The following is a 72,089-nucleotide window of genomic DNA, read 5'->3' on the forward strand; positions in this document are numbered from 1 at the left end:
GTTTATTCGATTTGCAATTCACGGTTTATATTGGTTCTCCTTCTTATTTCGGATTAATATATTGATCAGTTTGTAATTAGAATGATTGGTTCGATTCGTTTTTAGTAATCATGAAGCTAATATTTTAAGGGTGAATTTAAGGGTCCAAATAAATACTTTGATTTTCTTTTAACATAATTTTTTTCATTTTGATCTCAAAATTAATTGAGTTATCGTAACGAGTTAAATAGACATTCATTCAGTTAGGAACAAGCTAAAAAGTCATTTTCTATAAAGTAATATCACGAATCAACCGGGTACTAACTCAATTGAAAAAATTACTAAAATATCATTCTTTTTATGAAGTGAATTGTATTATTATGAGCGGAGATGAAGCTAATGGCTGAAATAAAATAAAATAATTATATTAAAATATTTTAAAATCAATTTTAAAAAAAATTTAAATGACTAGAAAAATAGTTAATCCTCACCTTGGGTTCGCCCCGATTATGAGAGTGGTTTTAAATTTCTACATGTTACTTTAAACTTGCAATTTGACTATTTTTACATATTTTGGTATGGGCATTGTTGCCAATATAAGAGAATATGGGTTCGAATGTGCTGAAACCCATTATTCTCCTATTTATGGGTTGGGGAGGGAGTTAGGGTAATTTTAGATAGTGCCAAAAAAACAGAATGATATTGTTATATATATATATAAAATAATTCACATAATCTAATATAATTAATCACTTTTCTCATGTAATAATAAGATTTTCCAAGTCATAGAATTGAATGCTATGCTATGGGCCGTTTAAACATTCATGGGATAGTTTTGCTATTCTATTGGGCTTTAAACTTCACTTCTTTTCAAAATTGAATCAAGGATTTGACCCCAAGCCCATGTAAAATATTATTATCAATTAGGCCTCCTTGATTGAAGACCAAGTCTAAGTCCGTACTATCTTTGAACTGATGCATTTGCAGCAAAAAAAAAAAAAAGCCTAATGATTTATTTGACTCCCTAATTTTATAAAAAGATTATTTTGATTTTATATTTAATATTTCGTTTATTTTAGTTCTTAAACTTGCATTATTTATCAAATCATCATAAAATAAATGGAAAAATCAATGTTTTTTAACTATACTAATGCCAATAATTAATTAATTAATTGTTGACATGACATACACATGTATATCATGTTAACAAAGTTATTAAATATTAACTTTTTATTTTGAGGTAATCTGACAAAAATATAGGTTTAAAAAGTTAAAAAAGTCGAATAAATAAAACGAGGGTTAAAATGACTTTTTTTAATAAAATTGAATAACTAAGGGTGGGTTTGGATGGGCGATTGGGTGCGGTGCGTTTAGCCTACTTTTTGTCTCACGCTACAGTATTGCTACAGTATTTAATCTCACCGCCACCGCTGTTTTTACACTAACCACAAGTAAACGCACCGCCCATCCAAACTCACCCTAAATAAATCATAATGCGAAGGTGGAATTGGTTTAGAGTTGAAACAATTGGAGTTGTAATAATTTAAGGTTATTTTTATTTCAGCTAGTTTTAAATTCAAATTAATTCAAGTTGGAGGTTTAATTTTTCGAATCATTTCATGATTAATTTAAAATCATCTAAAATTTCAAATAAATTTAAATTATTAAACTTTAATTTTTATAATTAAACCCAAGTTTTAAATTCGAAGCAAGGCAGGTAAAGGCAGGAAGAAGTGAAGTGTGACCCCTAGTCCCACCCCCCACCCTAGGCCTAGAGACTACAGTTCTCATGTTTTTTTAGTGCAGCAACTGTTCTAAATTTATGGAAATTGGTGTAATCATTGAATCCAAATATTCAGGCTTCTTGTTTGAATAGGAAATGCTCATCCTCATGTGTTGCCCTTTAAACTTGTTTATATATTTATATATTATAAAAGTACTTAATTAAAAATTTATTTTTATATCGCTAAAATAAATGTGATTGAAGAAATAACTAAATAATAATACGTGAGAGTTACGTGTACTTTATACTAATATACTAAGACTCATTTTGATATTTTAATTATATCTGTTTTCTTATATAATATATAAAATTACCTATAATCTTTTTCTAACTCATAAATATGAGAATAATACACTTCAATTTATTTTAACCTATAATCATTTATATTTTTTTCCTGGTTGTAAAAATAAAAAAAGCCTAAATTAGGGACCAAAATTTTGATTAGAGTTATGCTGAATAATGGGAGTGGTGACAGTGATTTTCATTGACATTGTTGGGCTGGTAGCATACACAAATTCAATATAGGCAAGAATCTAGCATTGCCTTAGCTTTAGCTGATTTTGCCGGCACCACCGCCTCCCTCATAAATGCTGTGAAAAAAATTGAGACCTTCAAATCAAATCCCTCTCATTCTACCATTTAGATCAACCCCCCTCCCCATAAAAAGGTCCAATTCAAATTTTGATCCCTTAGACTATAATTAAATTTCTGATTTAATCATTATATTTTAATTTATCATTATTTAAACTTCTACCTTTATTATAAAATTTATTAATACAAATCATTAACCTTGTTAACTATTCCAATTAAAATGCTAATGTAATTTTTTCTTAAAACACCTCTTTCAATTCATATTTAAGTATAGGTTCTTTTTGGTATTGAAAGGGTGTTTTTTAGGCTTAATATAACATTTAGTACCTGTGTTTGACACTTCTTTCTAATGTGGTGTTTATGTTTTTGTCCAATGTGGTACTTATATTTTACTAAAATTGTATATTTTGGTACCCAAAAGTAACGATTTAGTGTTTACTTGAGTTTTAGGGTTGATTTTATTAAGTTCATTGCTAATATTATTATGTTTGAAAATTTCATGATTTTTTTAATATAATAAATTTAGTATTGATTATGAATTTGATTTTTCATTTAATTTGTTAAATGCAATCCAATGGATGTGATTAATTCGAGTTTTGGGGTTTATTCGGTAAAAGTTAATTGCTAATAGTATTAGCTTCAAGTTGACATGTTCGTGGGCTAGGGTTACTCATCCAAACTCGAAGCCTAGCCTAAAATTTAGGAAGGTTTGAATAAAAATATTAGACCTGGAAACTTGGTTTGGGAAAAAAGTCTCGTTTAAAATGTGGGTCAAGCCCAAGCTTAAACATTCAAGACCCGACCTGATCTCTTTTCTATATATATAATATATTATATATGTTGTATATATTATATAATGCATAATGCATAAAAACTAAATCTATAGTAATAATATAAATATTAAAAAATATTAAGATGATTATATGTAAAATTTTAATAAATGAAAAAAATAATATTATTAAATCTTAGATTACAAATAATATAAATATTTTTGAAAAAATAAAAAATTAAGTGGGCCTAAAATGGGCTTGAGTTAGTCATTTATGAATATGAGCGAGATTAGACAAAATTTTAAACACATATTTCGGGTTAGACCGAGCTTGAGTAAGCATAAAATATATTAATATAATACTAAAGCCTGACCCAGAAACACTTATACCTTTCGACTATCAAAATGTATATAACATTTGTCAAATACAAGTACCGTATTAGATAAAAAACAAAATACCATATTACAAAATTTCAAACTCATGGATGAAATTTTATATTAAGCTTTATTATTGTTGTTGTTAAAGTAGGTTTTCATTACAACACCCTAGGTGGCTCATTTTGTTTATATAGGCAAATTCCAAATGCCATGCAAAGGACATTAACGACATTATGAAATGAAAAAAAAAATTAAGCATAATGATAAATTAAATTTTTAATTTTTATATATATATTTTTCCTTTTGATAAATTTAATCATTAACTTTTTAAAAGAGTCGAATTTGACAATCAAATTTTTCAAAAAGAACTCAATTGTTGTTTCTTTTAACTATAATGCTAACTAAAACATTAAATTTTTAAACATGGAAGCCTGCATGGCAATCTACGCCTACTTCATGCTACTTTTTTTGAAATTTTATAAATTTGGAATTATTTTTATTTTACTGAATATTTTTATAATTTTTAAATTATTTGTTGAAGTGACATATAGAACACACTGTGTCATAATAAGATGAAATACACGTGGACTGTTATGTAGATTGCTACACGAACATTGTTAAAATTTATTGCTTTTTTTAGCATTTCCGTTAAAAAACAAATTGACTCTTTTTGAAAGGTTAATGGTCAAATTTAGCTAAAAAAGTAAAAACCAAATTGATAAAATATTTAAATATTGATGGCTACATTTAGATTATACCAAAAATCAAGATCAAAATATAGGGACTAAAACCTCAAATTTGACCAAAACCCTTTTATAAGTTGATGGGGGGTGGTTGTTTTTTTTTTTCAACCTAACTAATTAAAATAGTAGTAATTGTCACTGTTAGCCTGCCTAGCCACCACTTGCATAAAAAAATTCAAATCTAAACCCTAAAACCCTCAAAGACTAAATAGTTTTTATTTTTTTCAATTAAATATCAAAATTTCAAAAGCTGGAAATTTTGGATTGAATCAAACGTTTTCCCAGATGGTCATATTTTGTAGGTATTGACTTATTTCAATTAAAATATTCGAAGGGTTCAATACATTTATTGTTGCTTTTAAACTTTAACCTTTGAATGATTCCATTTTGGATTGTAATTTCATCTTTATCCGTTTTTCTACTCTCCTTGGATTTTTGGGAATCTCAATTAATTGCACACATAACTACGTTTAGAATTGATAAGATATGTTAGGATAGATTTAGATGGACGGTACGTTTAACTGTGGTTAATGTAAAATTAGCGGTGGTGGTGAGATTAGATAGTACTATAGTGTGAGACAATAATTAAGCTAAACGCACCATCCAAACTCACCATTAATCTCCTGTGTAAGAGTTGAGGAGGAGCTAAGGTAATTCTAAGTATTTTATCAAAAATAGTAAATATAATGAGAAACTAAAATGAGATTAATATTAAAAAAATTAATTTTATAAGCTTTTGTTTTTGATAAGGGAATTTTTAAAAAATAGAAAGAAATTAGTATATACATATTTTTAACTTTTTTATTTCAATTTACAGAGTACTTAGTTTAAAATGGAAAAAGAAAATGCAGTGTGTGTAAAGTGGCAAAAAGGGCAGGCCTTAATTATGTTATAAGGTGGAATTTCATATTAAAGTCCAATCAATCATAGCCAGACACCAATAAAAGCTAAGTTGCAGAGGGTAAAGTAGAGGGTAGTCTAGTCAAATTAGCTTGGTATTATTTATTGACCATGTATCATCTTTCCTCGAATTATTTAGATAAATTGTAATCAAAGAATATATTTTTTGAAACTCGTCCTCGTGATTTCATGGAGAGCAAATTATTATTCTCGACTTGCCAAAGCATTGATCTCACTAATTCATCACCTTTCAAGCTTGACAATATTGTTCAGTCGTCTCACGTGGACTCCAAAATTGTTCATCTATGGGGTAGAATGCTTGATTGTAAGGATTTAAATCGAGTTAATCTTATATTAATAACTCCTTTCAGCATCAAGATGAAGAGAGATCTCTTTACACAATATCAACTATATAGTTCACATTTTGTTTTTAACATCCTTCAAATTAAGATAAAGAGGTGTGTAACTCTTTGAGATAGTGCTATTGAAGTCTTGGGAGTCAATTGCCTCAAAACCGTATGCACAGGTGACTGACAAATTCACCTTAATGATAAATGATTTAATCCGTGGTAACAATTTTTATGTAAAATCTAGAAAAATGCATACACTTTATTGAATTTGAGCTAATGTAGTCCGTATTGTATCATGGCGTATTATTTTTGTCTTGGTTATGGTACGTACACATGACAACAATATATTGATGTACCGTTTCGGGTTTATCAACATTTAAAAATATTTTTACATGTAAATATCTATAGTATAATTCTTAATTTCTCGGTAAATTATCTATATATTTAAATCTTTTTCATATATATTTATAGTTTAATTTTAATAAATTATATATTATTTTGGTAAATAAATATGTATTATATACATGCAAATACATCTATATAAATATATTTATATTTAAATATAAGTTTTAAAATTATTAATTAGTTTCAACAATATAATTTAATAGTTATGAATTTTAAGTGGCGTTTAGTTGGTCGAATCTTACATTACTACCTATAATATTACATTTCATAATGAGATTATGGTGTTTGAATTTTCAACATTCCAATTATCCGTAATCTTACATTCTTGAACAATGTTAAGATGTCGTAATATATGGTGTAATCTAATTACGATCACTTTTTAAGGTTATCTAATATTCTAGGCAAAATCTAAAATTTAAGATAAAATTAGCTGTTATATTTATATTGTTTTGCAATTTATTGCATTGATTGTTAATGATCTGTTACCAATTTTAGTAATGGTTTCAATTGTTTTATTTAAAGATGATATAAATTTATGAAAAAACAAAAACTTCATCATGATAATATTAATTATATTTTAAAAGAATAAGTATTTATAGTTGAGTTGATATTCCAGTTAAGTTATTCAATTTAATTTATATGATAAAAACAAGGTGTACTTTAAATGAATTTAGTAAATTATTATAATTTTATGAAGAATATAAGACTAAAATTGTTGAACTTATAAAAACAAAAATTTTATAATAAGGACAAATAAATAAAATTTGATTTTAGGTAAATTTTCTTACGACTCTTTCATTCCAGCCAAATAAAATAATTTTATGTTTCACTCGTAATCTTATCACAAAATTAATCTAAAATCTAGTGAACTAAACACACCCTAAATTGTAATTATAGAAAAATTCAAAGTTTTCATAATTGGATCGATGGAAGAACCAATTAAGCTATCAGTTCGGTGGTAAAAATATTAAAAATTCTAGTTCAACCTCTTAATTCATGGGTCAATTGGTATAATAACTTTCTTCAGTTTAATACATTGACTAGCTCTTGGTTCAATCGATCGAATCGTCTAGTTCAATTTAAACAACATTAGAAAATCAAAATAATTAATATAAAAATTAAAATTAATTTAAAATTTTATACCGATCATATAAGTTAATACAAATGGATATTTAAGACCGAAATGATACGTAATTACCAATATTTAAATAATATATGCGGTGGTGGGAACAGTTGGATTCAAAACTTGAAAGGGAGAGAAAGTTGAAAGTGAGGCCCACACACTGTGTTCGAAGTTTGAACGGTCAAAAAGGAAGACCCTACTTTACTGTTGAAAACCGAGAAAAAGCAAAATAAATATTGTAAAAAAGAAAGTTAAAAAACAAATATAAATCTTTCTTTTGACTGTCATCAACCACAATACCACCAACCAACACCTCCTCTTTCCACCCCCCCACCAAAAAAAAAAAAAAAAAAATCAAAATCCTCTCTGAAAGAAAATCTTCAATAAACGACGATCTTTATCCGCAACTTCAAAGATCCGTTTAAGATCCGAATTCCCTGCCCGTATTTTCCCTCTCGTGATTCCACTTCAGTACGTACCGATTTCTTGACCCGCTCGGTAATGAATTTCTTCCACACCTTTTTTTCTTTTTTGGTTGTGAATCTAATGGTTTCCTTGATTTGATGTTAGATCGAAAATTTTTAAAATTTTTGTTAATTTTTTTGCTTGATCTTTACTTAATCTTAGATCCATCTTTCCTTCTAGGGTTAGATTTTCCCCCCCTGCGGGAAAGGAAACATTTATAATGAACTTAATGCGCTATAGTTAATGTACTAAGGAAGAATAGCGGTTTGCGTTTTATTTCATTTTATGCAAAATCTGTAGTTAAAATGTTTTTTTTTTGAAAAATTTTGCGTTAAAATTTTTTTTCTTCCAAGGATTAGAGATTTCAAAGCTGTGTTGTTGGTTTATGTGAGGATGAAACGTTGACATTTCTTTTTTTATGTGTTTACAGGTAATTTCTTGAGTTTTTTTGGGGCTGATTTTAAAAGGAGCTTGATATTCGACTGAGGATCTGTGAGATTATCGTTTTTTGCTTTTTAGTTTAGTCCGATGGCTTCTATAGGTATGGCGCCTACTTCTGGGTTAAGAGAACCTAGTGGGAATGCAGTTGGTGTTGATAGATTACCTGATGAAATGAATGATATGAAAATTAGGGATGACAAGGTATGTTGATTTGGTTTCATAGTTTCTTTGCTTTGATTCCATAAATTGGTGGTTTGATCTTCCGGATCGGTTTTCGGTTTTATGAAAGCTATTACTATTTGTAGGAAGTGGAAGCAACTATAGTTGATGGTAACGGAACCGAAACTGGGCATATTATTGTCACCACTATTGGGGGTAAAAATGGCCAGCCTAAACAGGTTAGTTTTATAATTTTCTCCTTGAAAACTATAGGGTCGGGTTTTTGGATGTTTGATGGTTTTCTAACTTAATTTTTCTTTCATTTTCAGACAATAAGCTATATGGCCGAACGTGTTGTTGGGCATGGATCATTTGGGGTAGTGTTTCAGGTACACATTAGTTTCATCAATTTCTTACTTGGTTTGAAGATATGTTCATATTTTCATATTTTAAGTTTGAGTTTTAGGTTTTGTACTAAATTATATATGTTGTATATCAGGCTAAATGTTTAGAGACGGGCGAAACTGTTGCTATTAAGAAGGTTCTTCAAGACAAGAGATACAAGAACCGTGAATTGCAAACCATGCGTCTTCTAGACCACCCCAACGTTGTCTCTCTGAAGCATTGTTTCTTTTCAACTACCGAAAAAGATGAGCTCTATCTTAACCTGGTGCTTGAGTATGTTCCGGAGACTGTCCACCGAGTTATCAAGCATTATAATAAGATGAACCAAAGGATGCCACTGATATATGTTAAACTCTATTTTTACCAGGTATCAGCTTGGTTAAAATATTCACTTTTGCTATCTTATTTCTACCTTTTATTTTATCTTATTTCTACCTTTTATTTCTCTATGGAAACAAGAAACCCGGGATAGAGTAATATGTAAACCGTTACATGAAATTGGTTTTGTTTTTGTCTTAATGCAGATTTGCAGAGCACTTGCTTACATTCATAACAGTATTGGTGTGTGCCACAGGGACATAAAGCCACAAAATTTATTGGTATTTCCAAACAACTTGATAAACGCCTTCCATTGGCAGTTACTACAGCTTTATCAGTTTTAAAATCTTAAATGATTGCTGGACAAGCATTGTCCGGAAATAGTTTGGTGGTTCACCTTAATTATAATTCCAAAAGGATCATTTGTAGTTTGGAAAGGGAAGATACAATCCAGCATTCTGAAGAATCTATGTATGCTACTACATTGTAACATGAAATTGGAAACTTAAGCTGAAGAGCTTTTGGATCTTATAATTTTAAACAGAAAGGATCTGTAAGGTTATTGAGGCATTTATATCACCAATAAATTCGGTTAACAATATTGCCACCATGACGTCCGTTGTTGTCATGACACTATAGGTCATGTTATTTACTTTGAGGAGTAACTTAGTTTTCCAATCTTATCTGCTTATCATTTTGTACATATAAACTAAAAATCATACTCTTATTAATACAATGATTCCTGTTTCAGGTCAACCCGCACACTCATCAGCTAAAACTGTGTGATTTTGGAAGTGCCAAAGTTTTGGTATGCATGATAGAATCTCAATTTTTTGTCTAGTCACTTATTCAGTCACTACCTTATTGTTCGTGAGCCTAATTTTGATTTTAACTTTCTCAGGTGAAAGGGGAACCAAACATATCTTACATCTGTTCTAGGTACTATCGAGCACCTGAATTAATATTTGGTGCAACTGAATACACCACAGCCATTGACATTTGGTCTGCCGGCTGTGTTTTGGCTGAGCTATTGCTTGGGCAGGTACATGTTTCCTTGCATATATTTTTTGCTTATTTATATGCGTTTTCCTTTTATATTACTTAACAACTACTATTTTTCTGACTCCAGCCTCTGTTTCCTGGTGAGAGTGGAGTAGACCAGCTTGTTGAAATTATTAAGGTACATTTTAGTTCAAAATTCTCATCAGTAATAGTTTTATCATGATGTTATTGGAAAAATTAATGGGTAAAACGTGATGGATGGTGGCTTTTATATAGCCTATTGTTCCATTATGCTTTTCTTCCCTTTTCTGATTTATGTGGTTTGGTGCATCAGGTTCTAGGTACCCCAACAAGAGAAGAAATCAAGTGCATGAATCCTAACTACACAGAGTTCAAATTCCCCCAAATTAAAGCTCACCCATGGCACAAGGTAACGGGATCACGTCATTTTGTTTACTTTTTGAGAATTATATGCAACATATGGTATTGATCAATGTATCATCTGTATGCAGATATTTCATAAGCGTATGCCTCTGGAAGCTGTGGATCTTGTTTCACGGCTATTGCAGTACTCTCCAAATCTGCGTAGCACAGCTGTAAGTATCGGCTGTACTTTCATTCGATTATGAAATTCCCACGGTGCTATCCTAGCTTACTATTTGCATATTAATGTGATGTCTTACGATGAGTGCTTTTATTTCCTGTACACAGATTGAGGCTTTGGTTCATCCATTCTTTGATGAGCTACGTGATCCTAACACCCGCCTACCTAATGGTCGATTTCTTCCCCCACTGTTCAACTTTAAGCCTCACGGTAAAACAAACCCTAACCAATACAACATCGATGTTTCTCTACTATTTTAACTAATTTCTTGTCCAACTGATGAGAATCGTTCCCCTTTTTTCAGAACTGAAGGGAGTTCCTACAGATATGTTACCGAAGCTGATCCCGGAACATGCAAAAAAGCAATGTTCCTTCCTTGGATTATAATGGAATAATATAATTCCTTTCTGCTTAAATCTTTGATGTCTGCTCCTTGCAGAAATTATGGGCTATTGTTGAAAAAAAGTAGTTAGTAAGCCTGTTTCAGTTATATGATAAAGAAGCCTTGTTAATGTTTATTTGTTCCCTTTATTAATATTTTTTTCTACCAATATTTATGTTCTTTTTCTTTCTCTTTTTTTTCTTCTCCCTTTTGTAGAAAAAACAAAACTTGAGAGTATCTGCCCTTAAAGACCTTAATGAGTAATGTTGACCCTTTTATGACCAGATTGTAACAATATATTTGTTGGTTTCAATGTAATTTCCTTTTAGTATAATTTAATTGATTTATGGTTTTTTAGGGGTTTGGTAGAGGTTGTAAATTAGAGTTTTTGGCATAAAGATGATAGCATGAGATGAATCAATTTTCGGCCTTCCTCGCACCTGTTTTTAGATGATGCTTGTGAATTCCGAGTTGAATCAAGAAACCCATTTTATTCGATCATAACTTAAGAAATTCATCTAACCTGAACTTGAAATTGAGTTTTTGGTACATGAAATGATGTAAACGAAAGAAGTGGTTTCATTTGATAAATTTAAAATCACAAGCTCAAATGATTTGAAAATGAGAAAATAAAATGATTTGGAAATGAGAATGTAAAATGAGTTGATATGATAAATTGATTAAATCTAAAAACTGGAACTTAGATGATTTAAAAAAAACTATGTCCCTAAATTTAAAAACCTGAATAACTTGGGCTTTAAAATAACATAAACCCAAAATAATTTCAAAATGAAAATAACCTTAAAACCTGAGAATGATATGATGTTGAAATAGAAAGGGTAGGTGTATGAAGTAGCCAAGTCTGAGGATGTAGAAAAAGCAAAGCTAAGCTGTAAAAGCAAGGTATGTAGGCATCATTTGGAAGTTGAAAGCTCAAGTCATGTCGAGTAATAATGTGTTGTCATGTTATGTCTCGGCCTAACTTCACCCTATTTTAATTTCTCCAAGGCTACACAACACAACTGCAACCTTTTCTAGGAATCTTTAAAATCCTTAGCAAATAAATAAAAGCATATTCTGTACATTTCTTATCAATAATAATAAAAAAACCAAACCAAACTGTTGTATTTCGTAATCATATATATAGACAAAATATGATTCAATAAAAAAGGGGCACATATGCATGGAGAAAAGCACTTTGGGGAGTTAGTGGGTGGTCGTTGTTGTTGGTTTTAAAATTAATAATACTGAAACCAAAATAAGATGGAAAGTAAATTATTTACGAAAACAAGTTAATTATTATAAATCGTAAAAAATAGTATCGTTAATTTATCACTAATATTATTTATAAAAATGATATTTAAATTCCAAAAGGAGTGTAGCAAAACAAGGGATCGGCACCCCTTTTTCACATTCCATTTTTATTTTATATTTCTTTAAAATAAATTATATATTTGTTAGTTTTATATTTTTATTTTTTAGTTTTTATAGTTTTATTTTATTTAATAAAAAGCTACGTTCTTTTAACTTCATAAATTTATATACTTTTTAATATTTTATAATTATAAATTTTGAATATTTAAAATAATGACCAAATTGATAAATTTTTGTAAAATTGACATAAAAACATTAGGGCAAATTACCTAAGTAGTCATTCAAATTTTTTAACGAGTTCTGTTTTGGTCATCGAAATTTTTAATATTTATAAAAAATGGTTGAATTTTTATTTATTAATAATTTATAATTATAAGTTTTGAATATTTAGAATAATGACCGAGTTTATAATGTGTAAATGCTAAGGACGAAATGTATTGGTTTTTAGAAATAGAATGTGTAAAATATTAGGAGCTAAATTTATTATTATTCCAATCAAAAGAAAACCACGACGACTTTCTATTTGGCGACCAAATATAATTTGACGGTGGAATGATTAGAATTGAGAATTCACTTAATAGGAGTGACAAAATAAAACAAAAAAGAATTTTGGTAACCAAAATAAAAACTATGACCATGGTTGTTTACCTAAAATTTTTATATCAATTTCTTATTAGCCTCATATCAATAAAAAAAAAAATTAAACCAAGCTGTTTTATTTCGTGATCATATATATAGACAAAATATGATTCAATAGGAGAGGGGCACATATGCATGGAGAAAGGTACTTTGGGGGAGTTAGTGGGTGGTTGTTGTTTTGGGCACCTTACCCCCCGAAATCATGGACCAGGGTTCACTGCATATGCCTAGTGGCTACGCCATAACCGACCAAGGTTCTAGCATCACTACTGAGCAAAGGAGGATTGGGGCACGACGGGTAGAATAATCGGTCCGGTTTAGTCAGTTTAGTTAAAAAAACTTTTGCGTATCCTATTTGAGTTGTTTTAGAGATAATTCTTTATGGATCCTTGGTGGAGACTATTGAGAATGTCAAAATATGACCACTCGGTATGCACATGGCAACAAACCTGACCAACCATATAAACAGATTTACCTTCCGTTTTGTTGGCTAGGTGAAACTATTAAACAAGGGTAGTTCCGTATGTGTAATTATGTAGTTATTTTATCAACTACACCGACTTTTAATAATAAAAGTAATCCGCATATGCTATTGCTTAAAACATTAGATTCCTCAGTAAACGTCTCACATTATGTAGGAATTTAAGCTGTGTTTTTCAGTTTTCCATCTCTGAACCAACAGGTTCTCGATAACCATGCATGCTCCACTCACAAAAGGGATTATTTATAATTTATGTTTCATAAATTAATTTCTTAGGGTTAAATTAAAAACATTGATTGGTGACCAATAAAAAGTGAATAAAATATGTTATGGGAAGAACATGGGGTACTGCATGGGGGGAGGGCTTATCTGCAAACTCCACCACCACCACCACCACCAATACCTGTATGTACATTGGTCGGTTTCCTCCTTCAAAACTCCATTAAAATAATTTAAAGTTGCTCATGTTTTTCTTTAATACTTTTTTTCCCACTATCTGTTTTATATAATACACTGCTCTCTCTCTCTCTATATATAGATTCATTCAGCCTTTCAGATCCACCATGCAAACAAGTTGCTCTAGAGTTCTTGAAGTAACTAAAAAAATTTGAGCTGTTTTTTTTTTTTTTTGGGGACTAAACTTTTTGGTTTAAAAATGGAGTATTCTTGTGTGTCTCTACTTACATTTTGCATGTCTTTGCTTTGCTTCTTGATTTCAACCCAAGGTAGATGGCATCATCATCATCACCATACCAAACACAAGCATCATTCTCACCATGATACAATGCCTGAAATTTCAGCACCCCCTGAGCCTTCCATTGCACTTGCACCCGAGCCCTCCGGTCCACCTGACGACGAAAACTCCGGTGGTTCTACCGAAGTGTTCGACGTAAGGAAATTCGGGGCGATAGGCGACGGTGTAACCGACGACACAAATGCATTCAAGATGGCATGGGACACTGCTTGTCAAGTTAATTCATCATCAACCATCTATGTTCCCAATGGTTTTTCATTCATGATTCAGTCCACGATTTTTACAGGTCCTTGTCAAGGTGGATTAGTTTTTCAGGTATTGAACATTGTACTTGTTTTGTTCTTATTGTCAGAGTCTCTTTTTTAAAAGGATTTTGATGATGGGGTACATGTTGTGAAGATTGATGGTACACTTATGCCACCTGATGGACCCGAGGAATGGCCAAAGAATAACAGCAAGCGACAGTGGTTGGTCTTTTACAGGGTTAATCAAATGTCTCTTCAAGGTGGTGGTGCCATTGATGGTAGAGGTCAAAAATGGTGGGATCTCCCTTGCAAGCCCCACAAGGTTTGTTTTTTATACAAAACCCTTAACCCTAAATTTTAGATTCAGTTTTTAACTTATTCGGCACTTAAGTTTATTAATCATCTTTTGAAATTCGACTGCGCAGGGAATAAATGCAACAACTTTGCCTGGACCATGTGATAGCCCCGTCGTAAGTTGTCACACTTTAAATTATTTTAGGTTCATTTTTCTCGGTCTTTTAATCCTATTGAGTCTCCATTAAATTTAAAGTATAGTCAAGTTAGACTGGTAAAAGTATTACGGAGGCATTTGTACTAAAAGTTAAATAGCATTTTCCATTTCTGGACAAATTTATCCCTTTAGTTAAATCAAAGAGCAAACTGATCCATCTATTTAAAATTTCATCCATTTCTACCGTTAAAAAATTAGTCTTTGTACGTCGACATGAGGTACATGTGACATGCCATATGTAACTATTTGGTTATTTCGTCAGTCATGCCATTTTTTAACAGTAAAAATGGATGAAAATAATAACTTGGACCAATTTGTTCTTTAATTTAATTCAAGGGGCTGACCTTCATAAATTTTCTTTTAAGCCTTCTAAAAATATGTAAAGTTTATGGTAAATTTCCATTTTAACTCTCTAAAAATAATAAAATTATAAGTTAATACAAATAAAAAATTTATAATTTAACTTTGGTGTCTGTACGCTGACGTGGTTATAAAATTTATGATGCAGGCTATAAGGTTTTTCATGAGCTCCAATTTGACAGTCCAAGGACTTAAAGTTAAGGATAGTCCCCAATTCCATTTCAGATTCGATGGTTGCCAAAATGTGCATGTTGAATCACTTCATATTACAGCTCCAGCCCTTAGTCCCAACACTGATGGCATCCACATTGCCAACACAAATGGTGTTCAAATATATAATTCAGTTATCTCTAATGGTATATTTGCTCAATGATCCCCATATATAAAATTCAATCCCTAAACTCTTGTTTCCCTAAATCTTAAAATGATCTTTGCTTTTCTCAGGTGATGATTGTGTATCGATTGGATCGGGATGTTACGATGTCGATATTCGGAACCTTACTTGTGGACCAGGTCATGGAATCAGTATCGGAAGTTTAGGTAACCACAACTCTAAAGCTTGTGTACACAATGTCACGGTTCGAGACTCGGTGATTAAGGTATCGGATAATGGTGTTAGGATCAAGACATGGCAAGGTGGGTCCGGGGCGGTTTCGGGTATAATGTTTGGCAACATTCATATGATAAGTGTTAGGAATCCGATTATAATCGATCAATTCTATTGCCTTACTAAAGATTGCTTGAACCAGACGTCCGCCGTTTATGTGTCGGACATACTCTATGAAGGGATCAAAGGGACGTACGATACCCGAAGCCCACCGATGCATTTTGGGTGCAGTGATTCGGTTCCTTGTACGAACATTACGTTGTCGGATATCGAGCTACTTCCAGCTCAAGGAGATATAGTATTGGACCCATTTTGTTGGAATGCTTATGGGGAGTTGGAAACACTAACGATACCACCTGTTTATTGCTTGCGAGAGGGTGTTCCTCGATCTATATTGGATAATAAGGATATGGATCATTGCTGATGATTTAGAAACCCTTCATTTTAATGTATATTAGCTTCATTACATACATATATTATATATATGTTAATATAATTATAAGAGATGTCATGGATTGTGTTTCTAATTAATAATTATATGATATTACTATATGGATTATCGGTCCATATTAATCTCCATTTCTAGTTTGCATTCTTGCAAACTTATACATACATACATACTTACTTACATGTTATGGTTTGAGGGTTTTCATGCATGTTCTGGAAGCTGTGTCATGCATGGAAATTTGACAATGAGAACTTCAAGGTTGGTGGTGCATTAAAAAGAAAGAGAAAAAAAAATCAGAATTGAATATGTAAATAAATTGGTTAGATCATTGGTTCTCAGTTTAATTTGTCCGATCAATTTCTCTAGATTAAATAAAAAATTCAAAAAAATTAGAAAAATAAAGAAAATTGGTTCAACGAGTTTTCTAGCTTGCTTCAACTATTAAATAAATTTTTTTGTATTTTTCAAGTTCATTTTATTATTTATGTTTAGGGTTCGTGGTTACTACTTCCAATAATGTCGTCTTTAAGATTTGAACATGCATGTTCTTCTTAGGACTACAATTTACCTTACTACTATATCCAACACTTATTGATTGCATTGTCATGTTAAATAAATGACTCTTAATATTCTTAATTATTACCATACAACATGTATCGTCATATTAATTATGCTTAACGATATTAATTTAAACCTAGTTATGTTAATTAATTAATTAAAAATTAAAGCTTAGGGTTTGATATATTAGAGTTAAGGGTTAGAGGTTAAATTTAAAGATAAAGAATTTAGAGATAATGATTTAAGTTTTAAGGTTTAAACTTTAGGGTTGAAATTAACCTTTAAGTTTTAAGATCAAGTTTAGAATTAAAATTTTTGAGTTAAAGTGTTTATTAATATATTATGTTAACATTCTTAAAAAATGAAGTGAAAAAGTTTTGGGTAAACTACATCTAAGGATTAAATTGTTAATTAGTTTACATTTTGGTCTCTCAACTTTAAAAAGTTATAAATTGATCACTGAACTATCTGAAAGGTTTCATTTAAGCCATTGAACTATTGAAAAGTTTTTTTTAATTTAAGTCATTGGGCAATTAAGTTTTTTTTTTAAAAGTCCGCTAGCGAGTTTCAAGTGATGATTTGATGATCGGACAATAAATTATTACCCATCGATGAGTAGAACGGTATCTTAGATCCAAGTTGATCTAACAGCTAGTGTCGGAGATTTGAGAAGAAAGCTGCTTAGATTTTAGTTCGCAAATTCTCAACATTCAAAGTTGTTTCACGAAAAAAATTGAACCATATATATAGAAGAGAAGGGAATGAAAGCTTTCAATTGGTGCAAGCGGTGCAAACAGAGAATGCCATACAACAACGGCTTTTACAGCCTAGTGACTTAAATGAAAATTTTTGAATAGTTTAATAATCATTTTGTAACCCTTTGAAATTGAGTGACTAAAATATAAATTTATTAATAGTTTAGTGGTATGGGGTGTAATTTATCCAAAAAATTAATATTATCCTAATCAATGCTAATCAAAGTTTAAAAAACTCTAATTTTGCCTATTATCCGAATTAGAAATACAAGAATATTCCACTATCCACTTGTTCATGCGTCTTAAAACCAGGACAAAAAAGCTTTGGTAAACAAAACAAAATCAAACTGCAAAAGTCAGTGTAGTAGACGAGATGAATCCAAATACAATATTATACTAAACCCTATAATTAGAGAATAATCAGTAGTGCAAGTGGATAAACTTCAACAACCCTAAATTTGTCACACACACACATATATATTCTTTTTGTTTTGGGTTAATATAGAAAGCTAAGCTAGCATGGGTATTAAAAAGTGGAGAGACAAGGGTGTCCATGGCTTACAGCACGCGCAGCAGCAGCTACTGTAATCATAAATAAGGAACCCAGTAGAGAGTATATATATAGACTGTTGACTCCCCTTTAAGTGCTCTGTAAAAGTGGGGGGGGGGGGTCGGTGCATGGCCTCTATCCTCAATGTCTCACCTTTCTTTTTTATTTTCTAAGAATATACACATTTGAAGTATACCTTTAGTTTTACACTCCCCTCATCATAGTTTGGGCGGCCAAGCTCAGCCAAGCTGAGGAGTAGCTATTCCGGGGACTTAATAACGGTCACATTAGGTCTCATTATCTCGTTTCATCTAAAATGATTCAAGGCACATCATAGTGTCACTCTATTTAAGCTCATGACACAAAGCTACTTGCCTCTAAACAATAAACAATAATAACCTGACACGTGAAGCCTTGGAATAAGGATCCGGGCCTAAGGATAGGGGACAAGCAACTTATACCTTTTCTTTTCTCAACTTACCCTCAACATCATCATCTTCTCCTCTCTTTCCACTCCAGCCACATTATTTGGTAACGCTATGCTTTGTCCAAAATAGGATGGACCGCTCATCTTCACTACCTATTCATCCTTGTATCAACATTGTTGAATTCATTATTATACTATAGTTAACATGCTATGCTCCATCACTTGTCCAGCTTGGCTTCAATTTAATTTTTATTAATTATTTTTAATATTTTTAAAGACATATTAATATTTAAGTATAATTCTTTTTAAAAAATTATTTTAAAATAACACATCATTACATTTTAACCTTTTTAATTATTTTATATATAGATAAAATGATAATTTTATATAGTAAGCGGGATGAGGTGGGGCAAGCAAGTACTATAACCACACCATAGCCACTATTCAAAAACAAAGATCCCATCCCACATCAACTTTTTTTTTTTAAAAAAATCACTCCATTCAACATGGATCGATTAGAAATCCATCAAACAATTCAAATTTTGTGATCGATTCGAATTTTAGACTTATTAAATACATAATTTAAGAGTGTTTTGCTTCTTATTAAAAATAGTGAAGTATTGGACCAAGTTCCAATCTTAAAATCATATTGTTGGGAGAACTTTACCTAAATATCATTTCAACCCGAACAATATCTTGCTCAAACCATAAATGGATGAAAACACCTGTTATTACAAAAAGAAAAGGTAAAAAGTGTCACAGCTAAGTACCATACCACTACCTTATAGGCCGGATCACATTGTTTGGTGTGAAAAGCATAGTCTAATAATGTAATCGTTGATTCTTCAAAACTTTATCACTTTAAGGTACTTTTCTATTAATTCGAATTCAGAACTTTCTATGTATAAGAATTCACTTCATAACTATGGATTTCAAACTCAGGACAAATTTTAGAGGGAGAAAATCTTAAAACAATAATAAAGTATAGGGGAGAATGGGTAGGCAAGTGGGTTTTTTTTCTTCCAATAATTACAATGGAGGGATTATGGCATGCAAGGAAGGCTGCTTAAAGCTAACCCCCCCAATAACAAACCTTAAGACAATGGAATCTGTCAAACTCCACTATAAGGCACTAACTATGTCTGCTGACATGTTTTTTTTCATGATATAATAGGTCAAAATTTTTTACTAGTCCTTGTACTTTTACAGCATTTGAGATTTAATCCATCTACTAAAAGAACTAAAAATTACATTTCCTACTTTTTTTAGTTCAAAAACCATAGTCTAATCTTTAAAACCATGGTAATTTTCTTAAAAGAGTACATTCTTAAGTCATGTCATATAAAAGTAGTTTAATCAACATATGAAGCTAGTAAATTTTACGGAAAATATAAGGGATATCAATGATTGGATTATGATTTTAGATAACAATAAGATTTTTTAACTTAATTTATACTTAAATTTTCAGCAGTTTTATTAACCATAGCCTAAATTAATAAAATATGGAACAATGGTTAATATCTTTTCCTAACATCTTAATAAGGAGTTTAAATTATGTTGTTGTAATTTTTTCTCTTATTTTTTTTTGGCATTATCATAGTATTGTTTATATCCATTTTATGATCCATGAAAATAATTTTTTTCAGGGTTCATGGTTGCCTCTCTCAACAATATCGTATTTAGGGCTTGAATGTGAGTTCTCTCTTTGAGAATGCAATGTGTCTAGCCTATTTTTCTGGGTATAACTAAATTAAGTATCTTTCATGCTCGTTTTATAGTCTATGAATAAATTTTTCGAGATTAATGACTACCCCTTCTAACAATATCCTCTCAGATTTAAACCCGAATTCTCTCTCTAAAAATGCAATATATCTTACCACTACATCTAATATAGTCTTTCTCTATTTGTGGCTTGACTTTGTATCAAAAAGAATATATACTAATTGGCAAATTTCAAGCATATTGTACTACTACCGTTAGCCTCTCCGGCGCATAAGCATGGAAAGCAGAGCCTAAGGATGAGGGTTCACGTTTCATATTAAGTATATGTTAATAGACTCATTATGTTTTTCAAAAGATTGGTATCTATATATATACATATTTATATTCGACGCATTAAAATATAAGATAATTTAAAAATAGTTATATTAAATACATGATTTTATACCAAAGTTACTTTGAATATGATATGTCATACGAGTAAACATAATCATAAAAGTTGATTTGGAATTTATTTGGTCGGGTTGGTAAGTCTACTTTTTGTATTTTGGGCCACCTAAACAAATTTCGTCAACCCAAAGCATAAAATTTATTTATTACTAAGGGTTTCGATAGACAGGGTGTTTACTTGTGGTTAGTGTAAAAATAACGATGACGGTGAAATTAAATACTATAGCGACACTGTAACGTGAGAGAAAAAATAAGTCAAACGAACCGCACCGTCCATCCAAACCCACACTAAAACTTATTCATGAATCGGGTGTTCAAACTGGTTTGATAGCTCTATAGACTTGACTTAGGTTTAGTAAAAAAAAAATTATTCTCAAGTGAGCCACAATTTTAATATAATTATAAAAGTATATAAATATCAATATGAAATTTTATATTTTTAAGAATCGAATGACTCAAGAATGAGTTCTGATTCGAGCCTGGAAAAACATAGAATTGGGTTGCAGTCCAGCCTAGCATATACATACATCTACTGAGCATTCTCTCACGTACCTTATAAACCAAATACTATCGCATCATATTTTTATACAGTACTTAATAGGGGTAAGCCAAAAAATCCATCGAAAATAAGCTTGAATTGAAGTATTTGGATGGTATATGGAATGTCAGTTCAAAAATCGCGATTACTTAAAATCGAATTGAATTTTATTTTTTATTTAATATATAATTAATTTTAATTTTTATGATACGAAAATAAATATTTTATATTTAAAATAGTGAAAATAATTTAAAAATTCTTGAAAAATTCTTGGTTTTTAGAAATATTTATGAAAAAAAGACCTTGAAATTTTGCCAAATCTTATTCAAAACCATAAAACAAAGATTATTTTAACAAAATAAGTGTAAAAAAATGGAAAAATCGAGAACCGAGAACCGAACCGATATCACCCCTAATACTTAAATTACCTATAACTATCCCTAAAATCCTATAATGAAAGATATTACTTGCTTAAGCACATTCAAACACATATCCTTCAGGTTATTACAACTAGGGATGGCAACAGAGCGAGGCGGGTTTTTGCTTGCCCCAGCCTAAAGCTTGATCAATCCTCCCTGATCTCAACTATTAAGAATAAAGAACCCATCCCAAACTAGAACCCAAAATTTAATAGGAGGCCTGGCTCCATCCCGTCTCGTCCCGACCTGATCCGAATTTAATTTAAATTTTTTTTATTTTGAAACAAATAAGATTAATTTTTTTAATTTTAGACTTAAAACGTAATATATTTATTTATTGAAAGCAAAAACTAAATATATGTATATATATTAGAGGACATTTTTGTAAATATCCTAGGTTAGGGCTAGGCAGTTTTACCTCAAACCTGACCCCGACTAGACTCGATTATTTTTTTAATTTCACTTGACTTGACCCACCTCGAACCCAATTTTCAAAAAAAAAAAAATCTGACCCTAACAAGTTGAGTTGGGTCGAAACCCATCGGATTCAAATATTTTTATCATCGCTAATTGCAACAACAATAGTGCCAGCTAAATTAAAACTCAATTCACATTAATTTTTAATTAAAAAAAATTTATTTTTAAGCATGTAAGCCTTGTTTTATTTATTAATAATAAATATAGATTTATACATTATCAATTTATTAAACATAATTTTATATAAACAAATATTGCGGAGAATAATTAGGGTTTTTATATCTATAATACGAAAAAATTAATTACGAAAATAAAGTGGAGAGAAATTATTTTATAAAAATGGGTCATTTTAAATAGCAAAAATGATGTGGTCTTACAACAACACCTATAAAAATATTATTTTAATTTCGAAAGGGTTGTGGCCAAATAAGAGGCCACACTCCTTTTCACATGCACATTTACTTTTCTTTTATATATATATATATATTATAGTTTTTAGTTTTATATTTATATTTTACAGTTTTATAATTTTATTTTATTTAATAAAGCAAGTCAAGTAAGCTTTGACCCGAAATTAATATTTTAAAAAAGAAATTCAATTAATAAAATGCATATATAAATAATTCCCAAACTTTTCAAAATTGAAAATCACGTGTCTCTCATCAGTATTTTCAAAAAGTCAATGTGAAACATATGACCAAACATGGCTAAAGTCCTACCTACCGAAGCTAATTTTGTAATATAAAAAAAATTGAAAATTTTGATTAGATTCAAATTGAGTATTGTGATGACTCGTTTGATAGTTCGAGTAGTTAGAACTCAAATTTACTTCAATAATTAATGAATTAAATTCGAGTTTTATTTTTCGAGTCAAATAACATACGAGTATCAATGCCTTATTTACAGACATACTGTAATAAGAAACAAATTAGAAAGACATAATAATTTATTTGACCCTCCAATTTAATTATAATAATAAATTAGTTTTTTCATCCATTTAATTTTTCGTCTTTTTTAGCCTTTAAATTTGTATTTTTATTAAATCACCCAAAACGAACGGAAAAATTAACGTCAATTAACTTTGTTGATGTGCCATCCACGTGACAATTCACGTGTATGCCGCCAACAAAGTAAAAAAGCGTTAACTTTTCTATTCATTTTTAGGTAATTAGACAAAAAACACAAATTTAAGGGTGAAAAAATGAAAAATTAAATGTAAAACTAAAATGATTTTTTATATAAATGATGGGAATTAATAGTAGGATTTTTTTTTGAATAATCTTATTATAGATTCTGATCATATTTTTTTTACACAATGCTTAAAACTACTTATAGCTTCTCCTCAACCCATAAATAGGAGGATAATGTACTTCAGCGTACTCGAACCTACATCCTCCTGTATTGACAACACTACTCATACTAATTGAGCTACGACTCAATTAACAATTAATTGATTTTAGGCATTCAAGAAGACAAAATTACTTGTTTATAAAAATAGAACCAACGAATTAAAAAATATAATTTTTAATGGGTTTAGATTATTTAAGATTAAGTATGATGTGCCATATTAATCTCAGATGTAATAAACTTAATCCCACTTGATTAGATCTAGGCCCACCCTTTATTAAATTTATTTACTTTATTTTAATTTATATAATTTTTTATAATTTTATTAATAAATCTAAAATGATAACATGTTTAGTGATGAGATTAGCATAGACATTGTTGTCAATACAGGAGGGCATGGGTTCGAATGCGTTGAAGCGCATTATTTTCCTATTTATGGATTGTGGAAAGGCTATGGGTAGTTCTAGGCTTTGTGTAAAAAAAACATAAAAATAAATATGATCAGAACCTATAATGAGATTGTTCAAAAAAATATTAATTTATTTATATTTAAAAATCTAATAAAAGAAAAAAAATGCGTAATGTTAGTAAAAGATATATAATTATCAAAGATTGAATAAAAAAGATTATGTATATTCTAAAAAATAATATTGGCATGCCTAAAGAGTTTAGATTAACCGATTACGAATATGAGTGAATTTGAGTAAAAATTAAGATGCATTTTTATTTGCTTGAACTTAAACAATTATGTATGATATTGATACAATGCATAATTATCCGACCTAATTCATGAATATACTAATTGGATATCATGAAAAGTTCTCATATTGAGGAACTAAAAACTATAATTAAAGGAATGAGGAACTTTCTATCTATCTATACTAAGGGTGAAGCTAGAAATTTTTTTAGGGGTGGAATTAAATTACATATTTTTACGATAGTAAAAATACAATTTCACCATTTTAATAGCCTATATCTTTATAATTTTTAAAAGATTATGTCGAAACCACTTTTTTAATAAAAGAAAAGTTTAGTTGTCGACTTAAAAACGAAAATTGGAGTCGCCTCCGATATTTTATTAAGGTGTGATCGGATCACCTTGAAAATAATTTTAGGTCTACGAATTTTTAGAAAATAAGTTCGGGAGTCGGTTACGCACGAGGAAGGGTTAGCACCCTCGTATCGCCCAAAATTGGTACCGAATCGATTGTTTAATGTCTTAGTGTCAAAAATTCGAAAAGAATTTGAAATACGATCCTTTTAACTTGAATAAATTGAATTGAATAATAAGACACTCTTATTTTAAAGAAATAAAATGTCACACCTAGTGAGTTAGGGCGCAACATTTTTAATCTTCAAAATTAAGTTTATCTTTTTAAAACCCATGCATTTTGAGAAGGATATTTGGTTATTTGGGTCGAACGAAAAATCAAAACCCAGTAAGTTAGGGTTCAATTTCTCGAAATTCCTAAACGCCAAATATTGTCTTTTTTATTTTTTGAAAAAAATCCTCATCTCGAGAAAACAACATGTCATATCCAATGCGTTAGGACACAACATATCGAATTTTCGAGAATGAGTTTTTTTATTTATGTTTTAATTAAAAAGGATACTCGGTTTCTTAGATTCAACGAGGAAGATTGAAATCCAGTAAGTTAGGACACAATCTTTTCGAGGATCCCAAATTCCGGGTGTTGTGTTATTTTTGAAAAACTTTTTGAATAAAAATGCTCTTGATACTTGAGTGATATTAAACGTAATCTTTTAAACAAATAAAAACAATGGAATAATAACGTACAACGCGAGGCGATAATTCGTAAACCACAATATATGTTAATGAACACAAATAATCCATAAATACCAATAAACAAATACCATACACATAAAGGCAATAATCTCACATCACATGTAAATATCAACATTAGTATTTAAAAGCTAATAATAATAATAAAACTAAGAAACAAGCAAATTAACACAAACACCAACCCAATGTACAAGATTTGAAATAACCAAAAACATTACAGAAAGGAAATTGTAAACCAATAAAGTGTAGGTATAAAATTTTAAAATAAATAATATGTAAGAAAATTTAAAATAGATAAAAATAGAGTTAAAAATATATATATATATTATGTGAAACAAAAATATCTAAATAAATCTTAAAGTAAATATTACAAATGAGGAAAATCCAAATAAGTAATATATAAATTTATATATATATGTTAATCTAAATAAATAATACGTACTACGATAATACATGTAAAAAGTTGAAATGGGTGAAATATAATAAAGTAGGTTTTAAAAAGAAATAAATTATATATATGAGAATAAGTAAAAATATAATAAAATGGAATTAATAATATATCATAAATGGTATATAAATAATATTAAATTTACATAAAAATATATAGAATAATACATAATAAATTTGAAGAATGATACATGAAAACTTAAAATAATTATATGATAAATTTAAAATAATAATATGTGATAAATTTAAACAACATTCATAAGGGATTTAAAATAATATTAAGCACAAATATAAAAATAAGGTTAGATTTAAAAATTAAATATATCAAAAAATAATGAAATATAAATACTTAAATAAATTTAAAAAAAGAGCAAATTAAATCAAGCTAATAAGGATTAAATTGGTTTTAAAACAAAATCAGAAAGAAAAAAGCGAAAATAAAATAAAATTGAAGGACAAAAATGCAGTGCGCGAATAACATGGGGGACTAATTGAGAAATATTCCCCATCCTCCCAAAACGCAGCTCTGCGATATGGACTAAAATGAAGCAAAAGATAAATGATAGGCCAAATTTAAAAGAAGTGAAAGAATTGATCCGGATGCGCTGTAAAAGCAGGAGGACCATTTGCGCAAATGTCCCACTGAAGTGAAAACACGCAGATCCTTCCCCTGGGTCGGGTCACCGCGCGGGTCACTGAGGCTAAAACGGCGCCGTTTTCGAAGCCATTGAAATTTGGCCATAATGACGTCGTTTCCTAATCTATATACATACTATTAAAAAACCCTAAATCACTTTATTTCCTTTTCGGTTCTTTGAAACTGATTGCATCCTAGTCCACCTCCCGCCGTTCTCAGCCGAAACAACAACCCCTTTCAATCTTCGATTTTAATAGAGCAGATGGAGGCCGACGGCAGACTGGTAGAGATAACCCCCTCCTCTTCTCTTTATTTCTTATTATTATTCCTATTTTTTAAAAGACGAATCGAAAATAGAAAGAAAGAAAGAAAGAACAAAATATCACCTCTTTTCAAATTTTTTCATTCCTTTTTTTGTATTGATTCTATGTGTCTATGTGTAACTGATTACAAAGGTTTTGCCTTTTGTTTTATAGGCCGAAAAAATAAAAAACGAAATACATTTTTCTTTGTTGTGCTGTTTTCGTCTTCTTTGCAGGTACGTAGGCCAGCTGGTGTACGGAAGTGGTAGATGTGGCACAACATATGCGAAGGCGAGCTCACGGTGGTTCTTGTTGTTGGAAGGAGAAATTGTTGCTACTAGTGTTTTCTGATTCTCTTTGGTGTTGGGCCGTATGATAGTTGGGCTAGGTGTAGTTGGGCTAGGCGTAGTTTGGGTTTGTATTTGGCCGTTGTAAATGGGTTTAATTTGTATTTTTAGGGTCTGGTGGATTTTTATAATTTTGAACTGTTTATAGGACTTTGCATTTTATTTGGTATTTATTTATGCACGGGCCGGACGATATTAGGCCATATAGCTGCCCCTCTTTGCTCATTGTCATGTAACAGAAACGGAGCAAAGACTTTGCCCGGTCGTGCTGGACTTTGGTAGCCTCATTCCAACCTATTGTATCTTCAGAGGTATAGGAATCGATGCTTCGATCTACTCCACTGTGACTTCAGGGAAATAGGATTGGTTTCTTCTGTCTACTCCACTGCAACTTCAGGGAGATAAGACTGGATGCGATCTGCTCTACTGCAACTTCAGAGCGATAAGATCCATCATTTTAATCCTCTCCCCTGTTACTTCAGGGAGATAGGATTGGTTTCTCTTGTCTACTCCATTGTTGCTCAGGGAGATAAGGCTGAGGTCTTCGATCTACTTCGTTGCCAATACAGGAAGACGTGATCTGCTATTTTTAACCTACTCCACTGCTGCTCAGGGAGATAGGACTGGTGGCTTAAATCTGCTTCCCTCATACATTGGGAAGATAATATTCATCGTCTTTGATATGTTCCACTACTGTTTAAGGAGACATGATCTACAATCTTCAACCTATTCCACTGCTGTCTAGGGAGATAGGACTGGCGGCTTAAATCTGCTTCCTTACTACCGTGAGAAGATAAGATTCATCGTTTTTGATCTGTTCTACTACTGTTCAGGGAGACATGATCTACAATCTTCAACCTATTCCACTGCTGTCCAGGGAGATAGGACTGACGACTTAAATCTACTTCCCTACTACCTTGGGAAGATAAGATTCACTGTCTTTGATCTGTTCCGCTATTATTTAGGGAGACATGATCTACAATCTTCAACTTATTCCACTGCTGTCAAGGGAGATAGGACTGGTATCTTCGATCTACTTCGCTACCAATACAGGAAGACAATATCTGCTATTTTCAACCTATTCCACTACTGCTCAAGGAGACAAGGCTGGTATCTTCGATCTACTTTGCTGCCAATACAGGAAGACAAGATCTGCTATTTTCAACCTACTCCACTGCTGCTCAGGGAGACAAGCCTGGGGTCTTTGATCTACTTCGCTGCCAATACAGGAAGACAAGATCTACTATTTTCAACCTAATCCACTGCTGCTCAAGGAGACAAGGCTAGGGTCTTCGATCTACTTCGCTGCCAATACAGAAAGATAAGATCTGCTATTTTTAACCTACTCCACTGGTGCTCAGGGAGACAAGGCTAGGGTCTTCGATCTACTTCACTGCCAATACAGGAAGACAAGATTTGCTATTTTTAACCTACTCCACTGCTGCTTAGGGAGACAAGGCTGGTATATTCGATCTACTTCGCTGCCAATACAGGAAGACAAGATCTACTATTTTCAACCTACTCCACTGCTGCTCAGGGAGACAAGGCTAGGGTCTTGATCTACTTACGCCAATCTGAGAAGACAAAATCGCTATTTTAACTTACTCCCTTCTTTGCTCAGGGAGACAAGGCTAGGGTCTTCGATCTACTTCGCTGGCAATACAGGAAGACAATATCTGTTTAGGATTATGTTATAAATTTTTGTGTTTGTAATTATTTTAAAATTAATTTATCAGTAATTTAAGATTAAGTTATAAATTGTTGTGTTTAGTTTAGTATTTGGTGAGTTTAACATATAAGTTAATAAAAAAAATTAAAAATCATTTTATTACAATTTTAATTATAACTCACTCTTTTAATCATATAGTTGATGTTAACTCATTTAATTTTTATATAATATGAGCATAGTTGCTGTTAACTCATTTAATTTTTTTTATATCAACTTGGGGTTTTTTACCCCAATATATTAAAGAAAAATTAAATACCAAAATAGTTTGTCAGATAGATTAATTACCGAAATTGTATGTTTTTTGTAATCGTGCCTATCTGACTGGCGCAAATCAATTTAAAAAAATTTAATCGTGCCTATCTGACAGACGCGAATCAATTTTTATATTAAAAAATATTTTTTTAATCGCGGCTATCTAACAGGTGCGAATCAATTATTTATATTAAAAATATTTTTTGTTTAAATAAAATATTAATTTTTTATTTTGATTAAAAATATTTAAATATATATATACAGGTAAAAATATGGTCAACGGGTAAAAAACGGGTCGCGCCTGTCAGATAGGATTAAGTTATAAATTATTGTGTTTAGTTTAGTATTTGGTGAGTTTAACATATAAGTTTATAAAAAAATTAAAAATCATTTCATTAAAAGTTTAATCATAACTGACTCTTTTAATTATATAGTTGCTGTTAACTCATTTAATTTTTATATAATGTAATTTTATTTGATTTTTTATTTATTTAATAGTTGTTGACACCATTTTTTTGATGAAAAACGGGGTCGACTTGAGTTTTGAAAAATGAAACGGGAGTCGCCACAAATCCTTTTTTATGAGGTGTGATTGGATCACCTTAAAAAGTGGTTGTTTTCAATAAACGATTTGATTTTATTAAAACAACGATTTTGGTCCACGAAATTCAGAAAAACGGGTTCGGGAGTCGGTTACGTACGAGGAAGGATTAGCACCCTCGTAACGCCCAAAAATTGGTACCTAGTTGATTAGTTAATATCTTAGTGTCGAAGATTGAAAACTTCAAAGAGATTTAGAGTATGATCCTTGAAAAACTCGAACGACGTGGATTAAAATTTAAGAGGATATTTGGCTATTTAGTCGAACGAGAAATCGAAACCCAGCACGTTAGGGCACGTTCTCTCGAATTTCCAAACGCAAAACATTACCTTGTTTTAAAATTTCGAAAGGATATTTGACTATTTGGCCAAACGAGTAATCGAAACCCAACACGTTAGGGCACGTTTTTTCGAATTTCCGAACGCGAAATATGGTCTTATTTTGAAAGTTTTAAAAGGGTATTTGGCTATTTTGGTCGAACGAGAAATCGAAACCCAGCACGTTATGGTACATTTTCTCGATTTTCTAAACGCAAAACATTACCTTATTTAGAAAAATTTCTTTTTGATGTATGGTGTTAATATGTGTGACGATTTTATATAAAAATATGGATATATGTATATTATAAAATATACATCAATATTACAAAAAATATATGTATGCATGTACATATTTTAAAATGATAGAACATAAAAATATATATTTAGAAATTATAAAATATATGTATAGAGTATAAGAATGTATATATGCATATATATTTTTTAAGTTATAAAGTATAGAAGACGTATGTATATACATATATGTATATAAAAATGCATATTGATGATAGAATATATATAAAATATACATATAAGTATGTACATATATTGATTGTAAAAATATATACGTGTATTAAGAATGTATGCATGTATATGTATTTTAAAGTTATAGAACATAAAAACATATGTATGTAAAATATATAAAACATAAAACATAGGTGCGTATGTACATTATATAAAAATATGTATATGTACGTGTATAATAAAGTTTAAAATAAAGATATAAATAAGCAAAAAAACTAAATAAATAAATAAATAAGATAAAAAAGGGTTTAATTGTAGCTTAAATTAAATTAGCAGGATAGATTAAAATAAAAAAAAATAAATAAAGGGACCAATTTCAAATGCGCAAAGTAAAGCGGGGATTAATCGGAAAAATACCCATTGACCTCCTATTCTGCGTTTCCAAGGACTAAAATGAAACAAGTAGTAAATCTTGTGGCCCAAATTAAAAATAAGAAATAATCCGATTGCACTATGTTGCAAAAGCGGAGGGGCTGAACATACAATTAGCCCCTTCTAGCAAAACACGCGGATCCTAGCGTTACTGGGTCGGGTCGCGGGTCAACCATCAAAACGGCGCCGTTTTGGCCACTGATGCTAAGGCCCAAAACGACGTCGTTTTATACCTAAGATAAAAACAAAACAAAAATCAGTTTAAACCCACTTAAAAAAAAATCAGAGAGCTTTCAAAGTCTCTCTCTAACAGCCTCAAATCCGGCCAAATGGGGCCACCGTCTGCGCCGCTGTGGAACCACCATAGGCCGTTGTCGGAGCGACGTGGGGATCGGATTTTCAACCCGATTTAAAGACCATTTTAAGGCCTAACCTTCTAGGCTTAAAAGCCGAAAGAAGAGAACCCCCCCACACCCCTTCGGGGTCCAATTTCAGTGGCCAAACAAGGCCACCGGCGATGGGATTTAAGGCGAACAGGTATGGCCCTCTTCCCTTCTTCTTTCTATTTATTTTAATATGTAGAAAAAGAGGATAAAAAAAAAAGAAAAATGAACCGAATGAAAATAAGAAAAAACGAATCTGAAATAACAAAAAAAATCACCTTTCAAAATTGATTTCTGTTTTTATTTCTCAGAATTCGATCTATAACTTTTATTTCTTTGTTTCAAACTCTGTTTTTTGATACAAAAATCCCCCCCCCAAATTACAACATAATTTCGGGCTTATAAAGCCGAAATATCAATGCTCTTTCTATCTTTTTTCACTGTTTCTGCTTTTTCGGTGCTACTCTTGTTCCTTTTTCATGCTGTTTGCAGGTCTGTGGAGTCTATTAGCAGAAGGCTTTGCCATTTTGGTGCAAAAATGGGTGAATACGTCGTCATCGGGCGTGATGCGTGCTGAGGAGGCACATGGGCGTGAGAGGAAGCGGCTTAGGGTTTCACTCTGCTGAAACCGATTAAAATTCAATTTGTTTGGGCCATTTTATTTGGGCTTGGGTTTTTTTGTTATTTTTTTTTGTTTGCCTGGGCCCGGGCTAAATTGGGCCTTTACAATAGTTTTTATTGATTTTTTGAAACAAATTAAATGAATTCATTTTTTCATTGTAGATTTGTAGCAAATGGGTTCTTTGATTAATAATAATAATCACATATCAAGTACTATTAATGAGATGGTAATAAAATTTTTATTTGATACTCATGTTATTTGCTGAATTAAATTATATTATATTAACTATTTTGCTAATTTAATAATGTCAGGGTCCGTACCGCGTATTGAGGGGCCGTGTTAATAGTGTAGGTTTCTGCTAGATGAACCCCTAATACCATAGTTAGTCGGGTTCAGATCAGCGGCATTGATCCGGACTTTTGATCCGGATTTCTCCCTAATGTCCATTTCGTTATGGATTCTGGATGATTGCGGACGATCTTTCGGGTTCCTACGCAACCTTTTGTCTGGGACAAGCTCGAAGGTTGTCGTCGGTACCTCCAAAGTAGATAGGTCAGGAAGCACGGGGAAGTCGTTTTCCCATACACGCAACGTGCGTTCGATGGTGTACACTTCATCGATAAATTGTTCTACATTGAGCTCAACTTTAGCACAAGCTACCACGACATGTGCATATGGATAATGAAGTGTTTGAAACCTCCTGCAGTCGCACTGTCTGTTTCAGAGATCAACTCCGTAGGACCTAGGTGGTATACCGGGTCGAAAACCGATGGTCTCTGTAACTCAAAAATCGATGGTTTGCAACCATTGCATCCCTAACATCTTCGACAAAGACGTGTTTGGTTGACTTGTTGCTGACCCATTCTTGGCATAAAGGTAGCCAACCTATAGAAGTAGTCGAGAAGACATATGAAATTAGAAGATGCTGTGTTTTTAATAACACAGCGTTGATCCCCTCCACCAAGTTTGTGGTCATTTGACCATAACGAAAGCCCTCGTCAAAACTTTGAGCCCATTACTACGGCTTCATGGTACCCAACCACTGTTGGAAAGATGTGTTGGTTTGACCCTCCATGTCACTCTCAAGTCGAGCCATTCTTTGGCGAAAAATGTGTAGCTTTAGCTCGTGCGCTGCATATGTATTAAGAAAATATAAGTTACAGTATTGTTCTAAAACATTAAAACTTATATTGAAAAGATAAGGTAATTCTTTACCCATTCTCACAACTTGTCTTTTTTAGTCTGCATTCTTATAATCTCGCTGGAAGTTAGCCATGATGTGCCGGATGCAGTAAACGGATTTCCATGGTACACCTAAACGCCTAATGGCTACAATTAATCCTTTCCCTCTATCGGAGATGATGCAAATATTATCGTTGCTAATAACATACCTCTGTAGGTTGGTAAGGAAGAACTCTCACGATTCCATGTTCTCCTTATCGACGATGGCAAATGCTATCGGGAGCACGTTCCTGTTGCTGTCTTGAGCAACCGCAAGAAGTAGGATCTGTGTGTATTTTCCATATAGCCATGTTCCATCTACTTGTACAAACAGTTTGCAGCGGGGAAATGTGTGCACACATTGATCAAACGTCCAGAACATCCAGTGGAATTTTTTTTTCTCGATTGTAGTTAGTCATCCGGCCCGTAAAAAAGTCGTGTCTGCAACTCAATGACAGTCCCCGGTACGTGTTCCCTCTTAGTGGCTATCCATCTCTGTAACTCATTGTACGATGCATCGAAATCTCCATACAATTGCTCCATTGCCATCTGTTTAGCTATCCATGCCTTCTGGTATGATACTCGATACTGGAATCGTGTTTGTATTTCGGTAATCAGTACCGAAACTTTAATGGTCGGCATGTCTTTCACCATTGACATGATGCACGTACAGATAGTTTTAGAGTCAAGTTTTCGATGATCTTCTGTCATACGTGTTTAAGTGCATGTGTCAAGCCCAACAAATTTTCGTGCAGCTTGTATCCGCTAATTGTAGCCTTCTGATGACCTCCAACACTCTCCAATATATAATGTTGGTTTAGACACGACGACTTTGTAGTCTACTGATATATTCATGCTATACCGCTTAATGGCAAATTTGCATTCTTTCATACTTTCAAATCTCTGGCCCACAAACAACTCTTCTGGATCAGAATATACGACCATTCGATGAACATGTAGTATTTCAGGGTACTCCAGAAACTCGGCTACCCGCGCCACATCGGGGTCTATCAGAGACATGTATGCCCCAGGATTATTGTGTATCACAATACGACGAATCTGGTTTCCGACTGAAGACGCGTTAACGTTTCCATCCTCATTCACGCATTCGTCATCAATATCATCCGGGACCTCGTCCACGTCGGGATTACTCTCACTATCAACTTCGTGATCAACATGATCACTACTATAGTATACATCATCACCAACCACATCAGTCTCGGGTGCAGCATTAAGATCAATATCGATCCCGTGTATAGTTGATTGACTATCAACATACGATACCGGAACTACCATACACGGCGCTTGAACTCCATCTTCTTCACCTAATGGAGTGGGATCTTCAGTTGCCTCCACACCGGCTAACTCAGCAAATAATTGAATCAGTGCATTTTGGTTGCTCCGAGTCCCACAATAAAGAGTGACCATTGTCTCCACGTCTTCATCGTCTACAAGTTCCATTTCGGTAAATTTTATTGGATCTGTCGAAACTGGAAACTTGTAGAAAAGTTTTGATATCCTTCTCCCACAACGTCTATAAATTTTTTCACTAATTTTTTCCTTCATATCATCAAACGAGATATTTTTATTAAATCTCATTATTACTTATTTGTGATATTCAAATATACATCCCACGGTTGTTGTCAAAATTTCTCCATCGAAATAAACGCATACAAAAAACTGATTCTCCATCTTCAATACTAGATCTATTAAAAAAAATTCAAAATTCTTAAAACAGTTTCGAAATGCAAAAAAATTACATAAAATTTTTAATGCAAAATTTTTCATTCAGAAGCTAACAAAATCAATAACCTAAGAAAATAACTTTCAAATAATAAAATTACTAACAAGACTCTACATTCTATTTAAAATGAAATAAACCAAAATATCTTATCCTTCTTCTTGTTTTCCGTTCTTTTTTTCTTCTCCCTATCTTCTTATTTTTGTTCCTCTGCTAAAATTTATGTTTGTGTTTCAGGGGTATATATAGGGAAAAAGTAAGTAGCTGTGGGCCCCACCATTGGCGCCTCTCAACATGGCACAACTAGTGGCGCCTCTCAGATAGGCTCCACCATTGGCGCCTCTGAGATAGGCACCACTACTCTTGTATCTATACCCGGTCATATACTGACGTGGGAAAAAAATTAATGATATTTTATTAAAAGAAAAAAATTAATATAAAATATTCATTGGCGCCTTTCAGATAGGCTCCATTAAAAAAAATATATCATTTCGGTAATTAATCTATGTGACAACCTATTTCAGTATTTAATTTTTTTAATTTATTCCAGTAAAAAACCCAACCTATGAACTTAATCAAAACTAATTGCGGTGATAGAAAAGAAATGAGTTAATAGCATCAAACATCCCCAAATTATGATTTTCACTTTAAATTGGTCTTCAAATTTTAAAATATTCTAATTACATCCTCAAATTATTGATGCTATCAATAAGGTCCTTCATTATTAAAATTGGTGATTTAATCGTTAAATGAGATATTAAATCTTATGTGACATGATTTAAAATGAAAATAAAAAAATGAATATTGCAAAAATATTAGTTTTAGGTTTTCGAATATTTTAAAGAAACTATCATTCACTCTATTTCTTTTTCGGTTTACCTTATTTTTGTTTTTAATTTTAGAAGGTATCTTGCAACATTTTACTTTCCTTCAAAATTCTCATTGTAAATATATCACATTTTACGTGTAATTTAATGATTAAATTAACGATTTCAATAATAAAAGTACATGGTTGATATAATATCGATAGTTTAGAGATATAATTAAAATATTTTGAAGTTTGAGAACTAAATTAAAATACGAGACATAACTTGAGGATGTCCAATACAATTATCTCAAAATAAATTTATAAAAAAATTATTTGGTACCCAAATTGTTGATTTATTTCTTATAAAATTTTGACGAGCTTCGATTAAGACAGAAATAAAGATAAATTATTTTAAAAAAAGAAAGAAAGAAGAAGCTAAAATTTATAAAATTTCTCATTGAGTCTTAGTTTGGTTAGCATTGACATTGATATTGTTGCCAGTGTAGGAGGACGTAGGTTTGAGCGTGCTGAAACGCATTTATCTTCCTATTTAAGGGTTGGGATGAATTATGGATAGTTTTAAACACTGTATCAACTTAGAAACATTCAGATGCGTTCACAATTAAATTATATTTAAAAAAAAAGGTATTTCTATCATATTGATATAAAATATTGTTTATATTAATATATACTTAACAATCAAATGTTTTTTTACATAAAATAAAAGTTAAATTTTTTACTTCAAATTTAACATACGATTTATATAAATGGAGCATGAAATTTAACGATTAAATTGTTAAAATATTTAAGAAAAAATTTTATGAAAGGGCTGTATTGTTTTTTTATATATTATATAAATTATAGAAATAAATATCACAATAAGAATATTAAAATATGTTAAATTATTTGTATTTTTAAAGGTATCAATAAGAAGACAAATTAAGATACCCGTTGACTAATTCAGAGTCTAACTTATGGAAATCTGATATGTAAATTTAATGCCCACTGGATAATATCATTGACCACCATGTTTATATATGTTCTTCATACCATATAATATTAAAATTTTAAACAAGATAATTTTTAATATTTACCTTATTTATATATTTAATTTTATATGATATAAATTAGGGTAAATTGTATTTAATGTGACAAAATTATTAGTAAATTTACATTTTAGTCATTCAACTTCAAAAAGTTACATAATGATTACTGAACTACTCGAAAGTTTTCATTTAAGTCATTGAACTTGTCGAAAGTTTTTATTTAAGTGGGCTATTAATTTTTTTAAAAGTTTGGCTAGCGAGCTCCAAACGACTATTCCACGATCGATACGGTAGATGACGAGTAGAAGAACATACCTTATATTCAAGTTGATCCAACAATCAGTTTCAGAAATTGAAGAAGAAAGCTGTTTGAATTTTGGTTCACAAATTCATAACATTCAAAATTGTTTCATGAAAAAAATTTGAATTGTAGAAAACAAGGGGAATGAGAACTTTCAATTGGTGCCGACATGCAAACAAAGAAGGCCATGCAACTATATGATTTGAATAGCACAATGATTTCAACGATCACTTTTGAATAGTTTAATAACCTTGGGTGTAGTAATTTACCCTAATAAATTATATAATATATAAAATAAAAAATATTATAAAATTGAAAAAAAAACCTCAGGTTGTACATTGATCATTGAAGTGTCAAGCAAAGAGCTTAACCATTGTCCCATTATGTTGTTGGTAGCAGGCAACAAGGAAGTCAACTTCATCTTAGTATCGCCCATACTGGTCAAAACGTTCTGTTCTAATAGAAAATCAAAATAACGAATTCTAATTTCTGCTCCGCTATAAATTTCAATTGGTATCAACCATACTGGTGTGCTTCGGCCCGTTTTGGTTTGTATAGGTGCATACCAATTGGTACAAGATTTTAATATTTTAAATTAGTTTTTAGTTTTTTTATCTTAACTATTTTTTATAATTACATTTAAAAATAAAATATAATCATTTAATTAAGTTGTTCAACAAAATCAATAACTTTCAAAATTAATATTTTATATAAATATATTTATATGTATATACTTGAGTACGTCTAAGATGAGACTTTATTATTTTGAGATCCTTTTTAAATTAATGATTGTGATTAAAAAACAAAAATAAAGAGACTATAGTTGTTTGATCAAACCACATTAAAAACTAGAAAATTATGTTGGTGACATGGAACTTGTTAAATCGGAATCAATTTCTCTCCATCTTAATGTTGAAACAGGCTGATTTGGTTAAAAGGTAAACTCACGTTTCTCAGTACAAATCCTACATGACATGATCAACGATGAATCAAGAAAAAATCGATAAATCTGAAATAATACATCTAAATATATTGGTATAAATATGTATTAATATTGATACAACATTGATTACATTAATTGACAACTTATATTATTACCAACTCGAAAGAAACGCAAATCCGTAAAACCCCATAACGTCACCGGATTTTTTATATTACGTCATCTACGTTACGTAAAATTATTCGAATCCCTTTACGTCGACAAGCTACCAATATCCATGCTTACGTCATTAAAGTGACGGAATCCATCATCCCACGCGTCACGGTGTGCGCCCGCTAAATCAGAACCCCTTAGCTCCCTACAATGCATAAATCTTGGCCGGCAGGAAGGGTAATTCAGTCTTTTCCCCAAATCAATTTGAGGTATAAATTAACGCTCAACTTTGAAGAAATCAGCAACGAGCAACCACCGCAAGGAAAACGAGTACCTTATTTTATTTTTCTGAAAAGAAGCAGCAGCAGCAGCAGCAGCTCTGTTTCAATTTCATACCCTGTTTTCTTGTATGGAAAGAGAGAAAAGTAAAGCTTACATTAACGGCGAAGATGAAGAACAAGAAGATGAGAAGATGGAGGAGTTCTTTGCCTTAATAAGGAATTTTAAAGAGGCACGTGATAGAAGAAGAAATGAGCTGAAACAAATGGAGACGAAGACGATGAAGGGGGAAAACAAGGTAAGGAGGCTAAACAACAATGAGCAACCGAGTTGGGTTCCGAGTTTTGAATGGGCTGATTTTAATGAAGAAATCGAGTTTCGAAAACCGCCTATTATTTACCCAACACCAAACAACGGCGACGATGACAATAAGAAAAAACAGCAACAACATGATGAGGAAGACGATGGTTTAGATCTTAAGCTCACCCTTTAGCCTTTTTTTTTTTTTGGTTTAAAACAATGTTAATTACTAAGTATTTTTAATGGAATTAAATTTAGGTTTTCGTTATTCATGTTTTGATGTCTGGGATTTTAAAATCTGGTATTTGGTTTCATCGACGAAGAAAAAGGGCTTGGTTTCTATGAGTGGAAATATGGTCCCCGTAAAATCGTTTTCGGTTCGATTCGGTTTTATAAAGTAAGATAAAAAGCGTTGGTTCGGTTCGGTTTTAATTTGGGTGGGTATTTGGTTTCATCGACGAAGAAAAAGGGCTTGGTTTCTATGAGTGGAAATATGGTCCCCGTAAAATCGTTTTCGGTTCGATTCGGTTTTATAAAGTAAGATAAAAAGCGTTGGTTCGGTTCGGTTTTAATTTGGGTGGGAAATATTTCCTCCGCAAGGATAGGACCCCTAATGTGTGCAGATTTTTTTTCATCTGTTTAGGGTTAATTTATCAAAATTGATATTATAATTTTATTTCATTTTAATTGAGTCCTTTTAAAGTCTTAGTATTAGAGGTAACTGCACTAAACATCTATAAATTATGACTCTCATTCTAACTTATCTTCAAACTTTAAAAGATTCTAATATTATATCAATAAGGTCATTCTATTACTAAAATCGTTAATTTAATTATGAAATGAGACAGTCAAATCATATGTAATATAATTTAAAATGAAAAATTTAAAGAATAATAAATATTATAAAAATGGATGTAGTAGAAGTTTTAGTTTTGAGAAATTCAAAGTTTTTACAAAACCTATCGTGCACTCTTTATTTTTCTTTAAAATCTTGGTTCTGAGAATTAATGGATTCAATAATGGAAAGATTTAATTGATATAACATCAATACTTTGAGATATAATCAAAACGTTTTGAAGTTTATAGGTCAATTTAAAATGGGGATCATAGTTTGAAGGTGCTTAGCGCAATTAACTCTTAATTACATATCATATTAGAATTTACATTTTTCCATTGGTTTTTTTAATTAGAATTTAAATTTTATTTACCACATGGAATATGGGTGGACGCCAACTCACTTAACAGCCAGCTAAGCACCCGATAGAAAGTTTAGTGACTAAAAAATTAAATCCTAATTACTTAAGTGACTAAATAGTTAGTTTTAAAGTTAAGTGACTAAATTGAAAATTTATGCATGCTATAATTTATCTATATGATTTTGATATTTTAAAGATTATCGCAAAAGCTCAAAAATCAATTTTAATTAATTTGGAGATCTTAAGTGCAATTAACCCATTGGTTAGTCTGTTAAAACTTTGGGAAACATGAGGCCTGACATTGAGAAAATAATAAAATATAGGATTTCAATTATTTGTATTATAAGAAAAGAATGATTAATATTTTTTAGAAAATATATTTTTAAAAGTTAAAGACTAACCAAAATAAATATTAGGCAGAATTGTTAAATTCACCTTCAATGTTTCGAGATATTTTCACTTAAGTCTTTAATGTTTTGTTTTTTTTACAATTTCACCCACAACGTTGTAAAATTTTTTAAACAACACCAAAATGGATGAAACCTTTAGTCAATTAACTGTCAACATATTTATCCACCGTGGAATGCCACCTCAGTTGATGATGTGTTCAATGATGTGGCTTAGATTATTATTTAAAAAACATTTAAAATGAAAAATTTAGAAAATATAATTAAAAAGATTAGAAATTCTCTTTAAGATCCCTGCTCTAAATCGAACTTCTTTCCATTTATATTTTTGCAAAATTCTCTTCTTTTTTTCAGTTCTACTAATTTTCCTTCGTAATGCTGGGAATGGAAAATCCATTAAAATTGTGACAATGATTTGTTTTCCAAAAGCAGTTTCAAAGTTAGTGGAAATGAAGGGTTTTGAAGGCTAGAGAAGCTTATATTGCAGCCTTTCCAAGCTTGCTAATCTCGTAAATCATCCGACCCACCGCCGATGGAACACAGATCTGATCACTAGGGTGGTGCCACCACATACATATCTCTATCTTTTACTCTCAGAATAATGATAAAAAAATTACTTTAAAAGATGAGATTTGGGAACATAAAGGAAAGGGAACAACATACATCTCTATCTTTTACTCTCAGAATAATGATAAAAAAATTACTTTAAAAGATAGATTTGGGAACAAAGGTAATTTTTTACTTTAAAACTTAAACTCTAAATCCTGAACTCCGAATTTAAATCGCAAACCCGAACCTTGAACACTAAACCATAAATTCAAACCCCAAGTTCAAGGTTCAGGGCCCAGATCTGAGATTTAAGGTTTAAAATTTGAAGTTCTGGGTTTAAGGCTTGGGTTTAAGGTTTGAGGTTCATTGTTGAAGGGTCAAGGTTTAGTGTTCGGGAGTTGAGGTTTAGAGTTTAGGGTTTAAGATTCAAGATTCAGGGTTAAGAGTAAAAAAATACCAAATATATGTGTTGATGACATGAGAAAAATTTCTGAATAGTCATTAAATAATTGAAAAGGGACTATAGATAATATGGTGGAAAGGATCCATAAAATAAAATTTCCCATTAATTGATTAAAGATTTCCATCCATTTTGGTTTTATTTGAATTTTTTTGCATCGCTGAGTGAAAAAATTTCGAAATGTTAAAGAGTGACATTTCGCAATTCTACCTAAATACGAAGATAAAGTTGTTTGTAACTTTATTTACCTTTCATGTTTCGAATTTTAATTGATTGAGAACTGACGATAAATGAATATTCGAAACTTTGGATTAAAGATTTTAAATTAGAGAAAAGAAAGCAAGCTAAAGCATTTCCTATTATCTTTCCACCCAAACAAAGAGGAAAATGATAAGATAAGGTTGAGAAAGCAACGAGCACTTTAGAATGGATGAAAACGATGATGAGAAAATAGGGGTTTGATAGTTGACGATGGTTCACTCGAAGATTCAAAGTTGTACGTGATTTTTTAAGAGATGGGGAGAAGAGTTTTATGGTTCTATTCTCTTCCAGAGATCAATGCATGAATCCCCTAACCTCTAGTCTCGTGTGCCACTTGTAGATCATGTACGGTCTGCACGTCCATAGCCATACAACATTTGGCGATGTGAGATGACGTGTGTCTTCATGCCCTAAACATGATGGAGACAAATTGTGATTTTGCATTATGTTGATTTGTTTTTATACGTTATAACCACAGTAGAGATTTTAATTAAATTGTATATTAATATAGTATTTATATTATCATTTTGTTAAAATTTGCTACTAGTTTCTTTATTATTTGTAAGTTGTGATTTATCATTGTACTTTAATTTGATCATTTTTAGTCTTTATACTTTACAAATTTTAAATTTTTACAAATTCTTTAAGTTTTACATATCATCACATGTGCAATGCCATATCAACTTACTAGTTTCACGTCACAAAAAAGTCAGCTTATGGATTTAATAGCTATCGTTTGCTTTAAGATTGAAAATTTGAAATTCGAAAAGTATAGGGACTAAAAAGATCCAATTAAAGAACATTGATTACATTTACAACTTTACACAGTACAAGATTAATAGTAAAATTTAATCAAACGATTTAATCGATACCGTTTGGGTCAAAACTAAAATTTTAAAATTGAAATATATAGGGATTAAAATTAACCAATTCAAAAATACCGGACTAAAATTAGCTATATTAAAATACAAAACTAAAATTATAATTTACACAGAGTATAGGGACTAATACCAAGATTTAAGCATTATGCTTTATCAACCTTGACAAGTTAGTCATCAAGAGTTCCAAGTTGGTAAGGAATCTTAATTCATTCAACTTCTTTAATGATAAAGTAATGTAGTGAATGCATTTTAGTAGCATAATAATTGCCTTTCACCTATACATATTCCTTCTATTTAGTTATTGCTCATTTCCTTTAAATAATTTTTGAAAAATAATTATTATTTTTATATATTTTGAGTTATATTTGGGAAAAGTTCAATTTTGATGAACCAAACTTTGTCTCAAGCCCATGGAAAAAAATAATTTTCTTACTACACCTAAGGCTTAAGATTTAGTTTGTTCAATTTTCAATTAGGGAATCATGTTTAAAGTTTTGAATTATGTAATCAATTCGTGTGTCCATTGTTTTTATTTTTTAGTTTTAGTTACATTTTAGTTGCAATTCACCATATAATTGATTGGCAACTCAACACTATCAATTGGTATTAGAACTAGATACTAGTCTTATTTGGTGAAGATCATGTTGTTGAATTGCTAAAATAGGGAAGGTAATTCGATCTCCAAACCCCCTATTCTTGATGGTTTCAACTACGCTCATGGAAAACTGCATGAAGGCTTTTATTAAGTTCCTAGAGGAAAAGGCACAGAGAGCGGTAATTGCTAGTTGGGAGCCAATAACTCTTGATGTTAATGGTGTAGGGATGCCCAAGCCGCAGATCATTTGGGCTATAGAGGAGGATAAACTGACTCATGTGAATTTCAAAGCTCTTAATGACATCTTCAATAGCGTGGATCCCCATGAGTTTACAGAATATGAAAATACAAACTACTTGGGAAGTTTGGACCATACTTGAGACAACACATTAAGGGGCATCTACTATGAAACAGTCTGAGCTTCAAATATTATTGATTAAGTTTGACACTCTCAGAATTTAGAAGAGGAAACCTTATTTAATTTCTATGCAAAACTATGCGATATCTCTAACCAAACATTTGGTCTTGGTGAGGAGTACACGTTTTGTGTGGTTGATTATAGTGAATTACTTTTTAGACAAGATCTCATTATGATGGAAATAGATTTTAAATTACGTAATTATTTTTATTTTTCAATTCCAATTATAACTCAAGATACAATTAACCAACAATTCAATACTATTGGAACATAAGAATAAAGTATTTTTTTGTAATTAAATTTATTTGTGCATATTATTAATCTCCTACCATTTCCATTTGGTAAACGTATTTGGGTGGAAAAGTCAATAACTCACTATTGTGGGAGTTAATTTGATAGAGACACAACTGGTAATGTCCCGTCCCCCACTTCATCCAAACCTTATTCTGTCATTTCTTGATTCGCCGCTTAACAAGCTGGAACCTTGAAAAAGAAATAGGAAGGTTACATTCGTATTCTAGTTTAATCGTTCAAGGATCAATCGGTTCAACCCCTTATTTCAATGGTCTGATCCAATTCTAAAAATAGAGGAGAATGAAAGAAGAGCCGATGTATTAAATTACAATGGTAATCTTTTTTATAAATAAATTTTCAAAAAAATTTAAAATCAAAATATTCACCAAAAAAGTTCAATTTGATTATTTCTATTTTACTAAATTGATGTTTGATTATAATTGTTTTGGGTGTACCAATGACTTTTTATACAATTATTCGTAATTACAACAATAAAAATACCGATTGAACAGAAATTCAATGCAGATATTTTATATATACATAATTTTTTAGTGGGAAATCTATAGAATAAAAAAATGGATAAGGACACAATTGACAACTGACAATAATATTGTGCAATTTCCAAATTCGCCCAGCCGAAGGACGTCCTGGAATAAAGATAAACTTGACAATGAAATAGGATGGTTCCTTCATATTTCAATGACGGAATTTCCATCACTAATGTGATGATGAATAGTAGTAGGAAGCTCAAGTTTGAGTTGGAGTTTGACATTTGATTCCACCTCGATTGAATGTTAATTTTTAAGATCAAGTAATTTTGTCTATCTCAAATTCGAATACAAAGTTTAATCGTACTTAAACTCTTTTTATATAATAATAGTAGTAAAAATATAATTTCATAATATAAAAATATATAAAATGAAAAGCTCGATTAAGTTTGTGAATTATTCTAATTAAGGATGAAAAAAAAAAACTATATTCGACAGGTTCTGACTTGACCTGGCTCAATAGGCTTGAATTTTTTTAATTTTGAAATCGAGTTCAGGGTAGATCAAGTCAAGTATATTTTTTTTATAGTGATCAAGTGAAGTTAACGTCGGGTTTAGAGAAAATCCACCCTACCTTGGCTTGAGATAATTACAAAATTACTCTTATATATAATATATTAATATTAAATCCTCATTTCTATTATTTGTGCCACACACCTCTATATTCTTCTCCCGAGCAGTGGCAGAGTCAAAATTTTTTTTTGAGGGGCTGAAATTAAATTGTATATTTTTACAATTGTAAGAATGCAATTTTACAATTTTAATAGTCTATATCTTCATAATTTTAAAGAATTAAATTAAATTATTATTATTTTTAGAGGGCCAAAGTGTAATTTTACCATTACCAATTTATAATTCTATAAATTATAAAAGACCTAAATAGAAAATTTTCCATTTTAAGAGGCTGTGCCCCTGCCAGCCCTAGCTCCTAAGTTAAGCCTTTTTACTTATTTTCTTTTTAATCTCCATAACTTCTTCATCTTTCTTATTTAATCCATAGTTTGAAAGTGTAGCATAAATGAAATATAAAGACAATTTAATGAGAAAAATAATAGACTTATATTTCATACATAACAACACTATCTTAGATAAAAAAAATTTGTATTAAAATGTGAAAATTTTGCATATCTAATTGAGTTGAATTTAGGTTTAGATTCGAGGCATATGAGTAGTACATCGAGTTGAGGTTGGGGCGGGCAAAAATTCGACCTGCCTCGTCCTATTACTATCTTTAATTCAAAGCAAGTATTACAATGCTGAAATTTGATTTCATAAATACCAAATCAAATCTAAAATTTTTCTAATCAAACTCAAATAACATAGAAGCACTAATGTCTAAATTACAATCCTAAATCTATCTCATAAAAGTTGTAAATCAGTGTTACATGTAACAGTAAGCCCAAGTGTAGTTCCATGAAGTCCAACAACATATATTAGGACCTGTATTTGATTTGGGTCTCTCAAGAAATTATTGTTCTTGAGCTGTGGTCGGTTGGCCCATTCAATTTTAACATATTCAAATGTATAGAAATATATAATCATTAACCTAGAGACCAAGGCAGAACATCGGGGTCAAAATTAAATTGTAATTTTGGTGGTAGTGAAAATATAATCTCAACATTTTAATAGTTTACATATTTATAATTTTTAAAAAATTAAATTAAACTTTTATCAAAACGTAATTTTATCTTTACTAAATTTTAAATTTTAAAAAGTCAGAATGATCCCTACAAGACCCTAGCTACGCCCTGCTCAAATCAATGGAGTGATTTGCAAAGAGAATGGAGAATAATATTCTTTGTATCATATCTTATTTTTTATTTTATATATTCATAATCTTCCACTTAATCTTTGAATCCCTAATAAATAATGGTCACTTGAAGACCTTACGTGTCGCTGACTGATTTGAATGTATTTTTTGGTGAATTTACTTGGAAAGTCCCGTATTATAGGATTAGATCAAATTAGTCTCTATATTATTAAATAAATCAATTTAATTCTTATAAGAACTAAATAAAGTCAAATTAGAAAAGAGTATTTACGGTTTAACAGAATTCATACTTTTAAAGTTTTTATCATTTTGTAAATGAAATCTTTTGCTTAGAATTGAATTGTAACTGGAAAGAATTTTTAAAGATGTTTCTTTATATAGTAAATGTTACCTATATTACAATTTCAACTTATTTGATTCATTTTAATAGTATTAAGACTAAATCGATCCATTTAATAATAGAGGACTAATTTGATCTAATCCCTATAATACTGAGGACATCCTAAATACTTTAACATATATATTGTTTTTGTTTGAAGATCTTGAAGTTGACAAAATCTTGGAAGACTTAGAAGTATTCAATTCTTTTTTGAGTTATACTCTGCCAACTAATACTCGAAGGGCTTATGTTATGTTTTATTTAGTTATTTAAGTTTTTTTTCAATTAAGTACATAAGTTTGGTTTCAATATTTAATTTGATATTTAAGTTTTTTTTATCTCAATTAAGTACATACGTTTTTTTTACTAGAGCACACGTGTTAAATATTCATTGAGCCGCATGACGCCATTTAGTTTAGGTACCGAATTGAACATTAAATCTATTGTTTTACTAATACATTGAAATTAAATTCAAGTATCAAATTGGGACAAAATAAATACTCAAATACTAAATTAAACATTAATATTAAATTTAAGTCCTAAGTCCATATTCCAAAGTTAAAACACGACATGTGGGATTAAGTCATTTGATTCTATAGGTTTCAATTAAATTTACCAAATTATATAAACAAGTCCAAGCTAAAGGTGGTTGTAGTGGAAATTTCAAAGGACCAATTAGTAATTTCTTATAAGAACATAATCTTCTTGATTCCCATAATCTCCCTTTTTTTTTTTTTAATTATTGTCTTTCTTCCTACTTTCTTCTTCTTTCTTCTTTAACAATTCCTCCATTTTAAGTACAAATCCAAGTGTTCTTAAAAAACAAATTGTAAAACAATCATAAAACATAAAAGGGTTTGATGAAGAGGAAAAACATGGAAGCAAAAACAAAGGAGACCCCACCAGTTGAGCATAATAAAAATGATGATGATGATGATGATGATGAAGAGATGAATGCTTTTTTCACATTGGTAAGAAATGTTAGAGATGCTCATCATTACCAGATGATGATTGAGTCTCAAGATACAAAGGAGAAAGTAGCCATGAAATCAACTTGGACCCCTTCTTTTCAATGGGAAGACTTTGCTGCTGAGGTTCCACCAAATAATAATACCACCACCACTGCAGCTACATCCCTTCTCCCTGCTTCTTCTTCCAAGAACAACAATGATGAACGTGAGAGCAAGAAAACAAATCAACATCAACAGTTGGATCTCAATCTTTCCCTTTGATGTCTGCTCTTTGTAATTGTTCATCTTCATGGTCAGTTTTATCTTGTTAGTAGCTTCTCTTTCTGGGGTTTTAACTATATCTATTATTTCCTTTTCCTTTTCTGATTTGACTTGGGGTTATGCTCAATTTCCTACTCAAATCAAAAACATCATTTAGTTGAGCAAATAATTGGAATGTGTGCTCTAGTAAAAAAAAAATCATAAGTACTTTCTCAAATATTAAATTGAACGTTATTTGTATGGGGATAAAGAAAATTTAAATATCAATTTGAAAAACTCAGATATCAAATTTAATATTTAATTTAAATATAAATACCAAATGGTATATTTAATCCCATAATTGGTTTGATAATAGTATTTGATGTAGCCATGCATCAGTACATATACGTATAATTTCGCGGTTTTTAAATTTATATTATGTACGCAATTACGATAAATACGATTACATTATTGGTGACAAAAAGGGGTATGTTGTAGACCACATATAGCATTCGCCATATTTCTTCCCTGTAATTGAGAATGTAGGACCTCAAATCTGTAATAATGAATTATGGTCATTGCTTTTTTCCTTTTGTAATTTTGGTTTTCATGCTTTCATGGTAGTATTTGAGAGTTGACCCCTCTGTTGTTGTTTTTTCATGTTTGCTTACAATTCAAGGAAACCAAGATTCTTCGAGAGTATAAGTATTAGGGAGATATTTGTACTAAAAGTCGGATTGCATTTTGTCCCTTTTACCAAAAAAAGGGCAAATTAACCTCTATACATTAGATCAAAGAGCAAATCAGCTCTTGTGCTAAAGATTCCATTCATTTCTATTGTTAAAAATTGGTCCCTATACATTAGAATAAGGTACACATGGCACGTCACGTGAAATTATCTGGTTATTTTGTCAGCGGCTCCAGTTTTTAATAGTAGAAAGGACTAATTTACCCATTTATTGAGTAAACGGGGCAAAATGCAATCTGACTACTAATATAGGTGCTTCCATACTACTTTTGCCATAATTGTATGGTATTTATGAGCTGCAACATGTTTTTGTAGTGAGAATACACGGTTCTTAATTTAATGCAATTTATGTGTATTTTGTAACTAATATCACACACTTTAGGGGGGGAAAAAAATACTGTTATATATATTTCTTGCAAGAAACGTAAATGAAATCTGTTGTTACAAAGGAAATTGGAAGAGAACATTTTACAAAGCACCTAAGCGAACCATTTAACACACAAGATAAGGACTAGAGAAAATGACCAAACCACTTTTAATATTCGACAACATTCCGTATTAACTCGGTGACGGGTTAAGAGGGCTCCTCCCTATTGCGGTCATTGGACTGTGCGGTTCATTTCCTCTTGCCCGAGGGCTTCTTTCTCCTCTTAGTTCGCCGAGATGTGGACTGGACGAGAGGCATGGGCTTAGATGGCTTCTAGGGTAGTTTGCTGGTGTAGAAGTGGAGCTTGTGATTTTAGGACTGGATGAATGCCTGAATTCACCTCGGCTTCGAGTAATAACTTCGTCGAATATCTCACCTTCCCCTTCATATGATGCTCCATGTCCCAACTCTGTTTCCTGTATGTTCAAAACATAAAAGATGTAACTGAAATTAGATATGATTAAATTGGAACTTGAATGCTTTGATTGTTGGAGAAGTGATCATACTGTGGCAAGATTAAATGGCAAAGCAGGTGCCTCTTCATACTCGGCGGCGTCCAAATCGTAAAGATGTGCCCCTTTGAAAAACTTGGGCAACAAGTATTGTCTAACTGGGACTAAAAGCATGATCATCAAAGGAAACATAACGCCGGCTATCGGTACCCAAGTTAACCCGAAACATATAAGTAAATAAATAGTTTGAAAAACGGTGAATATCGCAATTGTCTTGAATGGAACAGTCTCCACAAAGGTTGCATGTTTCTGCTTAAGAACTCTGCAAGAAACCGAAACCTTTCTTGGTTATAAAGGAAACTTTCGATTTCAACTTGAATAAAAGCAAATAACAGAGATGAGTTAATGAATTATCTTACTTGTATCTTCTACTCGGTGCCGTGAAGAGCAATAAGATCCTTTCCCAAAATTGATTCCCCGGTAAGCTTTCGATAGCCATGAAGGCAAAGTAACCCCATAGGACCGAAGTTGGGATCTTTTTAAGTATAGGCATTGCTGCAACACAACCGCCTACCATGGTAGCTTGTAACAAGTTACTTAGACGCTGTTCTTTTACTTCGACAGGCAATAAATCATCAATCTCTTTCTCGATATCGAATAAAGTCTCGTCCAGTGGGGCATCGATGTTGCCTGAACACGTTGCAGCTTGAACTGTTGATTCTTTTAGTTCATTTAGTCCCTGCTTAAGACAAAATTTATTTCATTAATTAATCATAAAATAACGTGCATGATTATGGCAGCAAGCATGCTAGTGAACATTTTAAAAGTATTAATGGATTTTTATATTCACAGCTGTCTCCCTGAATTTTTTAAAGTATGATATCTTTTTATAGGATCATGGAAATTAAATAATATCTTACTCTAGTTGAAGGTTCTTGGTAAACTAAAGGAGTCTGCATTTGTTGATAGGCTTCTTGCATGTTTCCATACAATTGTCCTAAACTAGCATTCTTGCTTATGCTTTTTCGTGCTGTTGTGACCAGCCGGTTACGAAGCAGCTGTGGGATAACCATAAATCACTATCAGCAAAACTTGATAATCATAAGAATGAAACGCAGAATTTAATGAATTTAATTACCTGGTGCTTGAGAGTAGCCAAGCTCTTGGTATGCATTGGAGATTGTGGAATGACCCCATTTGCCGGAGGGACGCCAATGAGACCGCATAACAATGTCTGCCACCGAACAAACACCCAAAAATCGTGTTAAGGATTTGATTGGAAAGGCGAAATTTGGAGACATAGAGGGAACTTAATACATACCAAGAATCCTAAAAGGAGTAAATCATAATGATAACAAGATGGTTTTCTCAAATTAAACTCTTTCTGTTGAGCTAGTTGAGATGCTACACTATGGTCAAAGTAATAAAGCACTGCAATCATTGTGGCTGGAATGAAGGCTCCGATTATGTAGACCAGCGGAACATCCAGCATGTCCTGTCAGGTTTTTTTTACATGTTTTTGTTAGTCCTGTAAGGAGACAGAGTATATATATATAGTATTGATTGGTAAGTGTACTTAGTTAAACATGCCTTGATGACTGTCCAATTTTCGTAAGCGCCAGGGGACCAAGGATTTGGACTGAAGAGACGACGTGGGATACCTTTCGGAACATCTCCGGCGGGTATATAGGAGACTCCTGTCCAAATTAGTACCATAAGTGGTACACCATAGTCTGCTATAAAGCTTCTAAGCCAACCCGTTCCATAGCGCCATGACCTCGCTTTTCGGCTTTGTAACGCGGTGAAAAGAAGGCCAAATGACAGTACCAAAGCAAACATGCCATTAGCAAACCTCCATGAAGGTATAAACTGTGTCAAGTTCGGATTTTCATTGTGCGGAATTCGGAACTCTTCCACTAGGCCCTGCAATTCAAATTTACCATTATAAAGCCTAATTTATGACATTCAATAAAAGTTTTCATCATGTTATATACCAATATTGATCTTACTTTGATAGCTTGCTGCATAAACAACATAGCTATAAGCAGACCAAACAATTCTCCGGCAACACGAGTAAACCGGTTGATAATGGAACAAGCTCCCAAGATTGATAGTAAGAACAGCAACCCTGCAGTCCATACACACACCCTACAAAATTAAACAAAAAAGCCAGGCAACTATATCAAATTATAGCAGCCCCCAACAAAATATAATAAACAAACTTATTTGATCAAAAAAGCTGAGGTACACAGCCCACCATCCAGTCCAGGCTAGAAACCGGTCCCGGCCCAAGTCCGATCTATCTTTAACAAAGTCAAACATGAATGTATACATAATGACAGTTGGTTCAGCAACTCCTAGTATTAACAATGGTTGACCACCTATTATTGAATGTATGATCCCACAAATTGCAGTGGATGCTAAGGTTTGAACTGCTGTGAGAACTCCATCTGCAGATAAAAACATGGTGGATCAGGTGCCTCAAATATATACACACACACACATATATATAAAAGATTTAAAATCATATAATACCTGTATTTCTCTCAAGTTGTTCACCAAATGAAATGACAGGAATTGCAGAAGCAAAGAAAATGTAAGTGGTGGGAGCTAGAATCCTGTAAATGATATAGGGAAAAGCCTATAAATATAAAGCTTAATAATGTTTTGAATATATATATATATATATATGTATGCATGTATGTATGTACCTGAAGCCTGCTTTAAAGCCACTAGTCCAGTCTTGCTTGTAACACAATAATCTTCCTCTGAGATCATTTTTGATACCTCTGAGAGGCACAAAGGTCTCTTCCATGGTTAGTTTCTTTTGCTAGCTAAACCACTAAATGGTTGGCGTTTAATTCTCTCTCTTCCTTTGATCCTAAACTGCTATATATATGTATATATGTATATGCAATTTACATGACTTGAGTTGAGAGAGATGAAATCTGCAGATAAAAAAAGCTATAGCAAAAGATAATGAACACAAAGACTCAAGACAGAACCAAATTACATGGTTCTAGGTTCTGTAAACAGCTGAAACATAAAAAGAAATAAGATTATAACGAAGGGTTTCTTGTTTTTTCTTTTTTTGGTTTCCTTTGTGCTTGAAATGATTTTTGATGCACTGTATATTATGGGGGTGTTGAAGGAAGGAGATGAAAGGATACAAATATATAAAGCCTGCTTTGAAAGATGCTTAATAGGTAGATTTGGTGAGGTGCAGACCAATGTTTAGTCAGTACTTTTTTTCACTGATTTTTTTATTACAGGATATTAACAAAAGAAGTATAAATAAATATTAAAATAATTGTAAGAAAGATGAACATAAAAAAAAAAAAGGTTCATATTGAATACAAAATCCTGAGTAATGCAGTTGCAGACAAAGTATAGGCGGGTCAAGTGGGAATGAAAGTGACCCTCACTTTCTATTTGTTTGACGGGTCACCTAGATTGGCTCAGTTTTATGTATGCCTTTTCATTTTCTTTTATATTATGGAGCTAATTCAATTAAGTTATATTTTTTTTATTTAAAAAATAGATAAATTAATTAAGGTATATTAGATTAAAGAGTAAATTTGTTCTTTCTGTAAAAAAGATTAATCTTTTTCTACTATTAAAAATTAGCAGAGCTAAAGGAATAACCAGGGAGCCATATGTACCTCATGCAGATGTGCATGGACTAATTTGCTCAGAGTATCCTCATTTGGACCCATACTATATTGTAACAATTGACACTCTTATATTGTTATATTAAATGAATAATCGATTCAAATTAATTTTGATCAATTTGATTTAGATTTTAAAAATTTAGAATCATTTTAGCTCAATTTAGATTTGGGTCATTTTGAGTTCGAATCATTCAACCTTGAGATTTTAGTTTTTTTGTATTATGTCATTATAGATTCAAGATCGTTTGAATTATTAGTTTTAGTTGTTTGAAATTCATATCATTTCTATTTTAAATGTTTTAGATTTAAATTAATTTAGGGTTGAATGAATTCATATTCGAGTTAAACCGAGATTATCGACTTTTTATTATTAAATCAAAATTCAAATTCATCTTCCATAATCAAATCAAGTTGTGTCTAATCAGATGCATGATTTTGAGTTTTACACACCATATCAAAATTTCTGTATTCTAAAATTCACAAAAAAAAAAAAAAAAAAAGTGCCACTACCAGTTGACTTTTCTTTTAAAAATAAGAGAATGAAGAGAGAAACAATCACCATTTTCCTATCAATCATGGATTGCTTTTCTTCAATTATTTGAGGATTTCAAAATTAAGGCTTTCCCAAATTTTGGTCCATTATAAGAATAAGGTCACATTAGTATTTTTATTATTAAATGAGTTAAATAAATTAAAATTTGAAGTTAGAAAGTAAAAATTTATCTACAACTAATAAAGTTATATTTTAAAAAATTTCTCGGTTTTACAAATAAAATTATTTTAGTTGAATTGCAAATAAAAAGTGTTCATGTCATTTTTTAACATTAAATGTTAATCTACTATAGTTTGGATTTATTGCATTTAATAATACAAAGATTAATTTGAGTCAATTTCTATTATTAAACGAATAAATTAGTTTCTTTATTATTAAACTAATTAATTTAATCTTTGTACTTTTAAAAAATATTAAATATGACTAAATTTTAATAAAGTTACATTTACTATTTAAAATTTATGATCTATAAAGTTTTAAAGTTTTTAGCTGGTTGAGTTTTAGCTCGATTGACATGGACATTATTGTCAATGCAAGAGGATGTAGGTTCGTGATACAAGCCAAGGAGGTGACACTCAAGGGGTTGTTTTTCCTAGTGGTCCAATCACTCGAAGTAAGGCACGACAATTAAAACCAAAGATGAATGCTTTTGTCCAAGACTTTGTTGCTACAAATTTAAGTCATCATGTTCGTGACGTTGACAAATACGGGAATGCAATTCACTGGACCAATCTTGGAATAGTGAAAGCCCATGAATTGGTGGATTAATCTTTTATGTATCTTATTATTATTATTATTTACTTAATTCTCATTGGTTGGGACACATCACTTATGAGTTAAGTAATTTTATTGGTTAGATTATTATTTATTTATTTTCTTAGATAATTTTAAAGAGTTTTATTAGGATTCAATTACTCTTGAAAGAGTTTTATTAGGATTCAATTACTCGTGTAATTTGCCTATAAATAGGCTTGCTTTCTACACATTGGGGGAAGGAATAAAAAGAGAGTATTTGTTTTCTTCCAAATTTGTGTGAGGCAAATTTTTGAGAGTAGAGTGATTCTTCTCTTGCTATTTAGTTTGGAGTTTGTTACTTTCGAGGGTATTTCGGAGTTACAAATATTCAAATTTCTTTCCCGTTCATCGGTGTTTCTAGAGGTTCTTCTTCTAGGGGTTTCGTAGGGAGCTGCTCAATCATTGGCGTTTTTGGTTACAAGTTAACCAAGGGTTCCATATCTATCCTTTTATTATTATTATTATTATTATTATTATTATTATTATTATTATTTAACTAAATTTATTTATTCTCGTTTTATTTCTAATTTGTGTTTCTCTTCTGTCTAGATCCGGGATTTCCGCATCAGTTCAACATTATCCTCTTATTTATGGGTTGAGAAGGGGATATGAGTAATTTTAGGCATTGTGTCAAAATGAACAGATGTGATCAGAACCTATAACGAGATTAATAAAAAAAAAGCTTTTATGATTCTAAAACTGAAAAGCAAAATTATTTTTCATGTAATTTTTTAAAGGATTTGTAATGTGGTCTCCAAGATTCAAATGTGTATTCTTTTTGAGAATGCAAAAGTATCTTACCACTACATCCATCACTTAATGATTTTAACAAGTTTTTTAATATTTGATATTAAGATCTAATATAGATTTTTTTAGTTATTTTTATACAGTATTAGGCTTAGGGGATGGGCGTAACATTATTTGAACCTGTGTGCCAAATGGGTGTCGGACAAGAACCTTAACCACCGTTCCATTCAAGTTAAGACAATAAATTTCTATAATTTAATAATTTGTATAAATTAGTATAATTATAAATTTAATTTAATATAAAAGTATAAAATCTTAAATCCTAAATTCTCATCCCTCAATCTTAAAATACTAAATTCTATAAAATCTAAATCAATAAATCTTACCTCTTAAAACCTTATGCCCTAAATTCCTAAACTCTCGTCACTCAACCTTAAAATCCTAAATTTATCTATAAATCCTAACATTGCATTAAAAAAGGTTAAAATATGCCATCGATCTTTGTATTTCTTCACAAATTTAGAATTTAATATCTATATTTTAATTTTAGGAATTTAATCTCTACTTTTCAAATTTCAAAATTTTGGTCAAATTGTTAACATTGCTATAATTTTTACATTAAAATTGTTGGCGTGACATTTTGAAATATAAAAATTCTCACTTGGTAACCGTGTAACTAAAAAATAACATTGTAGTGAATTTAAATTTAACAAAATAACTTTAACAAAGCTAAAAATTAGACCAATTTTAAAATTTGGAAAGTAAAGGCTAAATTCTAAAAATCTAAATACAAAGATTAAATTTCAAATTTACAAAGAATACATAAACTTATGGTACATTTTAACCAAAAAGAAAAATGGTGCTCGGAAATTGTCATGGAACTTGTTAAGTATGACTCTATTTTCAGTCAAATTTAAAAAATAATCTTTTAGTTAAACTCTGTTTATTTATTTCAGTCAAACACTGATTAGTTTAGATTATTTTATTATTATTTGACATATGAATTTAGCCTATAAATAGGCTATTTTACAACCTTAAAAAAACACCCATTAGAGATTAGAACTCATAACACATTTAGAGAATTTTGTACTCTTCGCTCTTTTTCCATTATAATAAAATTATCTTTGCCCGTGGTTTTTTTATCCTCTTTGGAGGATTTTTTTCACGTTAAATTTGTGTGCTCAATTTCTGAATTTATTCCGCTATTTTTACTTGTTGCTTAATCGGGACGATCCCTAACAAGTGGTATCAGAGCTAGTTCAAAGATCAGTCCATTCAGATATGGCAATAACAATGATTGAAATTGAGAAGTTCGATGGCGAGACAAATTTCAATCTGTGGCAAGTTCGGATGATGGCAATTCTAGTTCATCCGGTTTGAAAAAGGTTGTTACCGGGAAAAAGCCTGAGAATCTAAATAAAACAGAATGGGAAGAGCTTGATGAAAAGGCCTTGTCTGCAATCCAGTTGTGCCTCGCGAATACGGTATTGCAGGAGGTATTGATGGAGAAGACCTCATCCGCCTTGTGGAAAAGGTTAGAAACTCTTTATGCGACTAAGTCTCTAGCTAACCGTTTAGTGTTGAAATAACGTTTATTTACGTTTCGTATGAACGAAGGTGAGCTTCTTAGAGATTACATCAGTCAATTCATTACTTTTTTAAATGATTTAAAGAACGTTGAGGTTCATATTGATGATGAAGATATGCTATTATTGTGCTCTTTACCCCCTTCATACAAGTCTTTCAGGGAGACCCTGATTTATGGTAGAGACAAAATCTCGTTCGAAGATATGAATGGTCATTTTTTGAGTAGAGACAAACTCGACAATGAGCTTCATTTGGATAGCAAGGCAGATAGGCAAGCTTCCGTTTTGATAGCATCAAAGAAACGAGACAAAATGTGTCGTTATTGTAAAAAGTTAGGTCACGTCAAAGCAGATTGTTATAAACTGCGAAATAAAAGAGCTGTTGAGAGTAACGAGGAAGATGTAGCTGGTGCTAATTTGATTGATGAAAGTGGTGATGATTTCTTGTTAGTGTCAACGAGCGATAACTCCAAGCTCACGTCCGAGTGGATCCTAGATTCGGGATGTTCTTTCCACATGTGTCCCAATAGAGAATGGTTCTCTACATACAGTTCGGTTGAAGGTGGAGTTGTACGCATGAGAAACAATTCATCTAGTAAGGTAATTGGTATTGGTACTGTTAAAATTAGGATACACGATGGGACGATTAGGACACTCTCAGATGTCAGGTATGTACCTGATTTACGAAAGAATCTCATCTCCTTGAGTATTTTAGACTTGAAAGGATGCAGAATCAACATCGAGTCAAGCGGCATTAAAGTATCTCGTGGAGCTCTCGTTTTGTTAAAAGATAAAAGAACTGGCAGTCTTTATATTCTGAAAAGTTCTATAGTGACCGGTGAAATCGGACGTCCCTCGTCCATTACAGAGTCGAAGTCAACTCGTTTGGAGCGGAGGCAACGTAGTCATAGGAGGGAAAAATGTATGACCGTTTCGTTGAAGAGAGGTTCTCTTTTGAATGCATGTTTTAAAAAGTTAGGGCACTGTGTTCGTGAAAATCAGACCCGGGTAGTTTTGATTTGGCAGTGTACAAGTTGAAGGCTAGAAGTCTTCCAGTTTCTAAGCACAGATTCGACTTAGTTAATTCCCTGCATAGTTCAAGATAGGCTCGTGGCGGGCTTTGGCAAAGATGGCGTTGTAGAAATATGAGTTAAGGTGGAGATTTGTTAAGTATGACTCCTATTTTCAGTCAAATTTGAAAAATAATCTTTTAGTTAAACTCTGTTTATTTATTTCAGTCAAACACTGATTAGTTTAGATTATTTTATTATTATTTGACATATGAATTTAGCCTATAAATAGACTCTTTTACAACCTTAAAAAAACACCCATTAGAGATTAGAACTCATAACACATTTAGAGAATTTTGTGTTTACGTTTTGAGAGTTCTTTGTTTTCGGGTTTTCGGGGTTTAGTTTATATCTCCATCTTTTGTACTCTTCGTTCTTTTGCCATTATAATAAAATTATCTTTGCCCGTGATTTTTTATCCTCTTTGGAAGAGTTTTTCCACGTTAAATTTGTGTGTTCAATTTCTCAATTTATTCCGCTATTTTTACTTGTTGCTTAATCGGGACGATCCCTAACACAACTCTTAAAGTCAAGGACCGTTGGAAAAAGTTTTCCTTTTTTAAACCGTAAATATTAACTCTAATAAAATTTAATCTTATTTTATTCTTTTTAATAGTACGGAGACTAAATTGATCCATTAAACCGTAAAAGAAATAATTTGATCTAATCCTTATAATAAAGAGATCGACCAAATACTTCAATTATCAAAATTATATTCTACGAATAATTTTTACTTTTAAATTTTTAATAAACCTCTCAATTAAAAACTTACCATTTATTTTGAAAATAAATAATCACCTTCATTCGAAAAACTTTCATTTTATTTTTAAAATGTTTTTTTACATAACTTTATTCCGCATGCCATTTAATATAGTTCATATAATATCATCTTTTAGGTGAAACTAATGTGTCTTTCATATCCCTTTTATTGTCTATAGAGACTAATTCTTTAGAAATTAAGTAAATGTCTTTCTTAACAATATCGTATTCAAAGTTTGAATTGAGTCCTTCCCTTAAGAGTACAATGTACTTATTATTACATCCAACACTTGTTGGTTATAATACTAATTTGGAATATATAAAATTTTAGTAAATATAAATATAAAATAACTTCCACACATATAAATATATTACCTTAATACTAACAAGTGTTGAGTGTAGTAACAAAACATATCACACTTTTGAAAGGAAACGTAAATTCAAACATTAAAAACTATATTATTAAAAGAGCAACTATAAATGGATCATAAAATGAATAAGTCTGATTGGCATGTTCATTGTTGTCAATGTAGGATGATGTGGGTTTGAGTACGTTGAAGCGCATTATCTTCCTATTTATGGGTCAGGAAAGGACTATGAACAATTCTCGGCATCAACTTCAACTATAAATGAATCTTATTTTAATTAAATTATGGATTTGTCGTATGGTTCATGTGGCGTGAACAGCTAATTTTCGACCATATGATAGCACAATATTTTTAAAGTCAAAAGGATGCTTATCTCTTAAGCAACACAAAGATAAGATAATTGCAATATTTTCTTAAGTCAATTTCAAAGCATCTCAACCTCTTTTTTTTTTTGGTTTTTCAAACAACTTGGTCACTAGCTCATGTCATCAAACTTTTCCTATAATCCCTTAATTTCATGCTAGGGTTTAATTATTAAAATGGCACCAAATTATTTAAATATAATAGGATTAAAATTAAATTTATATATAAATTTTAATTCAATAAGCAATTTGATACATGAACTTTAATTTGGTGTAATTATACACATGAAATTTGAATGTTGGTTCATATGTATACATGAACCCTTGATTTTGATCCAATTGTACACTTTTAAATAAACGAATACATACATATATTTTCGTATTGAATTAATATAATTGTTTGTTATGCAACATATCAATGTAAAATGGTGTGAATTCGATAATATAGTTAGTAATTTGTAAAATTTTGAATCAAATCAAAATTTTATGTATAAAATTACACAAAATCAAAGTTCATGCCGACATTGCACATTAGATCAAAGTTCATGTATAATTTTGATATTTATCCCGATATAATATATGCAACTATATATGAATTATATAGATGTTTGGTGCAATTGGATCTATCTTGTATATAATATAAAACTTTTGATTAAGTTGGTGTCATCCATCAATCCTGTCCCAACTCTCAAATCGGTTGTAAAATTATCAAAAATTCGTTTATTTTACAAAGAAAGCAACAAGTATTATTTTGAGAGTATTTATATTTTTTATTTATTTTGATAAATCTTGAAAAATGCGTAAATATAATAGGAATCTTGGGATTTGAACATAAAGCATAATTGTCTTCGCTAACAAAGATAAGTCATGTGAGTGAAAAATTATTTTATAGACACTTTTTTCTATTTTGGAAAATGATGACAGTTAAAAGCAATGTTGTTTGAACCAGACCTGTTGGACTCAGAATCTATGTGGTTTCAGTCTAATTAGAAGGGTTAGACTGATTGACCCGCGGATCAGTACGAATTGGTTGAACTGGCTGTTAAATTGGTTGAACAGTTTTTCTCTATTTTATTTTTTTTATGAATTTTTAATGATTTATTTAATTAGACCAGTCGAACCAAGCAGTGATGGTCTGACTAGTTCACCAATGGTCTGATTTTGAAAACTTAAGCTAAACGAAAAGTGTGTTTTTTATTTATGAGAAATTAAATGATAGTAGGTAGTTTTAAAGGGGTGAATTAGTTTTTTTTTAGAAGTCAATGGTTTAATTTAAAAATATTATGTTGAAAAATATAGAATGATCGAGATGTGCTTTAAGAAATGCCCACTTCCTTCACCACTGCAGCAGACAACAACTTTCAATATTTAAGAGACTGGCAATTTATTGAACCGTATCTTTGGACTAAGCTAAGATCATGGATTGAATCAAGTCCATCAATACAAATCATATCGCTTGGAGAAACTTATTTTAGAAAGTTGGATCGAATCGCATCGAGTGTATCAAATCTCTTAGGCCGAGGAAGTTGGATCGGATTGAAACATTGAAGACTTAGCTGCCCACAGTTTATGTTTATCCTGATTGTTATTATTATATTTGTATTTAGGTTGTTTAGTAGGGATTGTGATAGATCTTCGCATGTAAGCAAGTCTTGAAAACTCTATATAATTGACTTGTATAGGTTACTGTACTGATTATTGAGAGCACTTGATCTGTTCAAGTGAGGAACATATTTGTGAGAGTGCATTTGATTCTAAAACTTTTGTGTTGTAGTTTTACAAGCTAAGTTCTCAATGGGAGAATTTAGCGATGAAAGTACTAGTCTTAAAAGGTGCAAGAGTAAGGAAATTGCCATTGGAGTATAATAGATTTAGGTTCACCAGTTTTTTAAAGGTTGAAGATAGTGGATACTTCTCATTAAACTAAGCTCTGTAGACATAAGGAAACCAAACTATATAAACAAACTTGATTGTCCCCTATTTCTTATGTTTTCGTAGTACTTGGAAAAGTGCCAACTTCCATAGTCACTTTTGATAAAACTTTGCTTATTACTTGGCAACTATTTTCAGGTCAACATATTATATAAACAATTTAAAATATGGAATATTATTAATTGCGAATTTATCAACTCAGCTTAGGGGTGAAGCTAAAATCTTTTTTATCACGGGTCTGAGATGAAAATAAAAATTGCTGGTAATTTTCTAGAGGGACTTAAAACGAAATTCAACCACTTTATCCAAATCATGATTTTAAAAATTCATTTCATGACATGTCACTGTCACCGTTAGTTAAAGAAAAATACCTAAACCTCATCGAGCTGAATAAAGAGCTTATGGTGGGCCATTTGTGATTTATCAAAAATAATATATATTAATACATTAAAAGTATTTTTTTTACCAATAAACCTCAAAATTATACATAAACTTTAATTTTGTGAAATTTTATATATGAAATTTTAATTTGATCTAATTCTCGTATATTGTTAACACAATTATTGATGTATTTATATATTGTATTCATAAATAATTATATTTATCCAATATAAAAATAGATTGATGTATTCATTTCTTTAAATGTGTATGATTAAATCAAAATTGAAGTTTCAAGTATATATTTAAATCACAATCAAAATTTCACGAGCATAACTACACTAAATTAAAGTTGATATATGATTTTAAAATTCATCCCTTTAAAAATAATCAAATTTTGGCCAATAAAATGAAAGTTAAAATTTCAGAATTTTGAACATATAAATTCAAATCATACCATATGCATTTATAATATGTAGGTCTCTCGAATTTGTTGTTTGGACACATACGGCAGCATAGCAAGCTGGTTAACACAATCAACATTTCTACTTTAGATTTTTAATTTTGCAGTACAGACTTATTAGTTTATTAGTTTTTTATTTTTAATATTATTATGGTACGGACTTCAATACCATGCCAATACATAGATATAAATTCCAAGGGCCTTTTACCTTTTCAATTTAAAATTAAAAATATTATTAGATTTGCAAATGAGGTGCTATTATTGTTGATAGAAGTTAAGATTTTGATTTTGAAGGTTTGGAATACGATGTGTGAGTTTTGTTTTATTATGTGTATATTTGGTTGAAATTATTTTATAATTAATCCAACATATATTTATATTTACTCTTGCAATTTGTATTAGTTTTATACTTGTAATTTCTCCATTGATCAGTTTATAATTATTTTTAGAAAACACTTTTGGGACAAGCTGGTTTTTTGAGAGAAAAGTGTAACTCCCACGTTAAAAATTGGCTCAAAAGCACTTTTTTCAAAAGTTGAAAATTTTAACTTCTCTCTAAAAATACTTTTGAGAAGCATTCCTAAGCTAAGCTTAGATTGAAAATATCTGTTATTCTATAAATGATATGTTAATATTAGAAAAAAAAAGGGTTAATGTACTATTCAAACCTAAACTTGGCAATTGTTCCTATATTAGATGTTTAACCTTTTTTTGGGTTCAAGTTAGGCTTTGAATTTAACAATTATTTTCATATTGGGGCATGAACTAGGTAATTGTTGCTATATTGGGACTTGCATTTTTTTTCAAGTCAGCCATTGAATTTGACAATTGTTTCCACATTAAATCTTAATTTTTTTAATTCAATATTTTTAAAAATATATAAAAATTAACCCAAATAAAAAATCTCAAACCTCAAAATAGAATGTAAACCCTAAATCATGCATTAACCTTCAAAAGAAAAACAAAAACTAATGGTACCTTAATCTTATCAATAAATACAAATGGTGCCTTAATAAAGCATTAAAGCCCCGAATATTCCTTAATTTATTCTTTGCACTAACCCGCTTTAACGCCCACACAACGGTGCATGGTTGATTATATATATCAACTAAAATATAATATTCTTAATAATTTTGTAATTTTTTATTAGAGTTTTAAATAAATTGTGATGTGTTTTAACATGTTTTAAACATTTATATAAAATTTTAAACAATTTCAAAAAGAATCTTTTAAGTTAATTTTTAATTATGCAATATTTGGTAAGAAAATAAAATTTAAGTTAATTAAAGTAGAGATATGAAAGAAATAAAAATTAATAAAAATATAAAACAAATAATAATCTATTATATAAAGATTTTCAAAGAGAAATGAAATTGAATATCATATATGAGAATTACTTTTTAAAAACATTAATTTAATTAATTAAATTTATTTAATACTATTTGAAAATAACATATTAATAATTTTATTGTAGTTTATTTTTCTTCTCTTTCCATAATTTGTGGGTGCTCATTTTTTACGCCCACATATTTAAAATTTAAAATTTGTGATGTAACATTGATGTATTTTCTCTTATTACGTGGAACACTATTAAAATTATTATTTTTAAGAATAAATTAAAGAAATATCTAATTCACTTTTTCAATATTTCAAATTAAATGTTAGTTTAAAACATTAAATATATATATTAGGTTTAAGAGTGTAAAAAGTCATCAAATTCTTTCAAAAAACGCAATTAAGCCTCTGCTTTATTTTTTTGCACTCAATTGGGTACTTAAACTTTCAAAATGCATAAAAAAATGCCCTCAAACTTTTTTTTTAAAATGCATAAAAATATCCCTCAAAATTAAAAAAAAAAAAGCAATTAAGCCCTTAAATTTTTTGCACTTAATTGAGCACTTGAACAATCAAATGCATCAAAAAGGCCCTTTGGCCGTTAACTTTAACGGGTAATTACCCTTAAATTTCCTTTTAATTAAAGCCATCCCGTGTCACAACCACGGCATGACATGTGGTAAAAAAATTATAAAAAATATTAAATTTTAATAAAAAAATAAAAACTATTTAGATTTATTAAAAATTAGAAAAAAATATAAAAATTGTAAAAAAATTATAAAAAATTATAAAAAAATTTTAAATTTTATAAAAAAAATTATAAAATACATCAAAAAGACCCTTTAGCCATAAACTTTAAACTTTAACCGTTGACCATTAAAGTTAACGACCCCCTGATTTCTTTTAGTTAAAGCCATCATGTGTGGCAACACGTGACATGTGGTGAAAAATGATAAAAAATAAAAAATAATAAAATTTATAGAAAACTTATAAAATACTTCTTTTAGTACGATAATTTTTATAATTTTTTACTAATTTTATATTTCTTTATATTTTTATAATTTTCTTACAACTTTATAAAACTTATAATTCTTTTTCTATATTTCTATGTATTTTATAATTTTTAACAATTTTTAATATTTTTTATAGTTTTTATTAAAAATTAATAATTTTTATACCTTTTATTGATTTTTTATCATATTTTTACTACACGTCACGCTGTGTTTGTAACATGTGGTGGTTTATAACAAAGTTTGATTCTTCCACTCTAACATTACGTTTGGGTTTCTATTCTACTTACTCTTCCATGTTTTTATAAGTTTTTCGTAGTTGAATTCTAACACCCCAAATACGACCTAGATATGACCGAATTCAAGAGTGTTACGAAGAAGGGTTTTGAAACCAATGGTAACTCAATAAAATGTCCAAGTTTAATAAAAATGTATTCATTCATGTACTTATTACTAACCGTTACATGTTCTCCTTTAAGGTTAACCAAATTATTTCGCAGCAGAAGTTTGAAAAACCATTTAAATCAAAATCACGCTCGCATTTTCAAAAAACAACATTTGTTCGCGTAAAATTGATATTTTGTCAAATCGTCGCAGTCTAAAAATCATAACGCATCCAAACCAAAAATTTAAACCAAACAGTCCGGAAAGTCCAAAAATTAAAAAACTCTCACGAAAATCGAAATTTTAGTAAAAACCATCAAATTATAGTAATAAAAACAGTCTCCCGTCAAGTGGTCACCGTTGAGCCTGCATCGCACCGACCCGCCTATGTCTGTGGATTACCTGAATAGAACAGACAAACAGATGTGAGTTTTCGTAAACTCAGTGTGTAACCTAACAGAAATCATCATGCAACATACACAGAATTTCATGTACAATCAGATACAAATTCGGACCGAAGTCCATTACAGATACAAATATCAAAATCAAATAAGGAAAACAAATATACGGAATCCTACCCCCATCCTCTACATACCATCTTCGACCACCCATCACACCGTGTGGGGTTAAAAACACCCACCCATCCCAACACACCATATAGTGTCAATGCGACACGTAACAAAATAATATGCAGCCAAGCTGCCAGAGTATAGGCGAAAGGTCGCCGTATAGATCACTTCCTCCACATATGCAAATCCTACCCCAAACACAGATATAGAACACAAATACAAAATTAATAGATTTTAACATGCTTAACATGCTCGTATACAGATAACATACATACTTAAAAAGTACGGTCAAACATACATATCAATTTCTACTCAGATCAAATTATCAGAATATCAGATCACATGAAAAAGGGTTTGATTAGCCCTTACTGACCCTACGGTAGGCCTACAGTCAATTGGAACGACCCGTGCGACCCTAGGAAAAATTTTAGAATTCGTGGGCCCACACGCCTGGATTGGCCTTACCGGTGTGGCCCACATAGCCTGGCCTAAAACCCACACGCTCAACCTGGCCTAGCCCATGTGGCCCACACGGCCACACTCACACTGTCACAACCATGTCATGTGCACGGTCACACCTTCGTCAGTCACATGGTCGTGTCACATGGCCAGCTACACGGCTGGGCACTCACCCGTGTGGCGTCAATAGTGCCCCTTTTTCGGCTTTTGTCGAACCTCGATTTTTCATGTTTAAGGTACACACCTGGTTCGTTTTTCGAAGCAACTTAATAGATGAAATTCACAGTACCAAAAATCAACAGAATTCAACGAATTAATCCCCACAAACTCTTCCAATTCGAAGGAATACGACTTAGTACCCTAACATGTCGAAACCCAACAACAAAACTATGCTTAATCGATAGAAACACTTACCCTCGAGACAGCGATCCACACAATCACTCCGCCGGATAAGCACCCACTGACGCACAATTCACACCTAAATATCAGTAAACACAAACCAAGAAAAATTAAAAGGAAACCCTTCAACACCATCAAAAATCCCCAACCATTCATCTAATCCATAAAGAAACTTAAGCTAACTACGCACTTGCCAAACAACAACCATCAAACTCAACGGCAGAGACGACCAAATAACACTTGAATTTCGTTTGGATTAGAAAGGTAAGATGATCAAAAAGCAAAAAGAACAAGAAGAATGTATGAAAAACGAAAAAAAAGTGAACGTGAACACAATGGCTGATTTTTAGGGAAAAGGATAATTATAAAATTTAATTATAAATAAAATAATTAAATCACTATTTTCCCTAAACTCCCCACCAACAACTGAATCCCACCAAATTCGACCACTAACCCCATCCAACTACCTCAGACTTTTAACTCCACCCAAACTCTCTCAAGCAACCGGAGCAAAATTTATCACCCATGCTCACGCAGGGATTTGAGCACAAGACCTCCAACAAGCTAACTTCTTACCACTCAAACTAATAGGTTCATTCTAATGTAAGTTTACAAACGATATAATATAAGCCCACCTAACATGAATAAGGCTTTGATAAAAAATAACAAAATTACCTAGAACACTTAGCCACTGAAGTAGGTACATATTTTGTGACAAGATTTACAGAAACAAAAATAAATTATTCAAGGCATTACATGAATCTTCAATTGTGATGTAAATTTATCTTTCGCTTAAGGGTGTAAAAAGCTCTCAAACTTTTTTTTCTTTAAAAAGCAATTAAGTCCCCTTTTTTTCACTCAATTGAGCACTTAAACTTTTAAAATGCATCAAAAAGGCCCTCAAACTTCTTCAAAAAAAGCAATTAAGCCCCCGCTCTTTTTTCCACTCAATTGGATACCTGAACTTTCAAAATGCATCAAAAAACCCTCAAAATTTTTCAAAAAAGCAATTAAGCCCCTACTCTTATTAAAAATTAGAAAAAATAAAAAAATAAATTTTAGAAAAATTATTAAAAATTAGAATTTTTATAAAAAGTTGTAAAATTTTATAAAAATCACAAAAAATTACAACCCCTAGTTTTTTCAATTAAAGTCATCACGTGTCGCAACACAGGATGATATGAGGTGAAAATGATAAATAAATAAAATCAATAAAAGTTATAGAAAAATTATAAAATGTTTCTTTTGGTACAATAATTTTTATAATTTTTTACAAATTTTATATTTCTTTATATTTTGTATAATTTTCTTACGACTTTATAAAATTTTATAATTATATATTTTATAATTTTTTACGTTTTATAAAATTTTACAATTTTTTATATTTTTACGATTTTTATATTTTTTATTAAATTTAATAATATTTATAGCTTTTATTGATTTTATTTTTTTATAATTTTAATAAAAGCAAGGGCTTAATTGATTTTTTTGAAAAAGTTTGAGGGTCTTTTTGATGCATTTTGAAAGTTCAAGTACCCAATTGAGTGAAAAAAAAAAGTAGAGGCTTAATTGCTTTTTTTTTTTGTCATTATTTTACACACACTTGAATTCAAGAGAAAGTTGTAGAGAGAAAATTCTCTAAAAAAATTATTTTAGAAATTTTCTAGAGACATTTTTCTTATTTACAACTTGGCCCAAAAGTTTAGAGAAATTGTGAAATTATCCCATGGTAATTTTTGTGAAAATTTTTCTGATTCGAAACGAGCCCCAACTAGGCAGATGTGAGCTTGAAGATAACAGAGAAGACTACTCGATCAAAGCGTTCATCCTATACGAATCAAAAATGTAAAATTTTGATTAAGTGTTTATTACTTTAGATATCACAACTAAGTTCTTGTTTTGAATTTTTTTTTTAAACTTTGGTTTTTCCCTAAATTTATTTTCCGCTGCGTTTTCTAAACCTGATTTTCCAACTATTCAAGGTACGATTGACCATGGTTTGGTTTTTCAGCCATTTAAGGTTATCTTAACAAGGTTTTTTGACGCTAATTAGGCTAGTTCTTTGGAGGATCATAAGTCCACTTTAAGGTTTTGTGTCTATCTCAGCAATAATCTTGTCGGATGGTCCTCTTAAAGGCAGAGTGTAGTATCTCGCTCTACCTCAGAATCAGAATACTGATCTTAGCAAATGCAACTTCTAAACTTACATGGTTTAGGTCTTTACTAGATAGGATAGGTGTGCATCTTCATGGTGTTCCACTGCTTTGGTGTGATAATACTAGTTCAGTGTCCTTAGCAGCTAACTCTGTGCTTCATGCTCGTGGCAAGCATTTGGAATTGGACCTTCATTTTGTTTGTGACAAGGTACTTGGTGGTCAGTTGCAGGTGAATTACGTCCTTACTCAGGATCAAGTAGCAGATGTTCTTACTAAGTCTTTGACTGAACGTTCATTCTCTAGATGTCGTGACTAGTTGAATGTTGCTGTAATAAGTGTTTTTCATCTAGAATCTGGGAATATCAGGAGAAGTAACTAAAATCAATTAGTGTTCAACTGATTTTGTAACGCCCCAAAATATAGAGAGTTAGATGGAATGAATAACCAAGAAATGAGCCTTAGTCTTTATAATTAAGAGCTTAGTAAATTGACTAGAAGACAAAGGTTCAAACCCCATCTCTCTCATTTTCTTCTATTTTTTTCTAGCAACTGTGGAACAAAAATTAAGCTAGTATATATATTAAATGTGGTAGAAAAATGCTAAGAATGGGTAGTAGCCTAAGTGGTAAGGCCTTGCAATCTCTTTCCCCACATTCTAGGTTCAAATCATGCCAACCTCATTTCCATTTTATATTCGGAAAAAAGGGTAAATTACCCTATAGCTTTTTAAAAGTTTGAAATCCTAGCTATTTAATCCCCATTTTTAATTACCTTAAGATTTTATTTACTTCTTTCATTCCAATTAGAATTTCTCCCTTTATTCTTTATATATCTCCATCTTTCCGTTTCTTCCCATTTTCTTTCACATTATTTTGTTGTTGAAAATTATTTCTTTGTTTACCTGGAAACAAAATCAATCTCCATTAAACCCGTTTCTTCACCAGTTGTTGAATTTATCATCGATAAAATTTGAAGTCTCATCAAAGATTGGTAAGTGTTCTCGTTTCCAATTAGTAGAACCCATAGATTCTAGAATAACATCATTCTTGTTAATCTTTCAACTCGAATACAAATCTTGTATGACTTTTCTTGAAAATATTGAGAATCTTGAAAACAATATTTAATTCTCGTGTAAATATCGTCTGAAAGACTCGTTGTAGGTATCCCGGATTAGTTTTGGACGTGAGGATCGTCGCTCGATACCCAGAAGTCAGGTGTCTGTTCTTTTATGAGTAAACTAGGCAAAATTGTGCCTAAAATAGGACCACACGGGCATGTAGACCACACGGCCTACCACACAGCCATGTCCTCTGCAAACCCTAGGATTGTTCGTTTCTCACACGGGCACGACTCTTCCACATGGTCTGCCATATGGGCGTGTGGACCACACGACCATGTGCCCTAGAAACCTTAGTGTAGTTTGTAAACTACACAGCCTGACCACACGGCTGTGTAACCCTTCCACACGGCCTAAGGCATTTCACATGGCCTGGCTAAACAGCCATGTGCCCATGTTTTTTAGATTTTACAGTTTTGCCTAAAATTTTATGGTTTGGTCAAATTAGTCACTGATTGGCTCCCAAACTATTTTTAATGTTTAATTTATTCAATTAAGCCCCTGATAATATGAATAATGCTAGAATTCATGATCTAAATGACTAAATTAATATTATATATATTTGCATGAATTGTGAACAAATATGTTTAATGTATTTGTACTTGTGATTGTTCGTATAACATGCTTGATACAAATGCTAAATTGGATCCTTGAAAAACATATGTTTTAGGCTATTGTATCGATTAGTTGAGAGCTCAATTATTGCTGCCATATTTGATCTGTTATAAGTATGTTATCCGTTTCTGTTGTAATCTGGTATAAGCTTGTCTTATATTACCATTGAATCAAACACTTAATAAGCATGACTTTTGCTAATGAGTTGATCTGTTACAAACATATATTTCCTACTGTATTATTCTGTTACAAGCATAATTAAATGTTATAACTAACTCTAGAGGTTGTGTTCCCTACTATTCGTATTGTGAAAAACGCCATTGGGGAAAGTGTTGGAAGAAATTGGGTGCTTGTTTGAAATCTAGGTCGATGGAACATAGGTTTAAGGATTACCCTCGTCGGGTTGAGTAAGTGCAACCTCTAGCACAAAACCAAACCCAAAACCTGAGATCGGACTGAGGTCAAAATAGGACCACGAATATTGTATCAACCAATACAAATCGAATCAAGGCTAGACAACTCGCCCTTGTTTATACCGTTAAAGGTCGTGAGGAAGGAAATGCGCCCGATGCCATCACATGTACTTAGCCCTAATAGACATATGATCCACCCATTCATAATTTGCTCGAAATATGTTTAATAAATTAGATGACGGAGTAGAGAGAACCACTATCAATATTACCGTAGTAAGACTGCAGGAGGTTTATGAGGAAGTATTATATGAATTGCATAGGAATCAAGGTTGCGCAACAAAAGCGTGATGGTAGGTTTGAAAGAAGGAATAACATGTCTTGTGATTAAGCAATTGATGTGTTAGCAAGTAAATTTTTAAACGAAATTTCTTTAAGGAGGGGAGAACTATAACACCCCAAAATATAGAAGGTTAGATAGAATGAATAACAAAGAAATGTGCCTTAGTCTTGATGGTTAATAGCTTAGTAAATTAACTAAAGAACTACGGTTCAAACCCCATCTTTCCCATTTTCTTCTATTTTTTTCAGTAGCTAAGGAACAAAAATCAAGCTAGTATATATATTAAATGTGGTAGAGAAATGCCAAGAATAGGCAGGAGCCCAAGTGGTAAGGCCTTGCACTCTCCTATCCCGCTTTATAGGCTTAAATCATGCCAATCCCATTCCTATTTTATTTTCGGCAAAAAGGGTAAATTACCCTACAACCCCTTAAAAGTTTGAAATCTTAACTATTTAATCCACTTTCCTAATTACCATAGGATTTTGATTTTCTTATTTCATTCCAATTAGAATTTCTCTCTCTATTCTCTATATATCTCCATATTTTATTTTGTTCCCCTTTTCTTTTACATTATTTTTCTGTTGAAAATTATTTCTTTGTTCACCTCGAAACAAAATCAATCTTCATTAAACTCGTTTCTTCAACGGTTGTTGAATTTATCATCGATAACCTTCGAAATCTCATCAAAGATCTGTAAGTATTCTCGTTTCCAATTAGTAGAACCCAAAAATTTTGGATTTACACCGTTCTTGTTAATCTTTCAACTTGAATACGAATCTTTTTATCAATTTTCCCGAAAATCTTGAGAATCTTGAAAACAATCTCTAATTCTCACGTAAATATCGTCTGAAAGACTCGTTGTAGGTATCTTGGATCAATTTTGGACGTGAGGATCGTCGCTCGATACCCGAAAGTCAAGTTTGTGTTCTTTTACAATAAATCAGGCAAAACCATGCCTAGGATAGAACCACACAAGCTACCACACGGGCGTGTGGACCACAAGGCCATGTCCCCCTCTAAACTCTAGGATAGATCGCTTCTCGCACAGGCACGACCCTTCCACATGATCTGCCACACGAGTGTGTGTACCACAAGGCCTACCACATAACCATGTGTCATGGAAACCCAAGTGTAGTTCGTAAACCAAAGGGCCTGGCCACACGATTGTGTAACCCTTCCACACGGCCTAAGGCATTTTACATGGCCATGTGCCCCTATTTTTCAAATTTTACAATTTTGCTCAAAATTTTATGATTTGGTCAGATTAGTCCATGATTGGCTCCCGAACTATTTTTAATGTTTAATTTATTCAATTAAGCTCCTGATATTATGAATAGTGCTAGAATCCCTGATCTAAATGACTGAAATAATATTATATTTATATATATATATATATTCATGAATTGTGAACAAATATTGTAATGTATA

The 72,089-nt window shown here is 31.2% G+C and overlaps 4 protein-coding genes across 4 annotated transcripts; 3 read left to right on the forward strand and 1 right to left on the reverse strand.

Moving 5' to 3' along the window:
* Positions 1-7,302: 7,302 nt before the first annotated feature.
* Positions 7,303-11,131, forward strand: LOC105764029 (shaggy-related protein kinase alpha). Its single transcript, XM_012582478.2, has 13 exons — positions 7,303-7,519; positions 7,917-8,128; positions 8,233-8,325; positions 8,416-8,475; positions 8,586-8,858; positions 9,016-9,090; positions 9,561-9,617; positions 9,711-9,851; positions 9,939-9,989; positions 10,146-10,241; positions 10,324-10,407; positions 10,523-10,625; positions 10,720-11,131. The coding sequence occupies exons 2-13, from the start codon at positions 8,015-8,017 to the stop codon at positions 10,800-10,802; spliced, it is 1,230 nt and encodes a 409-aa protein (XP_012437932.1). The 5' UTR covers positions 7,303-7,519; positions 7,917-8,014; the 3' UTR covers positions 10,803-11,131.
* Positions 11,132-13,902: 2,771 nt separating this feature from the next.
* Positions 13,903-16,220, forward strand: LOC105764030 (polygalacturonase At1g48100). The gene is made up of 5 exons (XM_012582479.2): positions 13,903-14,360; positions 14,445-14,612; positions 14,716-14,760; positions 15,310-15,517; positions 15,606-16,220. Exons 1-5 carry the CDS (start codon positions 13,947-13,949, stop codon positions 16,190-16,192), a joined length of 1,422 nt encoding a protein of 473 aa, XP_012437933.1. The 5' UTR covers positions 13,903-13,946; the 3' UTR covers positions 16,193-16,220.
* A 22,064-nt stretch (positions 16,221-38,284) lies between these two features.
* On the forward strand, positions 38,285-39,270 carry LOC105764032 (protein NIM1-INTERACTING 1). The gene has a single exon (XM_012582481.2). The coding sequence runs from the start codon at positions 38,414-38,416 to the stop codon at positions 38,774-38,776; it is 363 nt and encodes a 120-aa protein (XP_012437935.1). The 5' UTR covers positions 38,285-38,413; the 3' UTR covers positions 38,777-39,270.
* Positions 39,271-48,687: 9,417 nt separating this feature from the next.
* On the reverse strand, positions 48,688-52,352 carry LOC105764031 (boron transporter 1). Its single transcript, XM_012582480.2, has 11 exons — positions 51,892-52,352; positions 51,716-51,798; positions 51,438-51,630; positions 51,190-51,328; positions 50,771-51,103; positions 50,502-50,675; positions 50,319-50,414; positions 50,101-50,238; positions 49,600-49,919; positions 49,235-49,502; positions 48,688-49,144 (listed from the first exon to the last, which is right to left on the reverse strand). Exons 1-11 carry the CDS (start codon positions 51,993-51,995, stop codon positions 48,860-48,862), a joined length of 2,133 nt encoding a protein of 710 aa, XP_012437934.1. The 5' UTR covers positions 51,996-52,352; the 3' UTR covers positions 48,688-48,859.
* Positions 52,353-72,089: the final 19,737 nt, after the last annotated feature.

This window comes from Gossypium raimondii, chromosome 12 (genome assembly GCF_025698545.1).
Source record: "Gossypium raimondii isolate GPD5lz chromosome 12, ASM2569854v1, whole genome shotgun sequence".
NCBI classification, from domain to species: Eukaryota; Viridiplantae; Streptophyta; class Magnoliopsida; order Malvales; family Malvaceae; genus Gossypium; species Gossypium raimondii.

Bases quoted from the DNA above. Each gene is read 5' to 3' on its own strand.
- LOC105764031 (XM_012582480.2), bottom strand. From the start codon at position 51,995: ATGGAAGAGACCTTTGTGCCTCTCAGAGGTATCAAAAATGATCTCAGA. The intron at 50,676-50,770 runs GCATGTTTAACT...AAAACCTGACAG, and splicing joins AAAATTGGACAGTCATCAAG to GACATGCTGGATGTTCCGCT. The intron at 49,503-49,599 runs GTAAGATAATTC...GGTTTCTTGCAG, and splicing joins GCACCGAGTAGAAGATACAA to AGTTCTTAAGCAGAAACATG.
- LOC105764030 (XM_012582479.2), top strand. From the start codon at position 13,947: ATGGAGTATTCTTGTGTGTCTCTACTTACATTTTGCATGTCTTTGCTT. The intron at 14,613-14,715 runs GTTTGTTTTTTA...TCGACTGCGCAG, and splicing joins TCCCTTGCAAGCCCCACAAG to GGAATAAATGCAACAACTTT. The intron at 15,518-15,605 runs GTATATTTGCTC...TGCTTTTCTCAG, and splicing joins TAATTCAGTTATCTCTAATG to GTGATGATTGTGTATCGATT.
- LOC105764032 (XM_012582481.2), top strand. From the start codon at position 38,414: ATGGAAAGAGAGAAAAGTAAAGCTTACATTAACGGCGAAGATGAAGAA.
- LOC105764029 (XM_012582478.2), top strand. From the start codon at position 8,015: ATGGCTTCTATAGGTATGGCGCCTACTTCTGGGTTAAGAGAACCTAGT. The intron at 8,859-9,015 runs GTATCAGCTTGG...GTCTTAATGCAG, and splicing joins TTAAACTCTATTTTTACCAG to ATTTGCAGAGCACTTGCTTA. The intron at 10,626-10,719 runs GTAAAACAAACC...CCCTTTTTTCAG, and splicing joins GTTCAACTTTAAGCCTCACG to AACTGAAGGGAGTTCCTACA.